This window comes from Stylophora pistillata, chromosome 8, assembly GCF_964205215.1.
Source record: "Stylophora pistillata chromosome 8, jaStyPist1.2, whole genome shotgun sequence".
In the NCBI taxonomy this organism is placed as follows: Eukaryota; Metazoa; Cnidaria; class Anthozoa; order Scleractinia; family Pocilloporidae; genus Stylophora; species Stylophora pistillata.
Genome location: NC_142526.1, coordinates 8660226 through 8732120, shown reverse-complemented (window position 1 = coordinate 8732120; position 71895 = coordinate 8660226). Strand labels below are relative to the sequence as shown.

The following is a 71895-nucleotide window of genomic DNA, read 5'->3' as shown; positions in this document are numbered from 1 at the left end:
CTTTATTCATTGTTTTGCAAACTTTGATATGCAGATTTTACTGTGCAAAAGCAGTGGAAAGTAGATCAAGATTGGACTTTTGTGGTTGTCGTTGCGTATGGAGTGGGGCAATTATCAATAAAAATATCACTGGAAACTCAGCACTCTACATCTATTGTGAGGTTTGTAATGATAAAGTCTTGCTTAATTGTGATGAGCATACTGACATAATTATTTCATACTGGATCTGCATTTAATAGTTGTTTCCCTTATAAATGTTAGGTGTAGCTATAATACTCTTTAAAGATTAATTCCTTAACATTTAAAGGTTGAATCCATTTTTTATTTTAATTAGGAAGAGAAAGTGGGAGATTCTGGCCATTACTCCTCAGACTCCGACCTGTCAGGTGCTAATTCATCTGGAAATTGCCTTGTTAGCGAGACATCCCAGGGGCATAAAAGGTTCCGGAGAGAACCTTCTTCTGCAACTGAGGGTCCTCGGATGATTGATGTCAACAGAGAGACATTGATGGAAGTAGGAAGTCAGATGTGGGATACAGTGATAAACAATGACAGAAATTATATGTCTGGTGATCAGCTGGACAGTGTCAAGATAAATTCAACTCCACACCCAAAACAGGCTCGGGGTGTAAGAACCTGCTCAACAACGTTAGTCACTGAAAAAGAAGCCAGCGTATGTGCTGTGACTGTGGAAAGGCAATAGCACCAATGTTCAATGTCATCAACTTCAGATACTGAGGAATGTGTGAAGGCTGTAGTAATTTAATGTAGATGCTGCCTAGCTGAAGTATGTCTTTTGCACTTTGACTTGGACTTGGCTTAAGTCTCCAGTTTACCCAAGAATTGGGGTTATTGTGAAATGAGAAAAAATCTCTCAGTTAAATACTGCTTGGAGTTAAGAGCAAAAAAGATATTTCCATGTTTAGTTTTTTTCACAAAAAAGGTTGTCCTTGTTTGAGTTGGTTATGATATTACACTAACTTTATTTGAAAAAATTAGTCCTATGATTCGCTTTTTTTTCTGAAACCATTCCTGATACTCATTTGAATTGTGTGCCATTAACAGATAAAGAACAAGACAAGGTTTTGAGATAAATTTGATTTCCTTACAAATCAAATGACAGCCAAATACAAAATAATTTTGGAGAACACTTGTTCAGCATTGATAAGAGTAGCTACTAAAATTATTACAACATCAAAGACATATGTATATGAGAACGATCCTTCGCAGTAAAGCACTATTTGAGCAATAGTGAAAATCAGACCTGAAAAAAATTTCAGGCCTGTACGGGACTCGAACCACTGACCTCTGCGATACTAGTGCAGCGCTCTACCAATTGAGCTAACAAGCCAACTGGGAGCAGGCCATCAAATTAATTCGATATAAACCCGTAGATGATAAATCAAACAACAACAAACATATGAAACATATGTGTGAACTGCGGTTATGAGACGTATATGAGAACGATCCTTCGCAGTAAAGCACTATTTGAGCAATAGTGAAAATCAGACCTGAAAAAAATTTCAGGCCTGTACGGGACTCGAACCACTGACCTCTGCGATACTAGTGCAGCGCTCTACCAATTGAGCTAACAAGCCAACTGGGAGCAGGCCATCAAATTAATTCGATATAAACCCGTAGATGATAAATCAAACAACAACAAACATATGAAACATATGTGTGAACTGCGGTTATGAGACGTATATGAGAACGATCCTTCGCAGTAAAGCACTATTTGAGCAATAGTGAAAATCAGACCTGAAAAAAAAAATTTCAGGCCTGTACGGGACTCGAACCACTGACCTCTGCGATACTAGTGCAGCGCTCTACCAATTGAGCTAACAAGCCAACTGGGAGCAGGCCATCAAATTAATTCGATATAAACCCGTAGATGATAAATCAAACAACAACAAACATATGAAACATATGTGTGAACTGCGGTTATGAGACGTATATGAGAACGATCCTTCGCAGTAAAGCACTATTTGAGCAATAGTGAAAATCAGACCTGAAAAAAATTTCAGGCCTGTACGGGACTCGAACCACTGACCTCTGCGATACTAGTGCAGCGCTCTTAATTTGATGGCCTGCTCCCAGTTGGCTTGTTAGCTCAATTGGTAGAGCGCTGCACTAGTATCGCAGAGGTCAGTGGTTCGAGTCCCGTACAGGCCTGAAATTTTTTTCAGGTCTGATTTTCACTATTGCTCAAATAGTGCTTTACTGCGAAGGATCGTTCTCATATACGTCTCATAACCGCAGTTCACACATATGTTTCATATGTTTGTTGTTGTTTGATTTATCATCTACGGGTTTATATCGAATTAATTTGATGGCCTGCTCCCAGTTGGCTTGTTAGCTCAATTGGTAGAGCGCTGCACTAGTATCGCAGAGGTCAGTGGTTCGAGTCCCGTACAGGCCTGAAATTTTTTTCAGGTCTGATTTTCACTATTGCTCAAATAGTGCTTTACTGCGAAGGATCGTTCTCATATACGTCTCATAACCGCAGTTCACACATATGTTTCATATGTTTGTTGTTGATCAAAGACATATGTTATTCACCAGCCAGGAGGTCTGTATTGTAGCATGTGGAATTAGCCAATCAGGTTTGAGGATTTAGCATTTGGGACCAATGAGATGCTTGAGAGAAAAAATTGACTTTTGTAATAACAAGTTTTAGATCTCACAGTTCATTATTCATTGTGAGGTTTGGTGACCTTTTGATTGGTGGGCTGGACTCCAGATTGAGTGGTCCTGGTTTGAGCCCTTGCCAGGGACATTGTGTTGTGTTCATGGGCAAGACACTTTATTCTCACAGTGCCTCTCTTCACCCAGGTGTTTGAATGGGTACTGGTTAATTTAATGCTGGGGGGTAACCCTGCAATGGACCAGCATCCCATCCAGGGGGGAGTAGAAATATTCTTAGTCGCTTCATGTTACGGAAACTGGAGTTAAGCATTGGCTTGATGGGCCAGTACTTGGCTTGTAAACAGACATTACCTTAATTCATTAAAGAAGATTAAGCTAGAAGGAGATTTACTCTAGTATCTATGATATGAATTTTCAATTTTTTTTCTAGGAAGAGCAAATACAAATCTCTGACCAGTTCTCCACAGATCCAGAAGAGTCAGGAGCACATACTTTACTTCCACCAGTGTGTTCTAACACAAGTGATATAACAAAAATGGTTCCAATGGCATTGCCATTAGCATTGCAACCAACCCCTCCAACAGGTTGATAATGTGTAATTTTATTAGTACAGTATTTCAATGTCTGCCAACTCCCACTCATGCTCCTCGCTATATTCACCCCTTGGAAATATCAGTTGTCTTATCATCTTATAAGTGTGGTTGATAATGACCATAAAACTGAAAAGTAAATATGTCAGGTATAAACAGGGAAACACTGTTGAAAACAGCAGTAAATATAGATAATCTACTTGAGTTTTCAGAAAGACATGAATGCCTATGAAGTGCATTTGCAGCTTTTAAGAAGAACATTTAGACCAGGAACTAATTGATTGAAAAATTAACAAAATACGTGTACTCAAGAAAATTCAGCTCATGAAGGAAAAAAATTAACTATTGTAATAAATTATTGATTCTTTTTGCGTGTGTGTGTGTGTAGGTGATTTAACAGAGCAGAAGGGGATGAATTCTTCCACTCTTTCATCTCAGTTGAAGAGTTTAGAAATTTCTGGTAAAGATAGAGAGTTTCAGAAGTCACCTGGACAGACTTACACAGATGCATTCCCAGCAAAAGGGAGTCTGAGTGGTCAACCCTCACAGCAGCCTAGGTATTTGAAAACTCAAGTTTCTGCCAAAGAAGTCAGTGTATCTGCTGTGGCTATAGACAACCAGCAACATACACCTGTGACTGTAGGAGCATCTGATGATCAGGTAATCATTTACAAAATAGATAAGTTAAACTTCAATTTATTCAGCTCATGCTTGGAGTATACAGGGTTAAACCTTCATCAAAATTTTATTTTTTTTAACATTCAAGTTTTATTTTCAATTTTCAAGTTTTAATTTCAACATTCAATTATTATTGTCAATAGTCAAGTTTTCCTCTCAAAACAACACTCAAGTCTTCACCTGAACATTAAATTCCTCACTCAAAGTTCAATTCTTTGCTTCAGCCTTCTAGATGATTTACTGATAACATACAACTTTGAATTCAAAGGTCAAGTTTTGATTTGAACCTGATCTACCAACAATAATTAATGTACAACTTTTGAGTTCAAAGCTCAAGTTTCAATTTGAACTCACCAACAGCATACAACTTGGTAATGGTAAATGGAAAGCAAACAATTTTCGTAGATCAATAAGCAAGCTCGATTTTCCCGGCTGCCAATGCAACTATTGTTCAAATTGATATTATCATTTCCGACAATTATTCTAGGCATTTGTCACCACTATATAAATTGCATCAACTCATTACATCAAATTATATATTACACTTGCTATCGAATAACCTTTTTTTTTATTGTATATAATGCTTTCTATATTTTCTCTGTCAGTCACTTTTGTCATGAGCCTCTGACTCAAGAGATCTGGGCAACCACTCCCTGTGTAATTGACTTGAAATAAATTACCATTTTTATCAAAGCTCAAGTTTCAGTTTGAACTCGCCAACAGCATACAGCTTTTGAATTCAAAGATAAAGTTTGAATTTGAACTTCACACTTGACTGACTCGTAATGTGGAAGATATAGCTTGAATCTTGAAAATAAGACTTGACTTTTGGAAGGGATTGAATGCCATGATAGTGGTATTTCAAAATGAAGAATAATGAACAGCTATGTAATTTTAGGCTTTGATGAATTAATTTTAAGATGCAAGAAGTATGCTTCTTATTTGGCTCAACCAAACTAATGTACATCAACATTCAACCATACATTACATGTAAAACAAAAAATTAATGAAATGGAATTTGAATGATCATGAGAAGGTGGATGTAATTTTGATGGTTGTTGCTGATTTCTCTTTATATGAATGTAACATTCTCGTGTTATTTTGCATGATTCCCTTGCTGACACAATTCGTAATAAAACTCTGTAGAAATATTCAGTGATTAATTAATAGACATGGTTGTTTTGTGGTCACAAAAATATCAATGAAATAATAATGTCGTACTAAATAGCTTTAGAGCTTTGGGTTTTGATTATAATGAGGTAAGATAAAAGAATTTATTTTAATTACTGAGAGTGGAATAATTTTTAAGGAAATAGTCCAGAAATATTCAAAGTGGGAAAATGAATAATTATATGTGGTTTGAATTTGGGATTGTCTGCACTAGAAAAAAAAATAAGAATTTGTTGATAGAAGGTTTTTAGGATAAACATCTCACAGAGTGTGTACAGTGCATGTTTTGATAGGGCATTTGTCTCTCTGTAAAAGGTCACAAATACCATAAAGTATGAACTGTGGACCTTGCTACTACCATAAGTGGGCTAGGTAGATTTGGTCATGATATCATGCAACATGATATGGTTGGATAAAAAAGATTAGGTAAAAAAACATAAAAATCCTTTGTGACAGAGAAGCCATGTCAAATGTACCTTTTAATTTTTTTGAATACAGATTATTGAACTGATAACTTCTTTTGAGAGTGAAATTCACAGAGGATTGATTTCCCAACAGGGTGGGGCAAATTCTCCAGGTAAGTTCAAGCTATTTCAGTGTAAACTAATGTTGCATAGCAAATATGATTCTCATGCTTATTCAGCCCTTCCATCAACATCCACTTTTCAAAGCATGAAGCTTGATTAAACTTAAAAAACCTCTTCACATCAGCAGAGATGTGAATTCCATACCAGAGGAATGCTGCTGAGGAGGTTTAAATTTGGATCACATCCCTGGCCTTTCTTTCCCTAATTTCAATTTTTTTTGGCTCTCATTAATTTTGCCTTTTGGTCACCCTCAAAAGTTTCAGTTTGCTTTATGTTGCAACATTAGATTGAAAAAAATATCTGGTGTAGTGATGAGCATAATTTTTTCCTTTTGAACCTTTTAACTTATAATTACTTTTTAGCTCTAGATTTAATGGATGTTGGAAACATTGAAGAGTGGTTGAAGCAATATGATTATGAGGTTTTCATAAATCCTAAAGAGAGTCCTTTGCAGGTAAAAAATTATCTTATGCCAATAGGATGGTGCCCTTCTTCATTTATATCTTTTCATTGATCTCCAAATCAAAAATAATCCTAGAAACATGCATTGTATTGAAACACTACCAATAAAGGAAGTTCAACATTGTCTTTAATGTGGTAGTCATAGCTGACTGTAATTTTCAAAATGAAACAAAACAACATGAAAGTCTGTAATTTGCTTAATAGAAATCTAAATGGGTTTCTATCTCACAAATTACAGATTTCTATTTTACAAATCACTAACAGTTTTCTATTTTGCAAATCATTTAACGCTTTTTTATTTTTGCAAATCATTAGAGATTTCTATTTTGCAAATCATTAACAGATTTCTATTTTGCCAATCATTAACAGATTTCTATCTTGCAAATTACAGATTTCTATTTCCCAAATAATATTATCAACTAATTTCTATTTTGCAAGTGTTAAAGGGATTTCTATTTTGCAAATCATTAACGGATATTTATTTCAAAAATCATCAACAGAATTCTTTTTTGCAGATAACACATTTCTATCTTGCAAATTACAGATTTCTATTTGGCAAATCATTAACAGATTTCTAATTTGCAAATTACAGATTTCAGTTTTGTTTTCAGTGCTGGGCAAATTATACTGCTAGCCTTAATTACCTTTTGTGTTTCTATTTTAAACCTTACCTTCCATGCTCTCAGCTCTATCTTTTTTTTTTAAGGACACATAGTTTGTGAATTCTTTTTTACTATTTCCTAGTGTTTGTTATCAGAGCTCATGATAAAGGATAAATTAAAGATCACATTATTTTCAATTTCAGCAGTTAATTTGTTGTTTGTCTGTCATGTGTAAGTTCAGGTTTGAATAAGGTGTCGAGAATTAGAATTTGTTGACTCTGAATTTTTCCCCAAAATCTATAGGGAGGAGGCCCCTGCATTTTCACCTTCAAACCTGAGCTACCAACAGATGTTAATGTGAAAGCTAAATTTGGTAATTTAGAACCAAACATACTAGAAAAGACAAGTCTTGGCTACATTTGTAAAATTCCAGGTTTGTAAAAGTTAATTATTAGCTAGTGTACTAACTAGAGAAATATTTTGAAATGAACTCCTTTATAATGAAGACTCAAAATAGGCAACAGCATTGACACTGGATTTTAATTGATTTATAATTTCAGCCATCTTTGTTTTAGTATTTTTATTGTTTCTGTGTTTTTCTACCATTTTAAAGTAAAACATGTTTTGTGTGTCAAAAGTTGAAAGCAGCTGAGTTACTCAATGTGTTCCATCTCAGCCCACCCATCCAAAAAAATTACTCCTGCATGTTTGGACTTATTGTTAAACACTCCTAGAGCATTGTGTACTGAAAGAACTGTGACAATTTGTGCTTAGAGTTTTGTTTGTAAGACATGATTATCGAATCGCGTTACATAAGGTAATGTCACGCCATGCAGCCACGTACTGACATCGGACACCGTTAAGGTATATGAACTTTGCACGTACGAGACATCGAGTCTTTTGTTTTGCTAAGCATGTGCTGCTAGCTGTTTTTTTTTTGCCGAATAAAAGCTGTTACAAAGCCTCAACCTCTGCAGTATTGATAAAATTAGCTGCTTCTTAAAATTGTGAACTTTTTCCTGTAGCTGGTGGTAACTGAAGTTAAAAAATAACATAAAAATGGAGGGGACAGGGGAATGGGAGCACAGGAGCAGGGGGCGGGAGAGGATGGGAAGCGGGATCTATCTGAGGATGGAAAGCAAGAGCAAAAATTAAAAAGGCACTTGTTGGCTGTTAATTCATGCTTATCATCCAGTCAAACACCAGTACCCAGCAAAGGCATAAAATAAAAATTTTATAAGCAAGAAAACACAATTTTTTCTTTAAGGCTGAAAAAAAATGTAACCAGGATATCTTATGAAGTTGGTTTCGTTGTGCCCCTCCCATCCCCCCTCCCCCTACAAACAAAACCCTATACTCTACTTTCTCAGCACAAGCTTCAAAGTTGACTCGCTAAAGCCTTGTTAGGGATATCTGAAAAGCTCCCATAGAAATACAAGTTCATTAAGCCTTTTCTGTTCCTTAAATTATCATTGGCTGCAGCTTGGATTATAAACTTACCAGTTATGCTAATTTCTCTTTAATGGTAATTACATACTTTATAATCAGGACAAATATCATTGATTTATGGAGGCATTTCAATGTTGTTTTTACCATTTTATCTATAGCCTCACCTGAAATGACACCTGATGTCATTTCGGTCTTGCTCATTTCAACGAACACTGGTGAAATTCTGGGAGAGACCTGTGTAGAGTACTGTGGAGTGGAGAAGGAAGGCATTTGGCAGACTATTCAAAGAATTACATCTGACCCAAATTTACAGAGGATATTGTTGCTACTGTACATGCGAAATAATTTAGGTGGAAAGCCTGGAGCCTGTGGTAGTGGAAGAAGAGGAGATAGAAACAATGATGGTGGGGCCAGTGGAGGTGGTGCTTATGGAGGAGGAAGCAGTGGAGAAGGGGCCAGTGGAAGTGGATCCAGTGGTGATGGTAGCAGTGCAACTGGAGTAAGTGGATGTGGAAGCGGTGGATGTGGAACCTATGGAGGTGGAGCTACTGGATGTCAGTACAGTAGGGGTGAAAATTAAACTTTGAATATTCTCTGTAAATTTTTTGTAATTGAAATCAAATTCCTAGTTACTGGTATTGGTTAGATGCACCAAAGGACAAACTTAAGGAATCTTAGAAAAAGCAGCAGTCAGCTACTTGCTGACTTTTTATATGCCACAGTTTGAGTGTGACATAGGGAACTTCAACTAAATAAGGGGTAAAGGGAAATTGAAGAGAGACTTAATTAGTTAAACACCTTTTCCAAGATCATAATGAATAGTATCTGTTCAGGTGAAGTTTGTGGGTGCAAGTTAAATGTTTTTCAGATATCATGCAATTATTTCCTTGTTTTTTTGTCACCTACTTATGATAAATGATATCAGACAAAAATAGTAAAAAGTTATTAAGGTGAAGAATAAGGTTGAATCAGGACAATTTTTCTTGCTAGGATTGTGAAAAGGAAACATATCATCTTAGAGTAGTTGCATTTACTAAACTTGAATTAATATTTTGTTCTCATTGTTAATCTCATCTTTGAAAGGCAGTCTGCACTGATGTTCATGTTTCATTTTGATTGTGTTTAATCTCAGATGCCTCACAACTAGGCTCAGATGTGGTGAATGAGTTGTGTGAACTAATACAAAAGTGCAGTGTCTGTATCTGGAGGCAGAACTCATCTGTCATACAAAATAAAGGTAAATACATCAAAGAGTCAAGGTGAAGCAAGTATGAAGTTGGCATCTGAGTATCATTAAACCCAGTTACTGGGAGGCTTAATTTGTTTGGATTGACTTAGCACCGATCCTGGTTGGTCAAAGTAAATGATTTAGAAGATTTCCTAGCTAATATAATTTGCAATGGTAATTTCTTGGACTTAAAGTGAAGTCCAGTTCAGTCATAGACCACTTTCATAAATGGCTGCAGGATTAATATTCTTTGTTTAAATTTAAATTAGCCTTTCTGGCCTTGCTTGAGATAATGTAATCTTTTGAATTTTGTACTGGAGAATGAGGCCAGAAGGGCTAATTTAAATTTAAACAAAAGAATATTAATCTGGCAGCCATTTATAAAAGTGGTCTATTGTGATCATGACTAATAAAGAAAATCAAATGACTGAAATTCACAAGACAGATTACAGAAAGAATTGAACAATGTTAACCACATGGTCCATAAATCAAAATTACAATGAAGTGTGAGAAACAGTGGTTAAAGACCTAGGTCCCCTGAGAGGACATTAGTTTACTGGTAATTAATAATAAAGTGAGTAATAAACATTGTCCACATGAATTGAATTTGTAGTATTTTACACAAAATTGACAGTGAATGCTGTAATTTAATTTTTTTTGGACCTATCAAAAGAATTTGCAAAAAGGGAGGTTTTGTAGTGTGCCAATGTTCAGAGACAGGGTGTAGGATGAGCATGTGTCATTGCTACACTGTGAAGTTTTTTTAGGGGGGATTGGCTGTAGTTTTAGTTGTCTGTAAGTACCAACAAGTAAACTTGAACAAATTTTGTGTTTACAAATTCAAAATAATTATGTATTATATTATTATATTAGAAGTCTCATACATTATGGTATTTGATAGAGAAAAAAAAGGAAAAGCAAATTTTTGAAGTGAAAAAAAAAATTGAAGTAATTCACCTCATCTTCAGTACATGCAATGAGAAGGAACACTTCACATGAAAATTTATGACTGAGAAAAACTTCACCAATAATTCCCCAAAAAATACCAAAAGCTAACAATAAAGGTACTTCACCCATTTGCCTTACATAGCAATTTTGAAATGTAACCACAGGTAGCAAATATCTGGCAGAGAAAATGAAGGAAAGTCCACTATATACACTTAACTTTGAGGAGCAAAGATTTAAACTCTCAGAACCAAGACATGTGCAGATCATTTTATTTCATAAGACTGTTGAAAATTGATACCAAAATTCTCAAACATGATTGGTTTAGCTTTCCGCTTTCAGTGCAAGTTAAACAGTGTGTCTTGCTTCTATTTGTACTAAGTAATTGTACAGTCAAATGCAGTATACGTGTAATGGGACAGGAGAGATCATTTGCAGAAAGAAAAAGTCAAATGTTTTATTTTTTTTCTTTTTTAGCTTTACTGGCTGATTGCTAGTAAAGCTCTATTTCAATGGTGTGCAAGAAAGTTACACCACTTCAAGTAAGATAAATACCACTTCAAGTAAGATAAATAAACACATCCCCATTTAAAAATGTACTTCACCATTTTAAAATGTACTTGACATTTCAGGTATCTTAGTTCCTGAATGAGCCAATCAGATCTCAAATGCATTTTTAATGAGTTCTCTGGGAACTAAGTTCCTTTGTCAACCAATCAGATTTGGTTTGTAATATGGACTTTGCTCTTTAGGAACTAAGTTCCTCAACAAACCAATGACATGGAAGAATACATGACGTGACATTTCTAAATTAAGATTCGCCTGTTTAATTTATGTCAACACTAAATAGAGCGGACAACAATGTTACACTTTGGAAATGAGTCGAATACACGATGGTCTACACGTCAACGAAAAGGCATCTGATACTACACAATTCTGTAAAAGATGCCACAGCTGTTTTGCCGCGCTTTTTACCAGCGCTAATACATATATCTTGTTAGTAGTTTTGTTGTGTAGTATCGCTGATTATTATTACAAGTTGTGCCGTAGTTTGACGAGCCCGTAGGGCGTGTGAAAATACAAATAACGAGTAAAATTTTTACTCAGCGATACTATACAACAAAACGTCTAATAGGTTATTTATTATCCAACACGCCAAACTGTTATATATATGTTGTTCAGTGCGGGTGAATTTCGCGGATATTTATTTACGGGGAGTGCGTGACAGAAGTATGCGAAGCAGTACCAAATGGCGCGTTGTTTTGTTGCTGTTTCTATTTTCTTCGATGAATTAAAGGAAGAAATTTCCTGGGTTTAGGGTTTACAGGAAGATTACAAAATATACCCTTTTTAGAAAAGCTTACGTAATACATCAAAATAAACGAGCTTGAAGAGAATTGGGTATCAGACGTGATCAGTCAAGTGTGACGAGGCACTGAATTGTCGAGTTTGGCGGAGTTCGTGAGTATTTCTTTTAGGTTGATTGATGTTGGCGGAGGCCGCGTGAATTTTTCAAGTCGTGTGAAGTTGGCGGAGGGCGTGTAAGTTTATCGAGTTACGTGCTATTGAAGAGTTTACCACGTGGAAACTACGTTCCTATTCTGGACTAAATCTTCTTGTTGCTGTTACGACAACCCTGAGTTCAGTCTATTCGCCGAACTAACTGTCCTCTAAAATATTAAACCGCGTAACACTCATTAACAACATGATATCATACGTGATTTGCCTTCATATGTTATTACCTAGTTCACATTAATTAAGGAGAATGTAATCTGAGGAAGCTGCAAATGCTTCGTGCAAACGTACCGAAAAAAATTCTACTGCTGCAGCAGTGTAGCGACGAACAGTCTCCGTGGGAACACGAATAGAATTGGTAGAAATTAGTTACCAGTTTGGCCAATCAGCTAGCGGTTACCTGACTTGAGATTGGAAAAAGATCCAGGTGAGGTTAGGAGTTCCTGCGAAATTGATCGCGTACGATCGATATATTTCGCAAGATAGTTGCGCAGGTATCTTTTTCGCGAACCACATTCAATCTTGTCCAACCAATGTCATTTGGTGGCTCGGTGGAGTGATAAATGCGTTTTGAATGTCGCAAGACACGGCTGAATCCGTTGGGAATGTGTTTTGGGAAACACGAAAAAGAACAGCGGTCACGGTCTATTCCCCGCCAAAACTTACTTCATGGCGCGAAATGAGGCAACATCTCTTTTAGACATCTTACCCGAGATGAAGCTAAGCGAAGATGGGTGGAGATAACTATTTTTCTGAGGACTGAATTCCTTGGGAAGAAAAACCCAAGTGCTCCATAAGTCGATAGTGCACAGCTAAAAGCATGAACCAATTGTTTTATAACGTAGCCGGTGAAATTTTGCATCCGAAATCCGACACGAATAACGGACAACACTATCTTAGAAGTGTTTGTTCAGTGAAGCGAATCGTGACAGCGCTGACGCCGAGTCTCGTTTCCCGTTGTTTTTCTCTTTTTCTGCCTCGGTTAAGAATTCTAGCCAAAGGGAAAAGGTCGCAAAATTGTCTTCGTTTTGGGATTGGTGGGCCGAGTCTCTATTTTTATCCATTATTGTCGCGAAGTATAATATTTTTCACCGTGTTCACAAATTTGCCGCTCGCGCGAAAAAAAACAAATTCTGGCGAAGCCATTTGCAGGCGCCAACAGCGTGTGCTATCGAGATCTGGAGCACGCTTACAGATACTGAGTTTGATTGCGCGGCTCTGCCATGTTATAAATTCAATTTGTTGTCTGTGTTATTTAGTGTTGACATGAATAAAACAGGCAAACCTTAATTTAGAAATGACATGTCATACATTCTTCCATGTCATTGGTTTGTTGAGGAACTTAGTTCCTAAAGAACAAAGTTGATACTACAAACCAAATATGATTGGTTGACACAGGAACTTAGTTCCCAAAGACCTCATGAAAAATGTATTTGAGATCTGAATGGCTCATTCTGAAACTAAGATACCTTTAATGTCAAGTACGTTTTGAAATGGTGATGTACACAAGTCAAAACAGTCTCCCCCGGCAATGTTGCTCTTGCGATAAGTTTTTAGACCGGTTTATGTTGCTTATTACAACATAGCTTCTAATACCCCATTCACACCAGAAAACTTGTTTAGTTAAACCAGGTTTAACTGAATAAAAATCAGAAGCAGAGAACTGAAAAACTAAATTTTCCACAAGATTCAAGCAATTGCTAAATTGTATTTTCAATGTGCCACATTTGAAGTCAACCAAATATTGATTTGAGCAGCTTCTATGGAGCTGTTGTGTTAAACCATGTTTAACAAAACAGCTTTAAAGCATGTTTAGGCTTTGGTGTGAATGGGGTATAAGAGTCGTGCAATCAAACTCAATTGCGCGAGCGTGCTTCCCACTGATTCACGCTGGTGACGTCAAATCCCTCGGGACAATTTTTTTTCGCGCGAGTGACTTCAGCATTTTTCATTAAAAACCGGGAAAAACTTCCGTAAAAAAGTTAAACTAGACATGGCAACAAGCGAATACGCCGATGGAGATCTGCCTAATTTTTCTTTGGGAATGGATTTTTTCAACTCACGAGAGAGAAGAGGAAAACAAGAAACTCAACGCCGATTACATCTCGTTTCGCAAGTGTAAGTTCATTTCTACGCATGAATACACCTGTCATTTTTTCACCAATCCGAGACGAGATCATTGAAGCGTAGCGAAATACTTTTCCGAAACAAAATAAACAACGCATTTGAAGCGTCGGAGAGGAAATTTCTGCCCTTTATACATACACTACAGCGTTGAAAATGTTACGAAACGATTGGTTGAGTACAAATGTCACGCGGTATTTGTACTCTAGAGTATCGGTTAAACAGATTTTCTCGCATCGCGCAAGCGGAGAATTTGTAGTTAAATGACGGTGGATTTGTAGTTAAATGACGAAAAACAAAACGGCAGCCAGTTTGAATCATACATCCTACGACGAAGAGTCAGAATGGCTGGCAAATATAGATCTAAGTTTACTAGATGAATCAAATGAAGAAGAACAGCTCGACGTCCAGGAAATTTCTTCCTTTAATTCATCGAAGAAAATAGAAACAGCAACAAAACAACGCGCCATTTGGTACTTTAATTTGTCTTAAAGGGAACACACCTTCACCAGATTCCTCTGTTCAGAGTCTTGGTCCTGAAGTGGAGAATAACAAGAGCCAGGTGTGTTTGTTATGTAGAGTTTTGTTAAAGTTTGGAAGTTAGATTCTTGACATTGACATTTGCTGTCATCAAGTAGTTTTCATAAACTAATTGTCTTAATAAAATAGGCTCTTTAAATATAGTATGTCTGTTGAATAGGGTATTTAAAGTTAACAATTCAAGTTAAAAATAGGAGAAACATTAAACATTAACAGCAAAGAGTTTGAAACTTACCCATACAACAAGGTAAGTCATCCTCATTATTATTTATCCACTTTACCACGTTATTATTAACTTTAAGTTGTATATAGGGTTAAAGAAAAAGATTCTCGTTAAGTTCAGAAGGAATTGCTTTGAGGAAGCAGCTCTGAGTAAGCTAAACTGAAGGGTGAGGACAAAACTTGGACCCCTGGTCCATGGACCCCCACTTTGGACTCGGTCTATGGACCACTTTCATGGACCCGGTCCATGGACAAAGTCCATCGACAATTAAAAGAAAAAAAAACAGATAAATAAGTCACTCATTGTGAGGTACCCACCTGAATCCAAGTCTCCATCTTCACTCGAACCTATCTCAATTACTTCTGGACGTCTGAGTGTAAATGAACAGAATACAAGGTGCCCCATAAACTTTTGTCACAGATTCGTTGCACATGATTTACCAAGTCGACTATAGCTGGAGTTGCATCAGGATTGCAACTTGAATTTTGAAGACCATGTCAGTACGACATTACACATTGTTGAACGAAAAAACACCATTCTTTCACTCATAAAAGAAATTTGAGAGCTGGTTTGTATTTCCCAAGGAAATTGCTTTAGGAAGACCTTTCGTTCCACGTAAATTAAAAGCATGTTCAGGATTATAATATAAGAACTTTGCATGGAATAAAAATTAGCAATTACCAACCTTTCTGGAGAACCATCTAAAACGCGATACGTCAGTTCATCTACAGCAGGAAAAAAGGCAAAAATAATGTTAATAAGTTGTGTGAGGATACCAAGAGAACTGCCAAAGAAGCACCAAACACTTACCATCGTTTGACGCAGCCACCTGGAAAAATCAGCGTGCACGTGCCAGCAGAGTGTACGTCATGTAAGCAACAACTGTTGTCGTTCACTGTGTGCACCAGTGTAGCCACGTTGCAGATCGATAGAGCGTTGCTGCTGTTGTTAGTTTTTAATCATATTTTAGCACTTTTTGGTTTCTAGTCATTTTAGTTTTTAATCTTATTTATTTGTGTGGTTTTTTCTTTTAATTGTCGATGGACCGTATGCATGGACCGGGTTCCAAGTTGCCTTGGGTCTGTTTACTAATAGATCACAGAAGACTTTCAAAAAGGGTGTGAATCGAGTTTTTTCACCCGACCACATCGACTCTTCAGGTGATATGACCGAAAAATAAAAACTAAAAAAAATAAAATGAATAATAAAAGCGAGGAATATAATAATGAGGTAAGTCTTCTTACCTTTTTTTCGGTCGAATTACACGCACCGACTCAAAGAAAAGTGTTTTTTTGTAAAGGAAGAACCTTCCTTTCTATCCCCTAATATTCGAATCCCGTAGTAAGGCCGTTCGCAATACGCGCCACTACAAAGTGATTGAGTCAAAATGGTTGGTAAAACGGAGCGCTTCTCGTATCAGTGCAGTGGAATTTGAAAACGTTTGTCGCTCGAACGGGTAGGTATTTTTGTTCTATTTTTATTTCTATAATTTTCCCCTTTTTCAACAAATAATATGTTAGGTATTCCCATTTATGACTTTCAAACCCCAAAATCACTCACAGTACGCTTGGGCCGCCTGTGATCATACGCGCTCACAATATACCTTTTGTACTTTGTTCATCGTTACTGTTCTTTTAATCGACATGCGGTCAACACTTTACCCCTAGTGTCCGAGGTAACAGATTGTACGACTTATTTCTTGCACGTGGATCCACCCTTCAGCTAATAAAGACACTGCATAATTTGTATTTTCCTTTCGTTTTGATACAAGATTCTTTGTGTTCGTTTACCTCCATTTGAATTTGTGTGTCTAATGTGGTAACGCCCAAAATCGAAATGTCGTCGCGAATTGTACGCAAATAGTATCTATGTTTTACAGAATTAAATAATTAACAGACTTTTAGTCTCATTCCTTCTTACCGCTGTCAGTAACTTCTAAAAACATCTATGGGTATTTGTATGGATTGCTATCTGTCACAGTTCTCATATTATGAATCAGATAAGCCTCCAGATTTATTTCTGTTATTTGTTCTAAGAAATCGCATGAGGATCACTCTACAAAGTAAATCAGATTGTATCGCATTTGAAGTCAAATCGTGTGAGATCGTGATTCAAATTAATAGAAGACAGGACAGTCTTCTCTGATTGTGCTCAATTACTGTGTTTTAACTGAACAGAAGCCATGCCTGAGTTTCCTCGATCGTGTTGTTTCGTAAGGAGTCGCTCTTTCCTCTCAGAAGCATAAATGCTGACTAGTTGGTGAACTATTTTAAAATGCAACTTCTAGAGATCTCTGGTTACAGACCTTATAGACTAGAGTTAGCTGAATCCGGGGCAGGTTTCCCAAATAAAAGTCACATTGATTGTAACTCTTAGAAGAAAATGGTTGCACTTCAAAATGTCCGTTTCATTCTGTTGTTGTTATTTTGAGAAGCATTGCTTTAAAGTTAAATAGTGCTTCTTTTAATTCACTCCCTCTCCCTTCAGGATCTGCCATTACAAAGCTCCGTTAAACTTAAGCTTGTTAAGTGAGACTGTCCATTGAAATCATGAGTGATTTTTTATTATTTTCCTAGTGGGACATTGAAACCAAGCCGTGTGAACTGAGCATTGCCTGGGTAAGGAAACGAACACTTTTATTTAGAATGACATTTACTGTTGAAAACTTGCTCTAAGTTTAGTTTTCATTTTTCAGCCACAATTCTTATTACGCTTGGGAATCAAACTATCGTTAACTCCTTAGTTTATTTAGTCGCTTGAAAAGTTAGATGCCCGCTATTTCCGAATTGAGTGTTATTTAGTTTAGATAGTTTGCATTTAAATTGGTAAGCCTCCATCGGAGTGGAACTAAAAAATCATCTCAAGGGCGACTTTTTTTTAAGACCGCGTGAGAGGTGGCACACAGACCGAGAAATGACTATCCTGGTATTTTGCTCAGAGATACGTTATAGTGACCTTAGAAACATGATAAAGTGTTTTTGTTAGACTTACTTCTTTAATCAAGAAAGTTCACGAAAACTGAAACGAGCGTCGGTAGCCGTAAAATGCTGGAAATCATTTCCACGAGTAGAGGCAAATAAGCTTTGCTTATGAAAGGCGCAGAAGAAAGCAACCTCACATAAATTTGATAAATCTGTATCGGAAGGATTCAGGTATGGTTTAAGTCCAAAACGGGACCTTCTGACTTAATTTGCAGCTCACGGAACGCTTTTGAAAGTCACTCATATTTCAAAATCCAAATATCTCATTTTGAGGCAAATTTCAATTAACGTTTTCCCCACTCAGGGTAACTCAGAATCGGTTCAGGTTAAGCTGATGATAAGTGGAAATGGTGTTGTTCTTGAGGGTCTAAGCTACTAGAACACCTAGAGAGGAACATTATGTAGACATAAGTTAATGGAGTGCGTTAGAAGCACAACTTGTATTTGTTATGAAGAAATTAGTCATAGTTTGAAAGGCATATATTTTATGGCTTCTCACATTTTTTTTCTGTTGAGCAGAACGTTACAAGATGTTGCGAGCTCTTTTTATTTCTTCCTTAACCTTTTTTTTCGTAACGTTACAGTCCCACCCCAGTCATAAGATAACGTGCTTGTGAACCACTAGAAAACCTGGATAGAAGTGAGGCAAACGTGTTTGCCCCTACTTTGTGTCTTAGGCGCTTTGGTCGTGCCCTTCTCGAAATGAACTTGTCCGATAGAGTTCTTTCTCAATAGTGTCAGGAATCTATTGACTCCATTTCATCAAGGCTTCGCTTTAGGCGAACAATCAATTTCCTCCATTTCCGCGTCATATTCTAATAGAATAGAGGCGTCAAATGCTTGGGAGTCACATCTTCACTCTCTGAGTTTTAGTCTCTAGATGGCATGACTTTCTCAGTGTACTTTAACTTTAGTTTCTTTTGACGTCATTTAATAAGCGAAGTTGAGCTTTATATATTTCTTTCTCATTAAGTTATTTCTTTCCCAGGGCGATTCACCTTTTAGAATTGAATTTTGTTGGTCCATTTCCTCCTTAGTACGTGTTAAGCTCAACTGTATTTTTATGTAGAGTTTAGTCAAAGTTGCAAATCAGATCTTTTGTGGCAGTTCATAGTTCTGTGGTCTGTCTTATCAACTCAGTGCTGTACTTCTGAATATGTTATTGTCGTGGCGTGCAAAGATTTTTCTTGTTTGTTTGTTTTGTTATTTTTCATTGAAGGTGCCCTTTTTGCCTCGTAGCATAAATTCAACGAAAAAAATACTCCTGGTGATCTGTAGCTACGAAGACCTGCTTCAAAAGGGATATGTTAAAGCTTTATCAAGAGGGTCATTGTGTTTCATTTATGGGGCTGATTAAGATTATTTTCCAAGTATTATTATGTCTTGCGTTTATGAGACGCGTGCATTAGATTTAACATACTTGAATCGTTGTTCATTAAATTTACGGTTAGAAAATAAATGGGGATGTATTTAAAATCTTTGAAAAATGAAGGATTGTTAACCAAAATCTTCTATTTAACAGTACCTTTTGGAAATGAACCCTAATATTTTGATGTGATGGTCACCGTTGCAAAAACCAATCCGGAAATTAAACGAGTGAGCGAAGTGAACGAGTGAGATTTCTGATACAAATTGAGGGGGGCGTGAATACTGTACGGACAGACTTTCCATTGAGTTTTGTGTTGATTCCAGGAGCAGCTTTTATCATGTAACTTTAGTTTTCTTCAGGTGATTTAATAAGAGAAGTTGAGCTTTATATACTTCTTTCTGATTATGTCATTTCTTTCCCAGGACTTGGATCGTTCAATTTCTGGAGTACAGGTACGTATTAAGCTCAATGGTGTGATGGTTGTATTTTTTATGTAAAATTCAGTCAAAGTTCTAAATCAGATCTTTCAATGGTAGTTCATAGTTCTGTGGCATGTCTTATAAACTCAGTGCTGTACTTCTGAATATGTTATTGTCATGGCGTGTAAAGATTTTTGTTACTGGTTTGCTCTAAATGATAAATCGAAGTCTCAGTCTGTCATGAGGGTTATGGCGTTTTTATTTATTTATTTTTGTTTGTTTTTTCGTTATTTTTCATTGAAGGTGCCTTTTTGCCTCGTGGCATAAATTCTGCGTACAAAATACTCCTGGTGATCTGTAGCTACGAAGACCGATTTCAAAAGCGATATGTTAAAGCCTTATCAAGAGTTTCATTGTGTTTTATTTACGGGGCTAATTAAGATTATTTTGCAAGTATTATGTCTTGCGTATATGAGACGCGTGCATTAGCTTTAACATACTTGAATCGTTGTTTATTAAATTTACGGCTAGAGAATAAAGGAAGATGTGTTTAAAATCTTTAAAAAATGAAGGATTGTTAACGAGAATCTTCTATTTAACAATGCCTTTTAGAAATGAACACTAATATTTTGATGTGATGGTCACCGTTGCAAAAACCAATTCGGAAATTGAACGAGTGAGCGAAGTGAATGAGTGAGATTTCTGATGCAAATTGAGGGGGGCGTGAATACTGTACGGAAAGACATTGCATTGAGTTTTGTGTTGATTCCACGAGCAGCTTTTATCATATAACTTTAGTTTTCTTCAGGTGATTTAATAAGAGAAGTTGAGCTTAATATACTTTTTTCTGATTGAGTCATTTGTTTCCCAGGGCTTCCATCGTTTCAGTTCTCTAGTAGAGGTACGTATTAGGCTCAATGGTATTATGGTTGTATTTTCAGATATGTTGAAGGCATATATGATCCACTTGCAAGCCTTGAATAAATAAAATAAATAAATAGACTTCAATTTTCTTTTACAAGTTCTTGTAGTTTTACAAGTTCTTGTAGCCATTACAACAAAAAAAACAACAAAATACATATATATTAATCACCAGCCAGAAGGTCTGTACTGGGACAAACTGCACCCAAGGTTTTGTATACCACCTTCAGCCTGGTCTTCTTTATCTTGAAATATGTTTTCCTCTTCTGGATAATAGAATTTGCTTCCCCGTTGGTAGCTTTCATCGTCTGAACTCATAACCGTGAGTCACTTGTTACAATTTCTAAATCTTTTAGCCTCGCTTGTGAAAACATTGAAAAGTGCAAATTGCAAAACTTGAAGCAGTCTGTAGTAGGGCCTGGTAAGGAAAATCTCGATCGCTGGAGCATGTAGATTTAGCCAATCAGATTTGAGGATTTAGGATTTGAACCCAATGAGATACTTGTGAAAAAAGTTAACTTTCATACTAACAAGTTTCTTGAACTAACTTATTTTTTAGGTCTAAGCGTTCATTATTCATTGTGAGGTTTGGTGACCTCATGGTTGGTGGGCTCAACTCTTGATTGAGTGGTCCTGGTTTGAGCCCTGGCCAGGGACATTGTGTTGTGTTCTTGGGAAAGACACTTTACTCTCACAGTGCCTCTCTTCACTTAGGTGTTTAAATGGGTACCGGCAAATTTAATGCAGGGGTAACCCTGTAACGTACTAGCACAGGCGGCCCAAGCTCTCTTTGAGAACCACACGAGGAACACAATTTGCATATCGATTTATAAGGATTTCTATGGGATTTTTTACAAGATATCCTTAGAGATAGTTAAAAGTGAAAATATTAAATAAAAATGGCTTACCTTATTCAATACGTCTGTTGCTTGCTGCTGGTGTCTTCTTAAAGAAGAGAAAACCAGGATTAAAAAAAACCGCTGAAATCAAGTGAAATCGGTAAAATAACGACACCAGGAGCAAGCAACACACGTATGGAATAAGGTAAGCCATTTTTATTTAATATTTTCACTATTACCTATCTCTATGGATATCTTGTAGAAAATCCCATACAAATCCTTATAAATCGATATGCAAATTGTGTTCCTTGTATGGTTCTCAAAGAGAGCTTGGGCCGCCTGTGGTACTAGCAACCCCTCCAGGATGGAGTAGAAATACTCCTTATTGCTTCACGTTACGGGAACCAGAGTTAAGTGCCGGCCTGATGGGCTACTTGGCCCATAAACGGACTTCACCGTTTTCATTAAAGAAGATTAGGATAGAAGGAGATGTACTGTAGTAGCTATGATACGAATTTCCAATTTTTTTTTTCTAGGAAGAGCAAATGCAAGTCTCTGATCAGTTCTCCACAGACTCAAAACAGTCAGGAGCACATATTACACTTCCACCACTGTGTTCCAACGCAAGTAATATACCAAAAATGATTCCAGTGACATTGCCACTAGCACTGCAACCAAACCTTCCAACAGGTTGATAATGTGTAATTTTACTGGTACACGCAGTATTTCAATGTCTGCCAACTCACACTCATTATCCCTCTTGCTTATTCATTCCATGAAAATATCCGTCATCTGATCATCTCATAGATGTAGTTAATGATGATCATTAAACTGAAAAGTGTGTCGGTTATAAACAGGGAAACACTGCTGAAAACAGTAGAAAATATAGATACCGTAAAAGCCCCTTGATAAGCTGCACCCACAGATAAACCGCACCCCAAATTTAGCAGCTCAAATTTTGGAAAAAAGTTTTTTTGATAGAAATCCAACGAAATCCGAAGTCGAGTCTTGAGAAGTGTTCTTCATCCACTGTTTATCCAACGCAAATTTATCATTACCATTGCAAATGAAAATACTTCAAAGTGTTACCCACAATAGCCCATTTTACACTTCTGCGCTTGGTTGCTAAGCCTTCGATTTGGAGTGAGGCTGAAAGTGACCCTGTTGTGATAGAGACCAGTATCTATTTAGCATGATAACAAATTAATTTACATTCGAAAAGCAGCAACATCTGTATCATAACAAGATAATTTGAATATATCAACAAAGTTGAAATGGTAAATTGGCCACCGTTACGATTATAAAAGCTGAAGTTTCGAGCGTTAGCCCTTCGTTGGAGCGAATAGGTCCGACGAAGGGCTAGCGCTCGAAAGGTCAGCTTTTATAATCGTAACGGTGGTCAATTTACCATTTCAACTTTGTTGATATATTCAAATTATTTCGTTACCCCCCCCCCCCCGACGCAGCCCCAAACAGTTTCTTCAGAAACTATCAGCCTTTTTTCATTTGTATCATAACAAGGTCACCCTTAGCCTCACTCTTATTCAAAGGCTTGGCAATCAAGCATGCAACTGTAAAATGGACTATTTTAGCACTTTAATATAATGACTGTCGTTACTACCAACTTTGACATATGATTGGTCTTTTTCTGGTATTTGTTGACAGGAATTTCTTCATTCAACATTTTTTCCAGACATCTTTGCATTACAGCAAGAACAGTTGAAGCTTAGTTACCAGGCTTTAGATCAGATGCGAAAAATGGACATTGACGACGCCTTTTTTCAAATGTTCCCACAGATAAGCCACACTGCCAATTTCTAGCGACGAGGTTTGGAAAAATGGTGTGGCTTATCCGCGGGCTTTTACGGTTATCTATTTGAGTTTTCAGCATTAAGCTTTTAAGAAGATCATTTAGACCATGAACTAAAGATTGAAAAAATTAACAAAAGACCTGTGCTCAAGAAAATTCAGCTCATGGAGGAAAAAAATTAAATGTCTTAATAGATAATTGATTCTTTTTGTGTGTGTTTAGGTGACTTAGCGGAGCAGAACAATTGTTCCAATCTTTTATCTCGATTGGAGAGTCTAAAAATTTCTGGGGAAGATAAAGAGTTCCAGAAGTCACATGAACAGGCTTACATAGAGACATTCCCAGTGAAAGGGAGTCTGAGTGGTCAACCGCTAAGGCAGCCTAGGAATTTAGAAACTCAAGTTTGTGCAAAAGAAGCCAGTGTACCTGCTGTGGCTAAAGACAACCAGCAACATACACCTGTGACTGTAGGAGCTTCTGATGATCAGGTAATCATTTACAAAAAGGATAAGTTTACATTCAATTTATTCAGCTCACGCTCGTAGTATATGCATGGTGTTAAATCCCTGCAAAAATTTTATTTGTTATCATTCAAGTTTTATTTTCAATATTCAAGTTTTAACCTCGATGTTTAATTGTAATTTTCAATGTTCAAGTTTTCTTCTCAAATACACATTCAATTCTTTCCTTCAGCCTTCTAGATGGTTGACTGACAACATACAACTTTTGAATACAAGGGTCAAGTTTTGATTTGAACTTGATCTGCTAACAATAAAGTGCAATAAATCTGGTAAAATTGAATGTGTCAGTCAGATACTACTGCACATCAAGTTTACATAAATGAACATTTATTGCACTCGAAATTTACCTCTCTCGCGTGGTGTTCGTCAAAATTCATTTTGAGGTAATTGTGAAAGTTCAAAATGACTGTCTATTAATTTGGATATATCAACAAAGTTGAAATGGTAAATTGGCCACCGTAACGATTACAAAAGCTGACGTTTCAAGCGTTAGCCCTTCGTCGGAGCGAATAGAGGAATTGTGGGTTGTATGTGCTTTTAAATGCAGAAAATGGAGCTACGTTATTGGTGGGAACATGGCAACGAGAAAAACACGAATAAATTAGTGGAATGAAAAGCGTCTATTAACTTGTTTCTGAATTTGTTTTCATTATGTCGGCCAACTGTCGGTGACCTGTCGGCCGACAGATATTTTGGGAAGCTCTTCTTCAATTTTACCTCCTTTTCAGCTCTATTTGTGCAGGCAGAGACTGTTATGAAGCTGTCAATTTACAAATTTTCAATAGGGATGTGATTGTGATCCAAAATCAAGACCCCCACTAGATTTTGGATTTCCACAGAGCAAACCTCATGGTAACTTCTTGCTCTGAGAACTGTGAAGTGCAGTTGGCTCAAGTGTATGTTTAGATTTTATTATTTTATTCAGGAATGGTTGAGCTCTGCATGTCTCTTCTCCTTTTGTCGTTTTCAGTTGGTTGGTGACATCTCAATAATTGAAGCAGCTGAGAAAGGTTACTCTAACAGAGTTCGGCAGCTGATAGAGGAAGGAGCTGATGTCAACCAAAGAGGGAGAGTGGTATGTTTTGAGCTTAACTGTATTTTTATCTAGATTTGTGTCACAGTTTTGAATTTACATTTCGGAAGACAGATGACAGTTTGTTATTGTTCAGTGGAATTCTTGTGCTTTTAGATCACAGTGACTCATGGGGTCTGTTATATTTCTTTTGAACCAATCTTTCAACGAGAACTTGGGAGTCCTTCCATTTGGTGCCTGTTTCAAACAAAGAGAAGGAAGTTGTTTGACTTACTGGGTCTTTTTTTTTTTAATAACTCCATCAATTCTCAGCGCAGAGTGCTCTGTCGCTCGCACCAATCAGATCGCCCCAATTTTTTTTCTTGTATCGCAAACCAATCAATCCCATACCAATCAGAATACCGCATTATTCCTGTATCGCAAACCAGTCAGATTGCCGCATTAGGGTTTGTATCCCGTACCAATCAGATTGCCGCACTAGGGTATGTATTCCGCACCTATAAGATCACAGCATTGGGGTAGGCTTGCACCAAAAAGAATGCCGTCCCCCTTGCTAATCATGTCTGGAAATTATGGTACCACGATACGTTGCGATGAAATCAACCCGACATTGACACACACCAAGAATGACAGCAACAAGAACTGTGAGCCCATCTACCCAGTGAAATGGCTCATTACTGTTACTGCAGTAAATGGTTTGAACCCGGGGGTAACATGTGAAGGTGTAGTCTGATCGTCCGGGTGAGTGTAGTCCTGAGAAGGACTGTTGTCGGTGGTAGTGACTGACGTTTCGACAACCTGTGCGGAAGTCATCATCAGAGTCAAGAGAATGATTGTTGTCAGTAGAATGTTCTTATTCCAGTTCGTGTGAAATGATCGGTTGGTTTTGCCGTGATGTTATTGGCTGTAAGACTCAAGTGACGTAAGTCGGTCGTGATTGGTCTGTTTCGATCTGTCGGTAAAGTTAGGTCGTTCTTTTTCGGTCGTTTGTGATGTTTATGTCGTGAATGAGTCGTTTGTATGGAGCGGGTAGTTGTTGACATCTGTTTAGGGGAGTCTGTTATAAGTTGGTAAACCAGCTTTCCAGAGTCAGTCGTTGAAAATAGTCAGTGCTGTAGGTTAGGCATTGCGCAGAGTCCCAGTCAATGTTGTGGTTGGTAAGTCGATGGTGTTCAGCAATGTGATTGCTGACATCACCTTTCCTCGTCGCCCGTCTGTGTTCAGTCAGTCTTGTTGTGAGGTTTCTGCCAGTCTCACCGATGTAGGAGGCATAAACATCACAAACGACCGAAAAAGAACGACCTAACTTTACCGACAGATCGAAACAGACCAATCACGACCGACTTACGTCACTTGAGTCTTACAGCCAATAACATCTCGGCAAAACCAACCGATCATTTCACACGAACTGGAATAAGAACATTCTACTGACAACAATCATTCACTTGACTCTGCTGATGACTTCCGCACAGGTTGTCGAAACGTCAGTCACTACCACCGACAACAGTCCTTCTCAGGACTACACTCACCCGGACGATCAGACTACACCTTCACATTACTGTTACTGTTACTGAGAACTTTTTTTGCCATGATCTGTCGGGATTAGACAGATCATTAGGGAATTTCTCTGCCATTTACAAGTTAAAACGTATTTTGTGTTCTGCTCCTGCACTTACAACGCGCACACCGTCAGCCAAAGGCCTAACACGAATTTGTCACTAGAGCTTTTTGTTTTGGTGGAGCCTGTTTTGCTGACTCGGTAACACTTGCGCAAAGTATTTGCATAATCAATATTTCATAGATAGTCTTGTTTTTGCCTACTGGTTGCTCTTTTTGGAAAGGTTGAAAAGACCACCAAGTTATAATTACCTCTGCGTCGACTGCCATGTTAAATATTCGTTTCTTTGCTTCTAAAAGTTCTCCATGAATTGAATATTGTGTTTAAACGGTATTTTTACGCTACAATCACGTGTTTACTTTTTACTCGCCACTGTGGACCAGACTTTCTCAAATTAAATGCCATTTTCCAGTGGACAATGAACGTAAATTTTATGACATAATCTTACCTCACTGAAATAATTTCACAAGGAATTTAATGTTACTGTTAATCAACTTCCACGCAATTCTCACACGGTCAGACGTTTTCTACCAATAAAATTCGTTTTTAGCTACCTTGGACTTTACCCTCTCACCTGCCATTTCCTTTTAAAACATCCTGTATTTTATCACGTATTTTCACACGCATTCCAGAGGTCCAGATAGTCAACAACCAAATAAGGAGCCTACGTTGTTGTGCTTTGTACAATGATACTTATCTCTGCGTTTAATCTATTTTCACTTGTTGGAAGAACAGAGACCGCAAAACATCTTTGTTCAAAGTCTTTAGAGATGGAATTGCTTTCCACTGCAAAATTATATGGAGGAATGCTTTTGAGGCAATTAGTTGTGACTGAATAATTAAGACTTTGTCTCTAACAAAGGATTGACGGCAAGCATTGTCATAGGCTACGAGCAGGTCATTGTTTGGTCTCGTCACACAACTTGGGAGAAAGAACGCTGCATGACGAGACCAAATTAGGGCTGTGGAAGAAAGTGCAGGAAGTGTGGTATAAATACAGTATATTTTCCCCAACTGTTATTTAGACACCAATTGCAACAGACAATAAAAATACTTGTGTCTGAGTTTATTTCAGATAAATTGGAAGGGTTTTTTGTTGTTCTCCAGTGAACGATATTTTCAGTAGAATATTTTGAAAGTAAATGCTCTTTGTTACGAGAAAATTTAGTGACTTTTCCGTGTGGATGTTTAAGCATATTTATTCGTTGTTTTTGGTATTCTAGCCGTTCTCAATTCATGCGAGTTTCTTTGATTGCGGTGTTTTTAAAAAGATAAAAGCCACAAGTAAATTTTGAAGTGAAATTTTTGATAGATAAAAGTGCTAATGGTCTTTCTGGCAAAATAGGTTCTTATGGTAGTTGGCAGCTGAGGTTATACTCGAAACTTCAATTTCCTTTCATACGATCAAACTTAACACCAACCTTGCTTAGATAAGCGGAAACTTTTAATTGTAGTTTTCAACTTATTTTGTAAGCTGCTCTGTTGTAATTTCCCGGGGTATATTTTCAATATCAAAGCTGCGAATTCTCACCTAAGTTTCCTATTTTTAATGGCCTTAAGTTTATTGAACATGGTCTTCCAATTTCGACACATGAAACTTTCAATGTGAATCCTTTTTGCTTTAAATACAAGTTTTCCGTTCCTTTGTAATTCTTATATAGATATTTTCAATTTGGAGGACAACAGAACCTTATACCAGCTCAGTACTTAAGTACGCATTTCGTAAAGGCTTTTCGATTACCAACTTGCGTACGCTAGATGTCATGTCAGTTGTTGGCCTGACCTAGAATAAGTGTACTATGAAACCAAAACGCTGCCTCATCCTTGACGTCCGTATAAGTTAGCTCGAAGTAGATCTCTGTGCACCATTTTCCGTGACGAGTTTCCGTTCTCGCTGCCGAGTGGACTCTACCGCGTTCATTTCCCCCAGTTATTGTTGTGCCGTCCGCGAAGGTTGAGTTTCCCAGTTTGGGCGCGAAAAACTATCGTCACATCTTTTTCTTTTTCAAAAATACCGTGACAGACAGTGTCCATACTTAGTGCCCCATTCCAGCCCCCACATCCAAAAGGAAAAAAACTCCTGCACGCGTAGCATGCCTATGTTTCTGTTTGTTTTCAGTTTAAACTGATTAGATGACAACAGTTAGTACTCTCAAATATGTTGTGTTCGAAGTTTTAAATACTTAGATCACTTTGATTTGGAATATTCTTGTAAATAACCCTAACACCTAAATGATTTGGATTTTATGGTCTAAGCTTTAAAGCTCTACATTATTATTATTTTTGTTATTGTTATTATTGTTTCCTCTTCTATCACGGTCTTTGCTGGTGTTCCTTTTTTTGCAAGAGCATCAGTCACTCAAGTCAAATCATGCTGTTCATACACTAAGCATCCCTCTGAGGATTCGCGGAGATCCCAGCAAGCAGATCTTATTACTATCATCATCATTATTATTATAATTATTATTATTATTATTATTATTATTATTATCATTATCATTATCACTATTACTATTATTATTATTATCAATTCCATAACATTTGTTATTCCCTACGATCCTTAATAAGTACCCTGAGCTTATGATGATTCTATCACGATTGCGAATCGATCTATCGTTATTTCTAAACCTAATTCTGTCACTTTGAGGAGTTACATGTCCATTATTTTCTAGAACGTGTATTATTTAGCTTTTTTATCTCTCATTTTGAGCTCCAAAAGGTGTTTTACCATCGCAAGGAAACTAATAAACCATCTTCAAACATGGTTTAACACAAGGAAACTTTGCATAGACAGAAACCATGTCAGTGGTGAGGGGGATCATTCTGTTGCTTCATTCTTAGTGTCCCTCCTAATCAGTAGTATGAATTCCTATGATTTAGTACAAAGTAACATTCCTTCTGACCTTATGCTTGAAAACACCTGCAGACTGTTTCTTTCCTACATTTTAAAGGACACTCCACTCACTGCAGCTGCAAAGAATGGTCACATTGATATTGTAAGGTTGCTCATAGAGAACAAGGCTGATGTCAACAAAGAAGAATGGGTACGTTAGAAACATGAATTGTATTTGTGATGTCGAGTTTAGTCAGAATTTGAAAGGCAAATTTCGTATGGCTGTTCAAATTTTTCTTATTGTTGAGCAAAACGTCGCACGAAGATGCGTGCTCTTTCTCTTTCTTTCTTGTTGATTCGTTCGTAACGCCAAAGTACTACCTCGGTCATAGAATAATATGCTCGCGAGCTGTAAGAGCTTGGACAGTTAGGAAGGCAAACCTGGCCAGAAAATGTTTTGAGACCAAAGCCTTTTTCAAGGAAGGACTAAATTTGTTTAGAATCGCAAAACTTGTAACAGCCCTATTTTTTTCTTATTTGGATTTGTGCACCAAATTCACCATAATTAATTCGTTGTTCAGAGTTTGAAAGTCAATTTTTGTATGGCTGTTTAAATTATTTTGTATGACAGATTCAACCGCATTTCCTTACGTTAATCATTAAAGAAGAGAATATGAGCTTCATATATTACTGTGATTCTCCTTTGCTTTCTTTCCTACATTTTGAAGGACACTCCACTCACTGCAGCTGTAACGAAAGGTCACACTGATATTTCTAGATTACTTATAGAGAATGGAGCTGATGTCAACAAACTAGGAGGGGTATGATAGAAGCGTATATTTGTAATGTAGATTTAAGGTTACCGTGGATCTTCAGGGGTGTCTCGCGTGCAAGCGATGTAGTGCGTCCGGTTTAAACTGTAAATATCTAAACTCCTATATCAAATTAAAGCTTATAGGACTGGCTCTCAGACTATACCAAAAATTTTGAAAAAAAATTAATTGTCGAATTTTTCACGACTTCTAAATGCGAGCGCCCGAATCATCTTTTAAGAGCTACAAGTCAAAGGGAATTTGTTCGATTGCTCTCAAATTTTGACAGTAGCTAGTTTTACTAATAAACAACAACAACATGTCTCCGAATTTTTCATTTCTAAATACTTTTTTTTCAAGAGCGATTTTTGTACTATCACTCCACATTTTTTAATCCTATTTCAAAAATGTTCTGTAATTTTTCACTGAAATTGAATATAGCAAATCACAGACACGTTTTTTTTAGCGCTTTGGCCCCGGAAACGGAGGAACACATTAAATAAGCGAAAAACAAAATTCGCTTTAACATGTAACGTTCAAAGGTGATTCGGGGGCTCGCATTTAGAAGTCGTGAAAAATTCGACAATTAATTTTTTTTTAAATTTTTGGTATAGTCTCATAGCCAGTCCTATATGCTTTAATTTGATCTAGGGGTTTAGATATCTATAGTTTAAACCGGACGCGCAACATCGCTTGCACGCAAGACACCCCTGAAGGTGCACGGTAACCTTATGTCGGAGTTTGAAAGTAAAATTTCATTTGGCTGCTAAAATATTTCTTTCTGTCGAGCAAAACATTGTATTTCTTTCTCGTTGTTTCTTTCGTAACGTGATAGTGTCACCTTGGTCATAAGATGATATGCTCGCGAGCTGCCAGAAAACTTGGATAGATAACAGGGTAAACCTGGCCAGAAAATACTTGGAGACCAAAGCTTTTTTAAGGAACGGCTAAATTTGTTTAGAATCACAAACATTTGAATGCCCTGAATTTTTGTAGCTAAGTGCAAGAGATTCATCAGGATTAAATTGTTGTTCATTAGACTTAACTGCGAGGAAATTTCGTGGTAATGTGTTAAGAATGTTTAAGGTGATTTCTCAGTGTCATTGCGCATCTGGTACCCCCCACTAAAACAAAAAAAAAAACAAAAAAACAAAAAAAAGCCATAATCAGGCGAATAAGCTCGCGTGCATTCCCAGAGCATAGTATTCTTTTGCAATTAATGAACCAGATAAAGAGGTACGATGGTCTCTTGCTCTTAAACGAGTACGGTGACCTGTCTTTTTTATTTCATAACTTCGGTCCAACTCGAGTATTATTTAGTTTATATACTTTCTATAGTTTCTATATGATTTGTTTAACTGTTTTACAAGGCAGTACTCCTTCTGAACCTATGCTTACACAAGTGAAGAATGTTGTTGTATTAAAAGTAGATTCAACCATATCCTTACATTGGTCATTGAAGAACAGAATGGCCGCGTCATATATCACTGTGCTTTTTAATTGTGTATTCTGTTTTCTAGGAATTGGAGGACACTCCACTCGCTCACGCTGCAAGAAATGGTTGCACTGATACTGTTAGGTTGCTCATAGAGAACGGAGCTTATCTCAACAAAGGAGGAAGGGTACGTTAGAAGCATAAATTGTATTTGGCATGTCGAGTTTAGTCAGAATTTGAAAGTCAAATTTCGTATGGCTGTTCAAATTTTTCTTGTTAAGAAAAACGTTGCACAAAGATGGAAGCTCTCCCTCTTTCTTTCTTGTCCAGGAAATTGCGTCGTAATGTGTTGAAAATGTTTAAGGTGACTTTTCAGTGTCATTGCGCATCTTGTACATCGCATTAAAAAACACGTAATCAAGCAAATGAGCTTGCGTGCATTCCTAGAACATGGTACTGTTGTTCAATCAATGGACCAGGTGAAGAGGTACGATGGTCTATAGCTAATGAAGGAGCACGGTGAACTAGATTTTTTTATTGGGTAATTTCAGTGTACAATTATCCCCACCCCCCCCCTTAAAACTCCCTGATGGGAAAAAGGTATAGCTGAAAATGTCCACGCAGCCCGTTACCTTGTGACGCAAATTATCACCTGGAAGGGAACGACTCGAGGAACGTTTTTGAGTCGATGTCGTAATTTTCCACAAATTTATATCAAATTTTTCCTTACGCCCGAGACCTTCTACCTATCAAGTTTTTTTCAAATATTAACTTAAAAACCTATGCTTGAAAAGTTATACCCAATATTTCCGAATCGATTATTATTTAGTTTACATAGTTTTGATCTAAATTTGTGAGCTTCAAAAAGCTATCTCCATCAGACCAGAACTGAAAAGCTATTAAAGGTTTGAAACTGGTGGTTAAACAGGAGGAAACTATGCATAGACAGAAGCCATGTCAAGCTGGGGGGGGGGGGATCGTTAGAATGCTTTATTCTGAGTGCCTTTTGATAACTATTACTATGAATTCCTATGATTTGGTGAACTGTTATCCAAGGAAAAACTCCTTCTCACCATATGCTTAAAAAGCACTTACGGAGTGTATTCGTCTCTAAAGCAGATTCAAGCATATATCCTTACGTTGTTCATTACGGAAGAGAATATGAGCTTTCTATTACTGTACTTTCTCCTATTTTTTTCTTTCCTAAATTTTGAAGGACATTCCGCTCACCGCAGCTGCAAAGAGTGGTCACACCGATGTTGTAAGGGTGCTTACGGAGAACGGAGCTGATGTCAACAAAGAAAAATGGGTACGTTAGAAACATAACTTCTATTTGTGATGTCGCGTTTAGTCAGAATTTGAAAGGCAAATTTCGTATGGCTGTTTAAATTGTTCCCTTGAGACGTTCTACACATTGTGTTCTTTTCAAGAGTTACTTTGAAAAGCCTTGCTTGAAAAGTTAGATCTCCATTATTCCGGAATAGAGTATTATTTTGTAGCTTCACTCTCAGTGCCCCTTTTAACCAATATTATGAATTCCTATGATTTCGTAAACTGTTATGCAAGGAGAAACTCCTTCTGACCTTATGCTTAAAAAAGTCCTGCAGATTGTAGTTGTTCCAAACGCAGATTTATCTTTACCGTGGCCATTAAAAGAGGAAAATATGACCTTTATACATTACCGTGCTTTTTCCAATTTTTTTCCTACTTATAGGGGGACACTCCGCTCACTGCAGCTGTTAAGAATCGTTACACTGATATTGTTAGGTTACCTTTAGAGAACAGTGCTGATGTCAACAAAGGAGTACAGGTACGTTAGAAGCAAAAATGGTATTTGTTATGTCGAGTATAGTCAAAATTTTGAAAGTCAAGTTTTGTATGGTTGGTCGAATTTTTCTCGCTGTTGAGAGAAACGTTCCAAAAGTTGCGAGCTCTTTCTATTTCTTTCTTGTTGTTTCTTTGGTAACGATGTAGTGCCAGCCTAGTCATAAAAAAATTTCCTCGCGAGCTGTTAGGAAACTTGGGTAGAAAGTAACGCAAACCTGGAAAAAATTCATTTGGAGACAAATGCTCTTTTGAAAGGAAGGGCTAAATTTGTTTGATGGTGGTGACTAGTCGAGAATGTTCAAGTTGAATTATCAGTATTGCATCGTGTACTGCGCATAAAAAAATATGTAATCAGGGGAATAAGCGTGCACATATCCCTTGATCATGGTATTGGTTTTCAATCGATAGATGAGGTAAAGAGGTACGATGGTCTATAGCTCTCGAACGAGCACGGTTACCTATATTTTCTTTGCCTACTTTTTAGTGTATAAATTATCCTCTTTAAATTAGAGTAATTGAAGAACAAACATCGATGGGGAAAAAAGGTACTGCGAAAAGTGTGCACCAAGCCCGTTACTCGATGATGGAAATCATGACCTTGAAAGGAACAACTTAAACGACGTTTTGATTAGATATCGTTTAAAACTGCGCAGTTTTTCCATTAGTGAATATCAAACTGTCTCATGCGCTTGAGAACTTCTACCCAGTATGTTCTTTTCAAGTGTTACTTTGATAAGCCTTGCTTGAAAAGTTTTAGATGCCCATTATTCCTGGATAGAGTATTGTTTTTTTGCCTCATTCTTAGTACCCCTTCGAACCATTAATAAGAATTCCTATGATTTGGTGAACTATTGTACAAGGTAAAACTCCTTCTGACCTTCGCTTGAAAAAGTCCTGCAGAATGTAGTTGTTCCAAACGCAGATTTATCCTTACCGTGGCCATTAAAAGAGGAGAATATGACTTTTATACATTACCGTGCTTTTTCCATTCTTTTTCCTACTTATAGGAGGACACTCCGCTCACTGCAGCTGTAAAGAATCGTGACACTGATATTGTTAGGTTACTTTTAGAGAAAAGTGCTGATGTCAATAAAGGAGTACGGGTACGTTAGAAGCAAAAATTGTACTTGTAATGTCGGGTTTAGGCAAAATTTTGAAAGTCAAGTTTTGTATGGTTGGTCGAATTTTTTTCGCTGTTGAGAAAAACGTTCCAAAAGTTGTGAGCTCTTTCTATTCTTTTCTTGTTGTTTCCTTGGTAACGATGTAGTGCCAGCCTAGTCATAAAATAATTTCCACGCGAGTTGCCAGGAAACTTGGGTAGAAAGTAACGCAAACCTGGAAAAAAAATTATTTGGAGACCAATGCTCTTTTGAAAGGAACGGCTAAATTTGTTTGATGGTGGTGACTAGTCGAGAATGTTTAAGTTGAAATATCAGTATTGCATCGTGTACTCCGGATAAAAAAAATATCTAATCAGGGAAATAAGCGTGCACACATCCGTGGATCATGGTATTGGTTTTCAATCGATAGATGAGGTAAAGAGGTACGATGGTTTATAGCTCTCGAACGAGCACGGTTACATATATTTTCTTTGCCTAATTTTTAGTGTATAAATTATCCTCTTTAAATTAGAGTAATTGAAAGAAAAACATCGATGGGAAAAAAAGGTACTGCGAAAAGTGTGCACCAAACCCATTACTCGATGATGGAAATCATGACCTTGAAAGGAACAACTTAAACGACGTTTTGATTAGATATCGTTTAAAACTGCGCAGTTTTTCCATTAGTGAATATCAAACTGTCTCATGCGCTTGAGATTTTCTACCCAGTATGTTCTTTTCAAGTGTTACTTTGATAAGCCTTGCTTGAAAAGTTTTAGATGCCCATTATTCCTGGATAGAGTATTGTTTTTTTGCTTCATTCTTAGTACCCCTTCGAAGCATTAATAAGAATTCCTATGATTTGGTGAACTATTGTACCGGGTAAAACTCCTTCTGACCTTAGCTTGAAAAAGTCCTGCAGAATGTAGTTGTTCCAAACGCAGATTTATCCTTACCGTGGCCATTAAAAGAGGAGAATATGACCTTTATACATTACCGTGCTTTTTCAATTTTTTTTCTACTTATAGGAGGACACTCCGCTCACTACAGCTGTAGAGAATGGTTACACTGATATTGTTAGGTTACTTTTACAGAACGGAGCTGATGTCAATAAAGGAGTACGGGTACGTTAGAAGCAAAAATTGTACTTGTAATGTCGGGTTTAGGCAAAATTTTGAAAGGTTGGTCGAATTGTTTTTCGAAAAAAAATTATTTGGAAACCAATGCTCTTTTGAAAGAAACGGCTAAATTTGTTTGATGGTGGTGACTAGTCGAGAATGTTCAAGTTGAATTATCAGTATTGCATCGTGTACTGCGCATAAAAAAATATGTAATCAGGGGAATAAGCATGCACACATCCGTGGATCATGGTATTGGTTTTCAATCGATAGATCAGGTACAGAGGTACGATGGTCTATAGCTCTCGAACGAGCACGGTTACATATATTTTCTTTGCCTAAGTTTTAGTGTATAAAGTATCCTCTTTAAATTAGAGTAATTGAAAGAAAAACATCGATGGGAAAAAAAGGTACTGCGAAAAGTGTGCACCAAACCCGTTACTCGATGATGGAAATCATGACCTTGAAAGGAACAACTTAAACGACGTTTTGATTAGATATCGTTTAAAACTGCGCAGTTTTTCCATTAGTGAACATCAAACTGTCTCATGCGCTTGAGATTTTCTACCCAGTATGTTCTTTTCAAGTGTTACTTTGATAAGCCTTGCTTGAAAAGTTTTAGATGCCCATTATTCCTGGATAGAGTATTGTTTTTTTGCTTCATTCTCAGTACCCCTTCGAACCATTAATAAGAATTCCTATGATTTGGTGAACTATTGTACCAGGTAAAACTCCCTCTGACCTTAGCTTGAAAAAGTCCTGCAGAATGTAGTTGTTCCAAACGCAGATTTATCCTTACCGTGGCCATTAAAAGAGGAGAATATGACCTTTATACATTACCGTGCTTTTTCCAATTTTTTTCCTGCTTATAGGAGGACACTCCGCTCACTGCAGCTGTAAAGAATGTTGGCACTGATATTGTTAGGTTACCTTTAAAAAAAGGAGCTGATGTCAACAAAGGAGTATGGGTACGTTAGAATCAAAAATTGTATTTGTTATGTCGGGTTTAGGCAAAGTTTGAACGTCATTTTTTGTATGGTTGGTCGAATTTTTTTCGCTGTTGAGAAAAACGTTCCAAAAGTTGCGAGCTCTTTCTATTCCTTTTTTGTTGTTTCTTTGGGAACGATGTGGTGCTAGCCTAGTCATAAAATAATTTCAACGGGAGCTGCTAGGAAACTTGGGTAGAGAGTAAGGCAAACCTGGAAAAAAAATTATTTGGAGACCAATGCTCTTTTTAAAGGAAGGGCTAAATTTGTTCGATGGTGGTGACTAGTCGAGAATGTTTAAGTTGAAGTATCAGTATTGCATGGTGTATTCCGCATAAAAAAATATGTAATGAGGGGAATGAGCGTGCATACATCCCTGGATCATGGTATTGGTTTTCAATTAATAGATCAGGTAAAGAGGTACGATGGTCTATAGGTTTTGAACGACCACGCTTACCTATATTTTCTTTACCTAAGTTTTAGTGTATAAATTATCCTCTTCAAACTAGAGTAATTGAAAAAAAATAATCGACGGGAAAAAACGTACTGCCAAAGGTGTGCACCAAGCCCGTTACTCGATGATGGAAATCATGACCTTGAAAGGAACGACTTAAATGAAGTTTTGAGTAGATATCGTTTAAAACTGCGCAGTTTTGCCATTAGTCAATATCAAACTGTCTCATGCGCTTAAGACTTTCTACCCATTATGTTCTTTTAAAGTGTTACTTTGATAAGCCTTGCTTGAAAAGTGTTAGATGCCCATTTTTCCTGAATAGAGTATTCTTTTTTTTTGCATCATTCTTAGTACCCCTTCGAAGCATTAATAAGAATTCGTATGATTTGGTGAACTATTGTACAAGGTAAAAGTCCTTCTGATCTTAGCTAGAAAAAGTCCTGCAGAATGTATTTGCTTCAAACGCAGATTTATCCTTACCGTGGCCATTAAAAGAGGAGAATATGACCTTTATACATTACCGTGCTTTTTCCAATTTTTTTCCTACTTATAAGAGGACACTCCGCTCACTGAAGCTGTAAAGAATTGTGACATCTATTCTGTAATACGTTTAATGGAGGTAGCTGATGTGAAGAAAGGAGTATGGGTACGTTAAAAGCAAAAGTTGTATTTCTTATGTCGGGTTTAGGCAAAGTTTGAAAGTCTAGTTTTGTATGGTTGGTCGAATTTTTTACACTGTTGAGAAAAACGTTCCAAAAGTTGCAAGCCCTTTCTCTTCCTTTTTTGTTGTTTCTTTGGTAACGATGTAGTGCCAGTCTAGCCATAAAATAATTTCCTCGCGAGCTACTCGGAAACTTGGGTAGAAAGTAACGCAAACCTGGAAAAAAAATTATTTGGAGACTAATGCTCTTTTTAAAGGAAGGGCTAAATTTGTTTGATGGTGGTGACTAGTCGAGAATGTTTAAGTTGAACTATCAGTATTGCATCGTGTACTGCGCATAAAAAAATGTAATCAGGGGAATAAGCCTCCGCACATCCCTGGATCATGGTATTGGTTTTCAATCGATAGATGAGGTAAAGAGGTACGATGGTCTATAGCTCTCGAACGAGCACGGTTACCTATATTTTCTTTGCCTAATTTTTAGTGTATAAATTATCCTCTTTAAATTAGAGTAATTGAATAAAAATCATCGAGTGGAAAAAAAGGTACTGCTAAAAGTGTGCATCAAGTCGTTTACTCGATGATGGAAATCATGACCTTGAAAGGAACGACTCAAAGGACGTTTTGATCAGATATCGTTTAAAACTGCGCTGATTTTCCATTAGTCAATATCAAACTGTCTCATGCCGTTGAGCCTTTGTGCCCATTAAGTTCTTTTCAAGTGTTACTTTTTTAAGCCTTGCTTGAAAAGTTGATGCCCATTATTCCTGGATAGAGTATTCTTTTTTTGCTTCATTCTGAGTACCCCTTCGAACCATTAATAAGAATTCCTATGATTTGGTGAACTATTGTACAAGGTTAAACTCCTTCTGATCTTAGCTTGAAAAAGTCCTGCAGAATGCAGCTGTTCCAAACACAGATTTATCCTTACCGTGGCCATTAAAAGAGGAGAATATGACTTTTATACATTACCTTGCTTTTTGCAATTTTTTTCCTCCTTTTAGGACACTCCGCTCAGTGCAGCTGTAAGGAATGGTAACATTGATATTGTTAGGTTACTTTTAGAGAACGGAGCTGATGTGAACAAAACAGTATGGGTACGTTAGAAGCGAAAATTGTATTTGTTATGTCAGGTTTTGGCAAAGTTTGAAAGTCTAGTTTTGTATGGTTGGTAGTATGTTTTTCGCTGCTGAGAAAAACGTTCCAAAAGTTGCGAGCTCTTTCTATTCCTTTCTTGTTGTTTCTTTGGTAACGATGTATTGCTAGCCTAATCATAAAATAATTTTCTCGCGAGCTACTAGGAAACTTGGGTAGAAAGTAACGCAAACCTGGAAAAAAAATTATTTGGAGACCAATGCTCTTTTTAAAGGAAGGGCTAAATTTGTTTGATGGTGGTGACTAGTCAAGAATGTTTAAGTTGAATTATCAGTATTGCATCGTTTACTACGCATAAAAAATATGTAATCAGGGGAATAAGCGTGGACACATCCCTCGATTATGGTATTGGTTTTCAATCGATAGATCAGGTAAAGAGGTACGATGGTCTATAGCTCTCGAACGAGCACGGTTACCTATATTTTCTTTGCCTAATCTTTAGTGTATTAATTATCCTCTTTAAATTAGAGTTATTGAAAAAAAATCATCGACGGGTAAAAAAGGTACTGCTAAAAGTGTGCACCAAACCGATTACTCGATGATGGAAATGACCTTGAAAGGAACGACTCAAAGGACGTTTTGATTAGATATCGTTAAAACTGCGCAGTTTTTGCATTAGTCAATATCAAACTGTGTCATGCGCTTGAGACTTTCTATGCAATAAGTTCTTTTCAAGTGTTACTTTGATAAGCCTTGCTTGAAAAGTTGATGCCCATTATTCCTGGATAGAGTATTCTTTTTTTGCCTCATTCTGAGTACCCCTTCGAACCATTAATAAGAATTTCTCTTATTTGGTGAACTATTGTACAAGGTAAAACTCCTTCTGACGTTCGCTTGAAAAAGTCCTGCAGAATGTAGTTGTACCAAACGCATATTTATCCTTACCGTGGCCATTAAGAGAGGAGAATATGACCTTTATACATTACCGTGATTTTTCCAATTTTTTTCCTACTTATAGGACACTGCAGCATTACAGAATTGTCACGCTCTTATTATTGGGTTACCTTTACGTATACCGGTACGTTAGAAGCAAAAATTTTATTTGTTATGTCGGGCTTAGGGAAAGTTTGAAAGTCAAGTTTTGTATCGTTGGTGGAATTTTTTTCGCTGTTGAGAAAAACGTTCCAAAAGTTGCGAGCTCTTTCTATTCTTTTCTTGTTGTTTCTTTGGTAACCATGTAGTGCCAGCCTAGTCATAAAATAATTTTCTCGCGAGCTACTAGGAAACTTGGGTAGAAAGTAACCCAAACCTGGAAAAAAATTATTTGGAGACCAATGCTCTTTTTAAAGGAAGGGCTAAATTTGTTTCATGGTGGTGACTAGCCGAGAAGTTTTAAGTTGAATAAGCAGTATTGCATGGTGTACTGCGCATAATAAAGATGTAATCATGGGAATAAGCATGAACACATCCCTGGATGATGGTATTGGTCTTCAATCGATAGATGATGTAAAGAGGTACGATGGTCTATAGCTTTCGAACGAGCACGGTTACCTATATTTTCTTTGCCTAATTTTTAGTGTATAAATTATCCTCTTTAAATTAGAGTAATTGAATAAAAATCATCGAGGGGTAAAAAAGGTACTGCTAAAAGTGTGCATCAAGTCGGTTACTCGATGATAGAAATCATGACCTTGAAAGGAACGACTCAAAGGACGTTTTGATCAGATATCGTTCAACACTGCGCTGATTTTCCATTAGTCAATATCAAACTGTCTCATGCCGTTGAGCCTTTGTGCCCATTAAGTTCTTTTCAAGTGTTACTTTTTTAAGCCTTCCTTAAAAAGTTTTAAATGCCCATTATTCCTGGATAGAGTATTCTTTTTTTTCTTCATTCTGAGTACCCCTTCGAACCATTAATAAGATTTCCTATGATTTGGTGAACTATTGTACAAGGTTAAACTCCTTCTGATCTTAGCTTGAAAAAGTCCTGCAGAATGCAGCTGTTCCAAACACAGATTTATCCTTACCGTGGCCATTAAAAGAGGAGAATTTGACTTTTATACATTACCTTGCTTTTTGCAATTTTTTTCCTCCTTTTAGGACACTCCGCTCAGTGCAGCTGTAAGGAATGGTAACATTGATATTGTTGGGTTACTTTTAGAGAACGGAGCTGATGTTAACAAAACAGTAAGGGTACGTTAGAAGCAAAAATTGTATTTGTTATGTCAGGTTTTGGCAAAGTTTGAAGGTCTAGTTTTGTATGGTTGGTAGAATGTTTTTCGCTGCTGAGAAAAACGTTCCAAAAGTTGCGAGCTCTTTCTATTCCTTTCTTGTTGTTTCTTTGGTAACGATGTATTGCTAGCCTAATCATAAAATAATTTTCTCGCGAGCTACTAGGAAACTTGGGTAGAGAGTAACGCAAACCTGGAAAAAAATCATTTGGAGACCAATGCTCTTTTTAAAGGAAGGGCTAAATTTGTTTGATGGTGGTGACTAGTCAAGAATGTTTAAGTTGAATTATCAGTATTACATCGTGTACTGCGCATAAAAAAAATGTAATCAGGGGAATAAGCGTGCACACATCCTTGGATCAGAGTATTGGTTTTCAATCGATAGATCAGGTAAAGAGGTACGATGGTCTATAGCTTTCGAACGAGCACGGTTACCTATATTTTCTTTGCCTAATTTTTAGTGTATAAATTATCCTCTTTAAATTAGAGTAATTGAAAAAAATCATCGATGGGAAAAAAAGGTACTGCTAAAAGTGCGCACCAAGCCAGTTACTCGATGATGGACATCATGACCTTGAAAGGAACGACTCAAAGGACGTTTTGATTAGATATCGTTTAAAACTGCGCAGTTTTGCCATTAGTCAATATCAAACTGTCTCATGCGCTTGAGACTTTCTACCCATTAAGTTCTTTTCAAGTGTTACTTTGATAAGCCTTGCTTGAAAAGTTGATGCCCATTATTGCTGGATAGAGTATTCTTTTTTTGCCTCATTCTGAGTACCACTTCGAACCATTAATAAGAATTCCTATGATTTGGTGAGCTATTTTACAAGGTAAAACTCCTTCTGACGTTCGCTTGAATAAGTCCTGCAGAATGTAGTTGTTCCAAACGCAGATTTATCCTTACCGTGGCCATTAAAAGAGGAGAATATGACCTTTATATATTACCGGGCATTTTCCATTTTTTTTCCTTCTTATAGGACAGTCCCCTCACTGCAGCTGTAAAGAATGGTCGCACTGATATTGTTAGGTTACTTTTAGAGAAGGGAGCTGATGTCAACAAAGGAGTACGGGTACGTTAGAAGCAAAAATTGTATTTGTTATGTCGGATTTAGGCAAAGTTTGGAAGTCTAGTTTTGTATGGTTGGTGGAATTTTTTTCACTGTTGAGAAAAACGTTCCAAAATTTGCGAGCTCTTTCTATTCCTTTCGTGTTGTTTCTTTGGTAACGATGTAGTGCCAGCTTAGTCATAAAATAATTTTCTCGCGAGCTACTGGGAAACTTGGGTAGAAAGTAACGCAAACCTGGAAAAAAGATTATTTGGAGACCAATGCTCTTTTTAAAGGAAGGCCTAAATTTGTTTAATGGTGGTGACTAGTCGAGAATGTTTAAGTTGAATTATCAGTATTGCATTGTGTACTGCGCATAAAAAAATATGTAACCAGCGGAATAAGCTTGCACACATCCCTGCATCATGGTATTGGTTTTCAATCGATAGATCAGGTAAAGAGGTACGATGGTCTATAGCTCTCGAACGAGCACGGTTACCTATATTTTCTTTTCATACTTTTTAGTGTATAAATTATCCTCTTTAAATTAAAGTAATTGATAAAAATCATGGATAGGAGGAAAGGTACTCCGATAAGTTTGCACCAAGCCGGTTTCTTGATAATGGAAATCATAATCTTGAAAGGAACGACTCAAAGGACGTTTTGATTAGATATCTTTTAAAACTGGGCAGTTTTTCCATTAGTGAAGATCAAACTGTGTCATGCGCTTGAGACTTTCTAACCATTATGTTCTTTTGAAGTGTTACTTTGATAAGCCTTGTTTGAAAAGTTTTAGATGCCTATTTTTCCTGGATAGAGTATTCTTTTTTTTGCTTCATTCTTAGTACCCCTTCGAAGCATTAATAAGAATTCTTATGATTTGGTGAACTATTGTACAAGGTAAAACTCCTTCTGACCTTAGCTTGAAAAAGTCCTTCAGAATGTAGTTGTTCCAAACGCAGATTTATCCTTACCGTGGCCATTAAAAGAGGAGAATATGACCTTTATACATTACCGGGCATTTTCCATTATTTTTCCTTCTTATAGGACAGTCCCCTCACTACAGCTGTAAGGAATGGTCACACTGATATTGTTAGGTTACTTTTAGAGAACGGAGCTGATGTCAACAGAGGAGTATGGGTACGGTAGAAGCAAAAATTGTATTTGTTATGTCGGGTTTAGGAAAAGTTTGAAAGTCATTGTTTGTATGGGTGGTCGAATCTTTTTCGCTGTTAAGAAAAACGTTCCAAAAGTTGCGAGCTCTTTCTATCCCTTTCTTGTTGTTTCTTTGGTAACGATGTAGTGGCAGCCTAGTCATAAAATAATTTCCTCGCGAGCTGCTAGGAAACTTGGGTAGAAAGTAACACAAACCTGGAAAAAAAATTATTTGGAGACCAATGCTCTTTTTAAAGGAAGGGCTAAATTTGTTTGATGGTGGTGACTAGTCGAGAATGTTTAAGTTGAATTATCAGTATTGCATGGTGCACTCCGCATAAAGAAATATGCAATCAGGGGAATGAGCGTGCATACATCCCTGGATCATGGTATTGGTTTTCAATCGATTGATCAGTTAAAGAGCTACGCTGGTCCATAGGTCTCGAACGAGCACGGTTACCTATATTTTCTTTGCCTAATTTTTAGTGTATAAATTATCCTCTTTAAACTAGAGTAATTGAAAAAAAATCATCGACGGGAAAAAAAGGTACTGCTAAAAGTGTGCACCAAGCCCGGTGCTCGATGATGGAAATCATGACCTTGAAAGGAACAACTTAAACGACGTTTTGACTAGATATCGTTTAAAAGTGCGCAGTTTTTCCATTAGTCAATATCAAACTGTCTCATGCGCTTGAGACTTTCGACCCATTATGTTCTTTTGAAGTGTTACTTTGATAAGCCTTGCTTGAAAAGTTTTAAATGCCCATTATTCCTGGATAGAGTATTCTTTTGTCTTTGCTTCATTCTTAGTACCCCTTCGAACCATTAATAAGAATTCCTATGATTTGGTGAACTATTGTACAAGGTTAAACTCCTTCTGATCTTAGCTTGAAAAAGTCCTGCAGAATGCAGCTGTTCCAAACACAGATTTATCCTTACCGTGGCCATTAAAAGAGGAGAATATGACTTTTATACATTACCTTGCTTTTTGCAATTTTTTTCCTCCTTTTAGGACACTCCGCTCAGTGCAGCTGTAAGGAATGGTAACATTGATATTGTTAGGTTACTTTTAGAGAACGGAGCTGATGTTAACAAAACAGTAAGGGTACGTTAGAAGCAAAAATTGTATTTGTTATGTCAGGTTTTAGCAAAGTTTGAAGGTCTAGTTTTGTATGGTTGGTAGAATGTTTTTCGCTGCTGAGAAAAACGTTCCAAAAGTTGCGAGCTCTTTCTATTCCTTTCTTGTTGTTTCTTTGGTAACGATGTATTGCTAGCCTAATCATAAAATAATTTTCTCGCGAGCTACTAGGAAACTTGGGTAGAGAGTAACGCAAACCTGGAAAAAAATCATTTGGAGACCAATGCTCTTTTTAAAGGAAGGGCTAAATTTGTTTGATGGTGGTGACTAGTCAAGAATGTTTAAGTTGAATTATCAGTATTGCATCGTGTACTGCGCATAAAAAAAATGTAATCAGGGGAATAAGCGTGCACACATCCTTGGATCAGAGTATTGGTTTTCAATCGATAGATCAGGTAAAGAGGTACGATGGTCTATAGCTTTCGAACGAGCACGGTTACCTATATTTTCTTTGCCTAATTTTTAGTGTATAAATTATCCTCTTTAAATTAGAGTAATTGAAAAAAATCATCGATGGGAAAAAAAGGTACTGCTAAAAGTGTGCACCAAGCCAGTTACTCGATGATGGACATCATGACCTTGAAAGGAACGACTCAAAGGACGTTTTGATTAGATATCGTTTAAAACTGCGCAGTTTTGCCATTAGTCAATATCAAACTGTCTCATGCGCTTGAGACTTTCTGCCCATTAAGTTCTTTTCAAGTGTTACTTTGATAAGCCTTGCTTGAAAAGTTGATGCTCATTATTCCTGGATAGAGTATTCTTTTTTTGCCTCATTCTGAGTACCACTTTGAACCATTAATAAGAATTCCTATGATTTGGTGAGCTATTTTACAAGGTAAAACTCCTTCTGACGTTCGCTTGAAAAAGTCCTGCAGAATGTAGTTGTTCCAAACGCAGATTTATCCTTACCGTGGCCATTAAAAGAGGAGAATATGACCTTTTTACATTACCGTGGTTTTTCCAATTTTTTTCTTCCTTATAGGACACTCCGCTCAGTGCAGCTCTAATGAATGGTAACACTGATATTGTTAGGTTACTTTTAGAGAAGGGAGCTGATGTCAACAAAGGAGTACGGGTACGTTAGAAGCAAAAATTGTATTTGTTATGTCGGATTTAGGCAAAGTTTGGAAGTCTAGTTTTGTATGGTTGGTGGAATTTTTTTCACTGTTGAGAAAAACGTTCCAAAATTTGCGAGCTCTTTCTATTCCTTTCGTGTTGTTTCTTTGGTAACGATGTAGTGCCAGCTTAGTCATAAAATAATTTTCTCGCGAGCTACTGGGAAACTTGGGTAGAAAGTAACGCAAACCTGGAAAAAAGATTATTTGGAGACCAATGCTCTTTTTAAAGGAAGGCCTAAATTTGTTTAATGGTGGTGACTAGTCGAGAATGTTTAAGTTGAATTATCAGTATTGCATTGTGTACTGCGCATAAAAAAATATGTAACCAGCGGAATAAGCTTGCACACATCCCTGCATCATGGTATTGGTTTTCAATCGATAGATCAGGTAAAGAGGTACGATGGTCTATAGCTCTCGAACGAGCACGGTTACCTATATTTTCTTTTCATACTTTTTAGTGTATAAATTATCCTCTTTAAATTAAAGTAATTGATAAAAATCATGGATAGGAGGAAAGGTACTCCGATAAGTTTGCACCAAGCCGGTTTCTTGATAATGGAAATCATAATCTTGAAAGGAACGACTCAAAGGACGTTTTGATTAGATATCGTTTAAAACTGGGCAGTTTTTCCATTAGTGAAGATCAAACTGTGTCATGCGCTTGAGACTTTCTAACCATTATGTTCTTTTGAAGTGTTACTTTGATAAGCCTTGTTTGAAAAGTTTTAGATGCCTATTTTTCCTGGATAGAGTATTCTTTTTTTTTGCTTCATTCTTAGTACCCCTTCGAAGCATTAATAAGAATTCTTATGATTTGGTGAACTATTGTACAAGGTAAAACTCCTTCTGACCTTAGCTTGAAAAAGTCCTTCAGAATGTAGTTGTTCCCAACGCAGATTTATCCTTACCGTGGCCATTAAAAGAGGAGAATATGACCTTTATACATTACCGGCCTGCTCCCAGTTGGCTTGTTAGCTCAATTGGTAGAGCGCTGCACTAGTATCGCAGAGGTCAGTGGTTCGAGTCCCGTACAGGCCTGATTTTTTTTCAGGTCTGATTTTCGCTATTGCATAAATAGCGCTATCTACTGCGAGGATCGCACATCATACGTATCTAATACCGCAGTTCACAATGTATGAACTTCATATATTCATTGCATCTCAATGTCGGAAATGTTTATAAGGAAAAGGATTTGAAACAAATTTTTCTATTCAGCAATACTATGAGGAAACTAACACCTATACTTAAAACGATATCTACCGTTGAAAAATTCTTCCAAAGTTCAGTTTTCATTTTCACCCATAATTCTTTTGACGTGTGGGAATCAAAGTATTGTTAGCTCCCAAGCTAATTTTGTTGCTGGAAAAGTTAGCTGCCCCAACTTTTTAAAATCGAGAATTATTTACTCTATATAGTTTTCACTAAGACTGCTTAGTGGCTGTTAAACAAAATGCAATGTTGGAGCGTGGGTGACACGAGAGGCCTATTTCTTTCTGAAATTGGTGCATCTCGGAGCAATCAAACAGTCTTCTTTCCAGTTTGTGGCCCCTTTGCCTCATGTTCAGTAAATTCGAGCCAGATCATATCTAGTAAATTCAGTAAATTCGAGCCAGATCATATCTAATTGTGCTTACTTACAGTCCTCGATCGTGTCGTTTCGTAAGGAGTACCTCTTTCCACTTAAATGCAGACTACTTGGTGAACTTTTTTCTAGTACAACTCCATAAGATGTCCGGTTACTTCCTTGTAGAATAGAGTTGGCTGAAGTCGGGGCAGATTTTCCGATTTAAATATACACATTTTACAGCCCTTGGAGGAAAATGGTTGAGATTCAAATGTAATCCTCTTTCTCCTTATGTTGCTGTTATTTTAAGAGGCATTGTTTTGTAGCTGAAGTAGTAGCTCTCTAGGTCCACTCCCTCTCTCTCCAGAATCTGCCATTGCAACGCTACGTTAATTTTAGCTTCTTAAGTGAGACTGTTGAGCTTGTGAGTGTTTTTAACTATTTTTCTGGTTGGCTGTCATTCAAAGCAAGCTGACTGAGAAGGGCCTGCGTAGTAGAAAGTTCGAAGCTGATGCCTGTGTATAGTTGGTGCTCTACAGAAGAAGTTTAATTTTGTGTTAGAAATTCAGCATTGGTTAATTAACGATCTTTAACCTTGTCAAATGGAATAACGTGGAGATATTTTAGGAAACGGGCTTCATGTTATGTGCACTTTGTAAACACTCCTGTATCAGCATGAACTTATTGAGCTGAATTTCCTTGATCTTCTTCATGACATATCAGATGTGATACTGAAAACAGGCCGAAAAATTGATATCCCCAATTTGCATTATTGTATTTTTTTAATTGATATGTGTAAAAAAATTGTTGTCAGTGTTTACTCGCTGTGCTAAGTCTAAACATAGTGCTGAAAGGGCTAAAGAAACAACTTGCTTTCTAAGAATAATAATTTGTAGCTTAAGTGCATTGATTAATTTTGACCTATTTTATTCTTATTTTAGAGTACTGAATTATCACTCGAAAGATGTGTAGATGTTGTAGATGTACAGGTATGTTTGGAAGTTGTAAACTATTCTCCCGACACATTTTCATTCAATTATTTTAAAGAGAGATGCGAGTCAACACTTGAATTCATCTACGATAGCCCATTTGCGAATTACCCTTGGCCTCATTTTCAAAATGAGTCCTCGTGCTAATCCTTTCATATGATAAGTTTCCATTCACATGCAAATTAAACTCATTTTCACAAGAATGGTTGAGCACGAGGATTCGTTTTGAAAATGAGGCCAAGGATATGTGGCGATTGAACGATAAAGATCGTAATGACGTGTTCCATATACTTGCTGTGCAACAAAACAAGCAGAGCTGTACATGCGTCCAACTTGAACTGAGACGGTATCACGAGTGAAGTTTATGTCTGGCAGCTCATTCATTCATTTATTCTTTTATTCACACTTATTCTACTAAAAATACAACAACGAGAAAGAGAAAAAGTAGAAGAAAAAAAAGAAGAGAGTTCTAACTATACATGAATTTACACAAAGCAGTGGAAAGAGTGTGTAGTAGCCAAAGGAGCCAAGCTTTCGAGTTGGCCACTACCACAGAGCAGCTACGGATGGGTGAAAGTTAAATACACTTAAGGAGATAGCACATATACTAAATAGTCAAAATAGTAAAATAGAGCTCTGTGATAGGTTAAAGTTGTTCAAGATGTCTGCCTGCCAAGTAGGAAGAGTTTATATTCTTTTTTAAAGCTTTTGGCAGGGAGACACTTTATTTTAATAGGTATCGTTTGCCAGATCTGTGATGCCACCACACTAAATCTTGCTAGACCATAATTGGTTCAGCTCATACTTGACTGAAAGAAGAAAACGAAGAAGAACAAAGGAGAAAAACACTTTGAACCAGGAAACATCTAGCAATAACATGTTAGGGTGACAAGTAATTGATAAAAGAGGGATTCGTGAATTTAAGCTCATAAGTGAAAGAGGTAAAGATTTTTTCGTCTTGACGCGAACATAGAAAAATAAACGAAACTGAAATTCTGAGGTTTGACTTCTCATTGGAACTCTTCTTTTTCCCACGCACGAGACAATACTGTAGTTTCCTTCTCTTTCTCAATCACATTTTTCACCTTTCCCACGCGTATCCTTTTTACCTTACCCTATTTTCAGCCTCCTTTCCTGTCTTCAAAGGCTACTCAGTCTTATAAATACAACAATGCTAAAAAACGATAAAATACTTTTACGCATCGCTTTTTGTATGCATAATGTACCTTTTTCTCCCCAAAGCTGAGAGAGAAGAAGAAAACAAGTCCGGCTAATTCGAGGAAATACGGTATGTGACTTTGAAGCTTAATAATCACCATATACTCTTCACCCTTCTGGGCGTTGAGTTATACAAAAATGATGATCATATATATATTTTTTAATTTTCCCTGCGGGAATTAACTTGAGTACCTAGATCATAAACACAAATGAGTCTCTTTTCCTCCTGTGATGTATATTTAAAGATGGACAAAAGTTCCGACCAAAAAGCCCAATCCACATCAACGAAAGATACTTAGATGGCTTAAGGACATTTCATCAGAAAAAAAAAAAAACTGAATTGGCTTTAATGCGGAAGCAAAAAGCTATATTTCGATATCAGAAGATGCACCATTCTGTATTTTCATGCCTATGTACGACAATTACCAAAGTATTTTAATCGCATGTTTACCGGCAGATGTGCATGAAAGTTGACTCTTCAAAAGATGGTTTTCAAATTTATTAAGATAACTCACCACGAGTAAGGCATGTACTCTCCGCTTTCAATTCAATTTTACACGCAACGACCCAATCAGCGGATAAAGTTATTTTATGCTTCACGCGTGCTATTAAATTGTTCCTGGGAAAGGCTGATGTCTACATGAAATGATAGCTGATATTAACTGTTTGACAGCTGCCTACACCAAGGATATTCTAATACGGATATCCAGATTCAAATAGAAGCTGGCTTCAATAATTAATTCTTTTCTGGAAGGCTCTCTTGTTGTTTATAGAACATTTATCTCCCCCCAGGAGTGAAATGAAAAACTTGTAATACTATGAAACCTGTAAAGATAGTGGGCTAAGAAAAATATTTTTTGGATGGCGTGATCTCAAAAGTTTCATTGCGACATATCAATATTAACGCTATGGATAAGTAAGTAATCCAGGAGTAATAGCACTAGTCTTTGTGCTTTCCTGTCCAGAAAACCTGGGTTTTAAGAGTTTGAGGCCAGCTTATATGATTGTACCTACTTTGTAGACTTTCTAACTTTTTAAATTTCTACCTACCCAGAAAATGAGCCCAGAGAAATTTCATTTGACAAGAACCGTGAAGATGAAGCTGAGGAGAACGACCATGTAGATACGGAACTCTCTTTAGTCAGTTCATATCCGTGCTATGGTCAATATTGAATGACCTAGATGATACCTAAATCGTGTACAAGTTATGTTTTCTTTTTCGTAAATAAAACACTTGTTTACAATAACGAAAACTTTAACACGAAATGGAAGAGGAAGGCCAGTAACCTTAAATTTCGCAAGAATGTGAATGGTTGTACTATGAGGTCAATTGTATGTTCAACAAGTGTTAGAAAAGTTTTCATATATGATTCCATGCTTAATTATATAATTTTTCTTAGGTGAATATGCAAAAAAGGTCAATAGCATGTTATCCAAAATTGATCAGTAATAACGTAATGTTATTTATAGTTTTAGAGAATTAGAAGTGTTTAGCTTTTATTTCATATACGATCCCATGCTTAATTAAATAATCATTTAAGGTGAATATGCAAAAAAGGTAAATAGCATGTTATCCGAAATTGATCAGTAGTAACGTAATGTTATTTATATTATTAGAAGTGTATAGCTTTTCTTTATGGTCAGGTTCAGGTTACTTCTATGTCCAATGATGACTAATTTAAATGATTGTTATCAAGTGTTAGCACAGTTTCAGTATATATACTTGTTCGCGACTATAAAAAGAAATCAAAGTTAACATGTGAGCTTGAATGGAATGACCAATCAATTATAGAGCGTTTTGCTGTTGTTATAGAAGTAGTGGACAAATTTGCTTTTACATGAATTCGAAGCAAAGAACACTGGAAAGTGAATGTTGCACAGAGTTAATGCTAAGCTGTTCGTTAACATTTTGTTCCGTTCGTTGCAAAAATATCTGAGGGATAGTAGACAGCCTTTATTGAGTTATTTTTTTAAAAATAAATAACTATATGTTAGCGTATAGATTGATGTGTTGTGGTGTAGTGTAATCTGATCAGCGCAATTTAGTGTATCTCTAAGCAATCTGATTGGCGCATCTTTTTTGGTTATCTCAACGCAATGTGATTGGCCCAATTTTTTGGTGTATCACAAACCAATCAGATTGTAGTATTTTTCGATGTGGCACCAATCAGAGCGTTCTTGTTCTTGCTAATTTGTGGTTTGAAAGGTCTTCAAATTTCAGCGAATCAACGCCTGAGTCGGAGAGAGCGGTTCGCGAATTAAGGAAATATATTAGTCGTGTTGGGAAAGTGGCGGAGTTGTAATCGTTGTACGACTATGCTTATTCTTCCTTCTGAAGGAGACTGAGTGGAACATAAGAACAATTTTGAATCAAATATTACTTCAGATGTTGCTAAGAGCAACTTCAGGATATTTCATTGCTTTATATGAGTTTATCAGCGATTCCAATTTTGAATTTCGCTAAAGGAGCGAGGTAAGATGACATCTACAAGAGTTGTAAGATCATCTATTCAGTGTAATGGCTCATGTCCTTCGTGAGGATTCTATCGCTATGATCTGTCTGGATTTGAAAGGTCGTCAGGGAACTTTTTCTACCGATTAGCGAGTTAAAACGTGCATGTTTTGTGTACCGCTCCTTCACTTACGACGCATACACCGTCAGCTGGAGGCCTAACACGAATTTAGCGCTATGGCGTGTTGTTTCGGAAAGGCTAGTTTTACTGACTCTGGTAAATCTTGCGCAAGATATTTGCGTAAATCATATTTGATTGATAATCTTTTTTTTGCCATATGGTTGTTCTTTTAGCAGCGGTTGAAACGACCACCAAGTTACATTTACTTTCTGCGTCCACTGCCATGTTACATATCGGTTTCTTTGCTTCTAAAAGTCTTCCATTAATTAAATATTGCTTAAACGATACTTTCCCGTTACAATTCCGTGTTACTTGTACTCGCCAGTATGGATTAGATTTTTTTAGATCATGAAATGCCATTTTCCAGTAAACAACGCAAATTTTATGACATAATCTACCTCAATGAAAAATATTTCACAAGGGACAGAATGGTACGGTCGGTTAATTTTCCACGCAACTCTCACGTGCTTAGACGTTTTCTACCAATAAAATTCGCTTATGGCTAACCTGGACTTCACCCCATTGCGTGTCAATTTCCTGTAAACAACCTGCATTTCATCCCGTATTTCGCACGCAAAGGGCAAAGTCCAGATAGGCAACAACCAATCAAGTAGCCCACCTTATTATCTTTTGAAGAATGATACTTTCTCTTGGTTCAATCTACTTTTACTTGTTCCGAAGAACGGAGACCGGAAAATATCTTTGTCCAGAGGCTGTAAGAGATAAAATAGAGCTTTCCACTGCAAAATTATATGGAAGAGTATTTTGAGGCAACCATCTGTTACTGAACAAGAAGCTATATGGAGCCTGTATTTGGGCCGGATTTGTGGATCAGCGGATTGAATTGAATTGGTTCGAATTGAGGGCTTTGCTAATTTAGCAAAATCGCTGTCGAGTGTTTTTCATGGTTTGTTAACATGGAGAGTTATGGAGACTAAGACTTCGGAAAAAGTTGATGCCATCCATGACAATTTGGAATTACTAAAATCGCCGGAGGAAAGGCGGGATCACTCACTAAAAAGTTGTATTTGAACGCGATGACGTTATTTACAAGGACTTCTCTTGCTTACTTCTAATAACAAACCTTTCAATTTTTTGGTTGCCTCGGAACGATATATAACAGAAGGCATTTTATAGACCTCAAGTTTTTTGGCTGATTAAAATTAAAGGTATGTGACAGTGACTTCCACAAGTTTTTCTTTTTTGGTCAGAAAAGTACAATTGTTTTGTTCGCAATATTTGTTTACGTATGGTTTCAATCGCCAACGTTTACATAAGATGGTTGTATTACTGTTCCCAAGGATTGTTGTTTTCATTAGTACGTTAATAATAGTAGTGATTCACAGTATTAGGTTTGTACTTTAAATAAATATATTTAAGTTCACTCGAAAGATGAGTATAAACTGCAACAAGCTTATCGTTGCTGCGCGGCCAGTACTTCAAATCTGACTGACACTCGATGCCAAAACTCAACCTCGTTCCCTGGATATGCCACCACATTACTTTACGCCAATTAAAAACTGCACGCTATTGTGAATTTTCTTGCACAGGAAAAACCAAACAGAATGTCTGATTCTGGCCCTTAATGGTCAGAATAATAACTAGGACTTTGTCTCTGACGAAGGAACGGCAATAAGCACAATTTTAACCTACGAGCAGGTTGTTGTTTAGTCTCGTCATGCAATGTTGGAGAGAGGGATAGCGTTGCGTGACAAGTTTAAATGAGGGCTGTGGAGGGGACTGCAGGAAGCGTTGTACCAATGCACTTTATTTTTGCCAACAGTTATTAAGACACCAACATCAGTTATATCGTGTCCCATTTCAACCTACCTATCCAAAAAAAACAACTCCTGCATGCGTAGCATGCCCATGTTTTTGAATGATACCAAAACCATTCTAGTTTATTGATACCCGCGATTTACCACCGTTTCTGTTGGTTTTGTTTCGTCATTAGATGAAGTTTCATGCTTGAGAAGTTGCAAAATTTGAGCCGAAGCGTATGTTGCAGGGTTGATAGTTTGTCAAAATGAAAGCCTAGTGCCATAAAACCAAGAATTATGGCGTATCAATGGTATTCCATATCAGCTGCTCCTGGAGCATCGCCATTCATATCTATCTCGAAGTGAACTTTGTCTAGTCCAGCACAAGGAATTCATACACCCTGCGTTGTGACACCATACTGAAGACGGGAGCAGGTTGTCCTCTTGAACCAACTGTACCCATCTGTCTTGTTTAAACAGGATTTGAAACAATTTGAGGAAATCAAACTCCATTGCAGCCATTTTGGGTGGCAAGTGATTGAAAATGAGATGGTAAGATAGATGTTTTATGCAGCAATGGCGTCTGCAAACAATTTCTTTGTTCATATCTTGAAAATGAAACATTCAATTTAGGGGAGGAAATTTCTTATAAGTAAATGTTTTGCTAAAGGAATGAGGCTTTAAAAATATAGTTTGAAATTAAAAATTGAACCATAGATAGAACAATCAAGCAAAGGAGAAGGTTTTTTGTGTTATCATTCCATCTAAACACGACAGGGATTGGGAGAATACGAGAAAGTTGTGCAAAGTCTCGACTGAACCTCGCGCTTTTTTTTTATTTTTATTACTCACAATCCTTGGTGTTGAGATGAGGCTGTGTTAACACAGGAAAAAAAATCCTCTTTTGCTGTTATAAAATATTCCTGGAATATTATAGAAAGTGTGACGTCTTAGAAATGTTTGCATAATCTCATCCAGACACACTTATCGGCCAATGAGAACACTCTTTTCATCTCAATATTTGATAAACACGCACAATACAAAAGTCCAGACGACGCACCATTAAAAGGCCTCATAGGGGTTTAACCGTCCGCCGTCAGAGGACCTAATATTTAAAGGTCAGTTGTCTAAAAAGTAAATAAATTTTTACCGTCAACCGTCAAAATAGCAGTTCAATGCTTACCCTCACGTGCCTTCAAGATGTTTCGGGTCTCGCCACTTTCTCTATACTCGCTCCTTGCTGCGTGCAGTTGAAGATCTAATAGGTCATTAAAAGATCTTTAAACTGGTAAACCAGTTTCCAGCCCTCCATATATACTCACTTTATAGCAATGTTTACTATGTTTTACTTAGACTGACAGTTTGAAAATATTCTCATTTTTTTTTAAATTTTAATAGTTTTTGTTTGAAAAGAGATAACTTAATCTAAACCTATTTGAAAACTAATCTGTTCTGGTCAGTGGCCACGCCACGCAGCACGCAACGTTATTCCAACCTTTTGACTTAGTCACTACTGACAACGGCTTACATCACATCTCGTCATGTCCAGTGTGTTGAAAGCCGTCGTGGGTTTCTATTGTAAAGGGAGGGATAAGGCTTTGGAGCGATTCAAGAGAAGAATTTCTGATGGGGAAAAGCATTGGAAGTGTTCGGCAGCACATCAACAGGTGCTCTGAATGGTAGTTGTCAAAAGAGATCTGCGCCAGCTGAGAATACTGTCACAGATGACGAGTATAAAGACATATAAAGAATAATAACAATGACAACTTATAGAGATTTGACTTGCTCATTGAAGTATAACAAATTCAACTCACCTCGTCACTTGACATAATTTCATAGACGAAATTACTGCTAAAGAAAGAACATATATTTGTAAACTGTTTTAGATGTAGATGTCACAATAAAACAAAAGAACAAAGGTGATTGAATTCAAAAGCTCACCAGTCATCCATGGTTGCACGAGAGAGAAGAGAAGGAATGTCATATTGTGGAAGACTGGGACGAGTTAATGAACACGCAGGGGAATGAGCCGAACAAAATGGCGGAGGCAGTCAGTGGCAGCGAAGGCAGAAGGGTATATATTCACAAGTTAGCTAAGTTATCGGTCTTTTCATTTTTTTTTTTTTTTTTTTTACTTTTTAGTCAGCTTTTTTTCCTCCTTTTACTGCCACGGTAATGTTTGGAATATTAACAGTCAAAATTTCGCCATCACGAACAAAAAAACAACGGTAAGTCAAATCTCTATAAGTTGTCATTGTTATTATTGTCTTTTCATGGGGGGTCCGTAAAGGGGGGTCCATAGAGGATCCGAGGACCGCTCCGTACAGGGGTTCGTGAACCAGGTCCGTAGGGGGGTCCATGGACTGGGGGTCAGTGTGTGTTTTCGGAACATCCGTGTTGTCCGCCATATTGGATTTCGATACCTGAATGCATTATTAGTGCGAGCAGGAAACTGGGAAAAAGTAGTCTTCGTAGGTGACTATCAGTACGAAATTGCGAAAATTAATGACCTGCGAGGTCAAAAGCGAAAGCAATCAACCTTAGATCTTTTTTGTCAAGGAAAACGCAAATCGAATGAAGCCAAGTTTATCTTGTTCTCTACTTATGTTCTGTGACGGGGTGTGGACAACAGGTGGCCTAGGTCATGGCCCTACCCTGTGGCCTACCCTATGGCCTACCGGTGGTCAGATTTTTAAACGGATAGCATTGCTGAAAACCTTTCAACGCTTTCCTGAGTCCTGTCCTACCAGAGTAAAGTACTAAAATACCTCTGGGGGTAAAATACCTCTGATTGGTTGTCGGAAAGGGGCGTGATTGATGGCTGTTACCCGAGGCTTGGTGGCATGAAAATGAGATTCTCAAAGCTCTTGACCAGAGGTTCTCTCCGCTCGCTGCTTTGCAGCTTGTTAGTCGGCGCTTTGCGCCGAGCTCTCGTACTCCGGTAGAGAGAAGAGAACCTCTGGGACTAGGGTATCTATTTAATAGTGCCTTTTGGAAATGAACACCTATATTTTGATATGATGGTCACCGTTTCAAAAAGCAATCCAAGTTCAGTTTTCAATTTTCAGCCATAATACATATCGGGTTTGTCGCTCGAAGAGTCAGATAGCGCTCACTCATGGAGCTCCCGCGGCGCATCGGCTTCACTCCAATAGTTCCCGCAGCACGCTAACATTAATTTTTTTTAAATGAATTTTTTTTGACTCGCGCAATGGACTTGGCCGAAAAGATGGTACTGTTCGTGGTCTAATTTTTTTTTTTTTGAATTTTTGAAGCTCGAAGGATTTTGCTGGGTCACGATCATGCCATCGGTACGTATTAAGTTCAATTATATTGTAATTGTATTTTTCATGTAAAGTTTAGTCAAAGTTCTAAATCAGACCTTTTATGGCAGTTCATAGTTGTGTGGCGTATCCTTTAAACTCGGTGCTGTACATCTTAAGACGTTGTTGGCATGGTGTGTAAAGATTATTGTTGCTGCTTTTCTTGAAAAGACATGTGGAAAACTCAGTATTTTGTTAGGGTTATCGTAATTTTATTTTCATTTAAGGTGCCCTGTTCGCCCAGTGACATAAATTCTGCGCACAAAATACTCCTGGTATTCTCTTGCCACGAAGACCTGCTGAGTGCAGTTTGCTCATGGGGACATTTGACTGCATTCATGTGCTTTTCTTTAAGGGAAATGCATTCTCACCTATCTTATGATTGTGTTTTCTCTCTTTAAGATAGTTGCTGTGCAGATGAATGCATTCTTGAATTCACGAAGATGTCATTCTCGTACATGTGTTCAGATTATCATTCGTAGTTAGCTTTAAAAGGGAGACGTTAAAGCCTTATCAGTAGGGTCATTGTGTTGTTTCATTTATGGGGCTAATTAAGATTATTTTCCAAGTATCAAACTCTATAAAAAGAATAGTCGGTTGAAGCCGGGGTAGATTTACGGATTTGAATTTAGATTAATTTTAGGCCGTAGAGGATAATGGTTGAGCTTCAAATATTGCTCTGTCTTATTCTGTTGTTATTTTTAAGAGGCATTGCTTTCTTACTTGAAGTAGTAGCTTTTCAAATCCACTCTTTCCTCAGAATCTGCTATTGCGAAGCTGCATTAACTTTAGTTTCTTAAGTGAAACTGTTGAGCTCATGATTGTTTTTAATTATTTTTCCAGGGCGAAGAAGAAGGGCTGGAAAAAGAGGAGCGGCTTAGTTTTAGGAGAAAGTTCGAAGCTGATGCCAGGGTATGTTTGGTTGCTCCTCGGAAGAAATTTAATTTTGTAGTAGGAATTTCGCATTTTCTAATCAACCATATTTATCCTCAATATTGAACATAAACAGGTTAGTCAAATGGAATAACGTAGGGAAATTTTAGGAAATGAACTTCATGTCATGCGCATTTTGTACACACTGCAGTATTTATATGAAATTACTACCTGAACTTCCGTAATCTTCTTCATTATATCGCAGATGTGTTATTAAGAATGTTTCTTTGCTTGCAGCCCCTTGGCTGAATTTAAAATACTTTATAAATTTAAAAGCATTTCTTTTTGTACAGCATGTTAATTGGTGCATCCCTACCCGTGCTGTGTTCCAGAGTATTTACCTTACCAAGCTGAAAGCGTAATTTCTCTCTTTGCATTTATGTATATATTTTTTGGTGTCTGTGTTTACTCGTTGTGCTAAGCCTGGGCATGATGCTGAGAGGGTTACATACTAAGAATGATAATGTGTAGCTTAAGTGCATCGAATGATAATTTTATTTATTGACCGATTTTATTCCCATTTTAGGACACTAAATTATCACTTGAAAGAGATGTAGATATACAAGTACGTTTGGAAGTTAGGAAGCTATTTTCTTGTAAACGTTTTCATTCAATAATTTAAAAAATCCGCATTAGGAGCGGGATGGTGTGAGTCAACTTGAATTCACTTGACTTGAAGTCACTTTGAATTCATCTACAAGTTACACTTGGTGTAGGATGTGTAATGATTGAATGATAAAAATATTAATGATATTCAAAACACTTACTGTGCAACAAAAAAATCATAGATGTACATGCGTCAACTTGAACTGAGACGGTATCACAATTTAAGTCTGGCAGCTCATACTTGACTGAAAAACAGAAAAACACTTTGAACTAGAAAACATTTAGCGAATACATGTTGTAAGGGTGACAATTAATAAATTACAGAGGGTTTAGTGAACTTTAAGTTCATAAGTGAAAGGGGAAAGATGATTTTCGTCTTGTAGCGAACGTGGAACATAGAAAAATAAACTAAAAATTCTGAGGTTCGACTCCTCATTGGAACTTTTTTTTTCTCGAATTTGATAAAATGGAAAATCGTCTCTACAATCAAGGGTTAATGCTTTAGTTTCCTTCGCCTTCTCATTTGCGTTTTTCACCTTTCCCACCCTTATCCTTTTACCTTACCCTACTTGAACCTCCTTTCCTTTCTGCAAAGGCCACAGAGTCCTATAAATAGAACCATTGCTAAAAAACGATAAAATACTTTTACACTTCGCTTCCTCTATCCATGATGTACTTTTTTCTCTTCTCATAGCTGAGAGGAAAGAAGACCGTAAGTTTGCCTAAAAGGCCTGGAAAGAAGTTTACGACGCAAACAGAGATGACTAATCCGAGAGACATCGTTGAAGAAGCCAAACGTGGAAAAGAGTCAACGACAGATGTTGAGCTTGGCTTAAACTGTTTACATCTTAGCCCGAAATGTGAACAGTTTAAGCCTTGCATTATGGAAGAATCACCTGGTGAATCTTCCATAATGCATCACGATTTTATACCTCTCAGCCAAGGTATGAAAAGACTGACATTAACAGCTGCAGACAATGCCAAACAAGGTCACTGCGTAGTTGTTGAAATATCAAACACTCACCCTGGGGGTGCTACTAGCCTTATTTATGGGAGAAAGATCAATGAAGAAGGATCCGGTGTAGGTGAACCTTATCAACTGCTGACGAAAGATCTCATAGGTACCTGGGAGGATGAGGAGGTGAAAGCAGAAAATGTTCAAGTTGGTTCAATTGTCAAGTACGTTCAAGTGGGAGATGAATTTGTCTTTCAAGGGAACACGAAACGTCCGCGACAGGTGAGCAGGCGGCTTTCTCTGATTATGTTTTACTTCGATTTGGAATACCTCGCTGTCTAGAAACTTATAGATCCCAAGAAAGAGGTTGTGAAACATTAGAACTGTTCGCACTTAGAAATACGTATAATTTCATATAGGGCAGAATTGATCATGGAGTCAATTTTTTTTTAAATAATGCGCATCAGGTTCTCAAAAGTCTGATTTGGCCACGGGACTTGAAGGATTCTGATAATTTTTAATGATATTTTTGGGGTACTGTCTGATTTTTTTGTTGCATTTTTGGTTTTTGTTATCGATGTTGTCGTTGTTCTTGTTAGTTAGTGTTAGGTTTTGTTTTTTTTTTGTTTTTTGTGTTTTTTTGCAAAAATCCTGCCGGGATTCTTAAGACGTTCACATTTAAAAGTTTTGTTATAGAATTAACCACTTCGAGGGCACTTAAAAATGCATTTGTTTGCAGAATGTGAACAAGATTCTTCAGGACCTACGCTGTGCTGCTGGTTCCTGCAGAGACACTGAAGATGCCTTTTCTTACGTAGAAATCTCCTCTGAAAGGATTCACGAAGACTATGCATCTGATGAGATCTTATGCCTTATCAGCCTTAAATGTAGCGGGAACCAAAATGAATCAATTGCATTCGTATCTAAGCTTGTAGAACTCTTGAACCTCAAGCTTAATTGCAGAGAACATTGTGTGCTTTATCCATCTCCCGGTGCTTTGCAACTGATTGACAGGGAAGACACCGACGATGTTGTTAATGTCGCTGGTGTGAAGATTGGAGAACCACTTCTGATTACGGGAGATGACGGTTCAAGTAAATCGCATTTCCAACTATTTCAGAGGGCCTCATTCCGAGTAAGTAAATTTAACTTCTTATCATCCTGTTTTTGCTCGAATTAGCGCCCAGGCCCCTCTTTAAAATTTCGGCTAAAAGTAGGGGTACTCATTGGAAGGAGGGCACTTAATAGAGGGGGCGCTTATGCAGAAACTGTCAACCTATACTGGCCCCGCTATAGTTAAACCTTAAAAATTTCTAAATAAAATGGCAACAGAAACAGTTTTTCTTTGTTTCCTTACTATTTCAGAAAGTGTGGGAAGAAGCTGAGTGGGGCGCTTATTTGAGCGTGAGCAGTTATTCGGGGAAATTCGGTATGCAACTTTGAAGCTAAATAATCACAATATCCTCTTCACCCATCTGGGCATAAGGCTATACAAAAATAATGATATAATTTTCTTAATATTTGCCACGGGGATTAACTTTAGTGTCCCAGATTATAAATACAAAAGGAGCCTGTTTTCCTCCTGACGAGGTATATCTAAAGATGGACAAAAGTTCTGACCAAAAAGCCTCATCCACACCCACGAAAGATACTTCGGTGGCTTAAGGACCTTTTATCAGAAAAAGAAACTAAATTGGCTTTGACGCGGAAGCAAAAAGCTCTGTTTCGACATCAGTATACTTAGGTGCTGTACTTTCATTGCTAAGGTGCGACAGTTACCAATTAACAATTGGTTCATGCTTTAGCGTGCACTATCGAGTTATGGAGCACGCGGGAAGTTTGGAGAGCACGAAAGAAGCTAGAGTTGCCCTCGGCTATCGCCTCGGGCAACTCTTATGCTTCTTTCGTGCTCTCCAAACTTCCCACGTGCTCCATAACTCGATAGTGCACAGCTGAAAGCATGGACCAATTGTTTTAGAACATAGCCGGTAGAATTGTGCATCAAATCCTACGGGAAAAATGGACAACAATATCAGTTGAAGCGAATCGTGACGGCGCTGATGCCGAGTCTCCTTTTCCTTTGTTTTTCTCTTTTTCTGCATCATTTAAGAACTCTAGCCCAAGGGAAAAGGTCGAAACATTGTCTTCGTTTTCGGACTAGTAGGCCGAGTTTCTGTTTGTATCCATTATTGTCGCGAAATATATTATTTTTCCCGCGCTAACAATCGGCCGCTCGCGCGAAAAAAAAATTTCTGGCGAAGCGATTTGCTGACGCTGTCAGCGTGCACTATCGGGATTTTGAGCACGCTTACAAATATTGAATTTGATTGCGCGGTTCTGCTAGCTATATTCTAAAAACGTTTTAAGTACATGTTTCCCGGCAAATGTGCACGAAAGTTGACTGACTCTTCAAGAGGTCGTTTTCAGATTCATTTAGATAACTGAGCATGAATGATCCATTTGCTCCCCGGTATTTTTTGCTTCACGTGTGCTATCAAATTGTTTCAAGAAAGGCTTATGTCTACAAGTTGTAACAGCTGATATTAATTATGTTTGACAGTTGGGTCTGAAGCATTTCTCTTCCCCCTCCTCCCCCCTCTCCCGAGTGTAATGGAGAACTTGTGATATATAGGAAAACTATATATCTATATATCACAAGTTCTCCATTAAACTCGGGAGAGGAGGGAGGGAGGGGGGGGAAGAGAAATGCTTCAGACCCAACTGTCAAACATAATTAATATCAGCTGTCACAACTTGTAGACATAAGCCAAGAAAAAGATGTTTTGGCAGGCCGAACCTCAGAAGTTTCATTGCGGCATGTTATAGGAAACTTCATAACTTGACGATGTGGAATCATGATTTAGCGCCGAATTTCCTCGTCAGGTAATGGATTTTCCTTGAATCGCGTAATTCAATGACAATACGGGAAAAAAACCAGCATTGATATATTTGTTTTTCATTTTGAGCGAGAACCAAGAGATACGAAACAATATTACTTAGCCTCGCATTCAATTCGCATCCATGCTATGGCGATATTTTGTAACGTGGAGTGGCAACCATTATGTTATTAACTATCGTCAGAGAACACAATTTTAAGGTTGATGAAATTATTGGTGCTTTTTTTAGGTGTATTATTTGGAAATTTATGTATCCTTAGAAATATTATAATACTTCAATCATTGCGGTAGTTCCTAAATTGAGCACAGAGTGTCAGAGGACTTTGTTGCCTTCTATTTCTATTGATGTCGTTAGTCGTTTGGGTAACCTTTCATTTTACTTCAATTCTTTGACCGAATTGCGAACTTGCCCTTCAAACGAAGCACATTTTACATCTTTTGGCTCCAAGAAATATTTACGGTTGTTCTGGTTTTACAGAACTTATTTGAAAAGGACATTATGATACTTAACAGTTGGTGGGTTTGACATAACTATAGATAATTTTCATATTTGTAAAGACTACCTATCATATGGCAGAACATGGTCCGTAACTTTAAGGAATTCCTCACACGCCTTTACCTGCAGTCAGGTGAAGGATGCATAGAGCACAAACTTAGTTTTACAGGGCTAAGAGTCCGGAGTTTTTCACTAAGTTTAATGCTAGGGTCAATTTTGAAATGACCTGGATGATACCCAAATATTTTACAAGTTATATTTTGCTTTTTGTAAGCAACATTTGTTTGCAATTTCGAAAACTAAAGCACCAAAATGGAAGGGGAAGGTCAGTAACTTTAAATTTCGCAAAAATGTGAAAGTTTGCAAACTGAGATCTATTATATTCTTAGCGAGTGTTAGAAAAGTCTTCATATATGACACCTTAGCATATTATATGAAATAGCATATTATATGAAATTGAAAACAATTTGATTTTTATGTATATCATTAGAAGCGTATAGCTTTTATGGTCAGGTCAGTTGTGTGCATTGATGACGTAAATAATTATTATCCATGTTATTAAGCCAAGTTTCAATTTATGTATTTGTTCGCGACAATAAAGAGAAATCGAAATGAGCATATGGTCTTGGACGGAATGATTAAGAATAAATATTTTTAGTGAGCGTTTTGCTGTTCTTAATGGAGAAAGGACATACTTGCTAGTTTATAAAGTCAAACCTTGAAACACTGAAAATGAACATCTCACAGAGAAAATGCTAAGCTGTCCCGCCTTTGCAAAAACGTTTTAGGAATAACAAACGCAGCCCTCATTTGGAATAATACCAACGACATTCTTGTTAATTAATACCCGCAGTCTACCACCATTTCTGTTAGTGTTGTTTCGCCGTCGACTGAGGTTTCGTGCACTGCTTGAGAAGTTAAAAAATTATGTGCCTAAGTGTACCACAGGGTTAATAGCTTGTTAATGGAAACTCTACTGCCGTAAAGCCATCGATTATGGCGTATCGATACCCTTCCACTGCAACTGTCCTTAGAGCATCGCCATTTGTACCCATCTGGCGATGAACTTCGTCTAGTCCGGTGGAGGCTGTTCATACACCCTGCTTTGGGACACTCCACTAAAGACGTGAATAGGTTGACCTCTTGAACCAACTATATTCACCTGTTTTGTTCAACCAGGACTCTTTGACGATTCGTGGAGTCCTCCCATCCCCCCCGAGTGTTTGGATTAGGCTGTGTAAACACAGAGGGAAAAATCCTCTGTTGCTGTTATAAAATACTCCTGAGGGAACGTAGAAAGCGATACCTCACAACCGTGTTTACATGCTCTCGTTTAGACACACCTATTAACGTATTAGAACACGCGTATTGTCTCAAATATTTGATAAAATTGCATGGTACAAAGGTTCAGACGATACACTGCTAGGGCACTGCCGGTGAAGAAAGGACGGTCAGAGATTGAGGGTTTGATTCCTTCAGGTCACTTATAAAAAGCAAGATCTGAAGTTAATTTGAGTGGTGGTAACGAATAGAAAGCTAGAACGGTGGTTGAAGTTCAGAGCAGAAAGTGTGAAGAGAAAGGAGTCCAACAAAATTACTTACACTTTTAGGGGTGCAGTGAGCAATAACTAACGATGTCATTACTCAATTATCAAGGGTATACTCTTTTGTTTGCTGAAAAAAAAAAACCGTAACTCTTGTGAGTAAGAACATTGAACCTGTCACCTCGGCATAGGACCTTGGAGTCTACCTCGACAATAGTTTGAATCACAATGACCACATCAACAAAATTTCTTCAAGCTGTATCTTCAAGTTAATCATGATTAATCGCATAAAAAACCTGCTTGATAGGAAAACTATCGTACTACTTTACGCTTTTGTCTTTAATAAACTATTCTATCGCTCCATAGTATGAAGTAATAACTCAGAGAAAAACATTTTTGTTCAAAACTTTGCAGCAAGAATTTTCCTCGACCTGAAGAAATACAATCACAACTTTAAAGGACTAAAATCATTAGGATGCCTTGACGTAAACTATAGACTCAAAGTTTAATATCTGTGTCAGGATGTATAAAAGCCCCAATGAAGACACTCTTGCGTATCTATCACAGAGGTTCAGGAAACGCTCCCAGATCCATAACCGAATTACAAGGACACGTAACGGCTTGGAGTTGATTAAATGTTGCCTCGCCACAGGGCAACGATCCTTCAGCTTTCGTGGAGCCAAGGCATGGAACGAGCTTCCAAAATCTATTAGAGACGCTGCTTCGTTCAATGATTTTAAAAAGAATTTAATGAAAGTATTTTAAGGAATTTTTAAGATTTCATCCTTGCCATTCTGAACGTGGTAGAACATGGGTACTTGGGGTAGATGACGGTTAACGTGGTAGAACTTGGCCAACTTAGGGTAGATGAGGTTTAACGTGGTAGAACATGGGTAACTTTGGGTAGATGAGAGTCAATGTGGTAAAACATGGGTAACTTAGGGTAGATGGGGGTTAATGAGGTAGAACAGGGGTAACTCAAAGAAGATGAAGGTAGCTGATAGAACAAGGTTAGCTAGGACATATCGTGCAACATACATGAACGTTATAATACTTAGTATTAATGGATATTATTAAAAACTGGATCATTGGATAATGCAATTCAAGACTTTTTATTGGCTTAGCCATTATGGTATATGAGCCAATATACCATAATCCACAAATATGGTGAGCGTACGTGTCAGCTTTAGGCCTCACGGAAAGGTACCCCACCCATGGAAACCGTAACCCCATGAAAATCTCAGACATGCGCAGATTACATTACTTTGTAGCACTGCGTGAGAAAAGGAACGCGGGCTCGTGCCATGAGTTGTTTACATCGAAGTTACAGATTTTTGATAATAGAGAGATTTAGCAAGAGGACGGGAACGTCAGTTGACAACGGCGCGCGCAGCAAAAATACCGGTAAGAAACTGGGTTGAGAACGTCGCCCCATTGTGTTTCTTTTCAGAAGTGATTTAGCAGTCGTTGCAACAAGACGTCAGCACAATATCTGTTCTTCAATAGCCTGAACTCGGCTTTTCAAAGATCGCCAACACAAATTTTCGCTTTCACAAACAGCTTTAAGGACAACGAAACTATTCTCTTTGAGAGTGATGCAACAAGCGGAAACAGAGGATAATTAACATAGTTACGGAAAGTTAGATGTTTATAAATATACGAACCACATGGGCGATTAAACCCTATAATTGATCCATTCCAGGTAAGACTTGCGTCTGTCGATACCTTTCTCGAATTTTAAAGCCCATTAGATATTTTTTTAGCGATTTGTGTTGCTGTCTTTTCGTTTAGTGCCATTAGATTTTAGCACTTTTCATCTTCGCAATTTTACAAAGTATAATTTAGAAATCATCATCGTTTTTCCCCTTGTTTATTGAATATTTCTATTCATTCATGACGGTACATCTCTTTTGAACATTGAATACTTAGAGGTGCAGAGCATTTTGAACGGGGTTATGGCGAAACCATGTAGAAACCACGCGACCCAACGACAAAGTTGTTTATGATGGGTTCTTGTTTAACGCTGAAAAAATTAATGCAAGTCACCCATGAAACGGTTAGGCTTAGGATAAGACTTGGTTTCGGTTTTTTGTTTGTTTTGTTTTGTTTCTTCCTTTTTCGACGAAGTTGTTCAAGACTGAATTAAATTACTTGATTTAGAAAGTCGTGTCGAAATAAAATTGATTGTCATTTACTTTTGTTGCGTGAGCACGACTTTCTTGTTTTCATCGGCGCTGATTAAAAAAGTTTAAGACATAAAAAAGTGCAAACCCGAGAAAATTCTTAAATTTTTAATCTCTGACTTCAATCCAGAAAGCATTCATTCATGATCGGTAAAAACGACAACGACAACAATTAAATAAAAAATATTTTACGGTATGTCAGCTTCGCGATAGTTTATTTGATTGACTACTCCAAACTTCAACTTGCAGCATGGTTATTGATGAATCGATTTACGATAAAATTCAACAGCATCCCATTCTTAGAGTTTTCACATAGGCTTAAAGAAATGTATTAAAGAAAAGCCCTTTTATTGTCTAAAGCGTTGCACATTCAAAAGCAAACAGTCCTGAAATCTTGGATCGCTTGCCAACGGTTGTGTTCCAATTGCCTTTCGGGAATCCAGCATATTGCAGCGGCAAGTTTTCAAAAATGCACCGATTAAAACAAAGAAAGGAACCCAATTATCCTGAACATGAGTTTTGAGATACTTCCAAATAGTATTCTCTCGTTTGGATCGATTTACAAGAGCACAATTGACGGAAATCCCAGACGTTCTGATCGCGACGGGAAAACCACCGAAAGGACGTCCTGAACTTGTTGGGGAGAACGGCAACGCTAACACCGGAAGTCGAATGGTGTCGTGTCTAGACTATTCCGCGCGCTCTCCTGTGCTGATTGACGTTCCCGTCCTCTTGCTAAATCTCTCTAATATTATTAATCGCCGGCCGACTCGCCGACGATGAGACCTGATGGCACGTAAAAGAGCTCACGGCAGCCAGTTTTCTTGCAAAAATCAGCCACCAGTCAAAAAGAAGCCGAGAAAATATGTGAATTATTCCGAAGAAATAGAAAAAAGCAGCATTGCAGTGCAAGTGTACAGCTTTTTAAGTGAAGAAAAACTCGATCGACTCGAGAGAGAGTGTAAGGGTTTGAGGTCCGAAAACGCCAATCTAAAAGGAACAGTCAAAACCCTAAGACGCAGTCTAGGTAAGAGTTTTGAAGGAGGGAATGGAAATGCAAACACTTGCAAATGTCAGCGAATACTACTGCACATTGTCTGAGCCACCAATTACGGTGACTGATTTTCATTCCCATTCTGAATTTTCGCCGGTTGCAACTTGCGCGATCGTAGTTGACACCACTTGAATGGTTTTAATCATAAACTGATAACACTCCCACCAAACAGAAGCCGAAAAAAAAACCTCTCAAATGTTAAGATAGAGTAGTCGATATGGCCGCATGGTCAGTAATAACATGTACAGGCAAGCTAATCTTTCGGTCAGCAAATCATAACGACACGTACCTTAAGTGTCATACAGTATCGAGAGTTTCTAAACATAGGTCTCATTGATACGATTTCTAGTCGGATATTTTTACTTTGTATTCTTTGTTTCCAAACTCTATCATGTGAAATCCGCGAGTTACATTTGACTAATTTCAATTGTCACCTTTTCATAATTTCAGTATTTGTAAAAGGAAGGAACATCCAATTGAAAAAGGACGTGTTGAAGCTCCAAATTCAACTCAAAAAGTGTCAAAACAAACTTACGTCTACTGAAAAAAAAGAAAAACAAGTCAGCAACAAGTTAAGAGGGACAAGATCTGCTTCCTCAAAACTGAAAAAGAAATTGCAGGGGAACAATGAGTTTGTTAAAAAGGGATATTCTCTTGTGGAGACATTTGCACATGGTAACATTGGATACAACCAAAGAACTTTGATGTTTATGGCCTGTGTCAGATTCATGCAACATGCATCTTTGTTATCTTATCAAAAGACACCTGTAGCATTACATCTGATATTCAATATTTTGTTTGATTGTTAAGCCCCCCCCACAAACTTTGTTGTCTCCCCAAGTACACTTTCTGACTGGAATGTTCTCTTAGGTGAAGCAGACAAACTAATTTTACGCAAGTGCTTCTCAAACTCCAAGTATGATTTTCATCTCTGGAGCGATGACTCCCACAAAGGAGGAGAAGAGAGGCACATAGTGGGTGTTCACACCTGGTACCCTAGAGAGAGCAAGCCCCGAGCTTATGTCCTAGCAAACAGCCTTACAGCAGGCGGGTCTGAAAAACACCAGTCTGATGTGGATTATCGTGTTGTGAAAAATGAATATGACATCACCAATGTTTCGGGGTTGGTTGGGGACAATGCCTCTACCCAAAAGGGAAAAGTAAATGGTCTCTTAGCAAACAACACCAAAATTTTTGGAAAAGAAATGTTCTTTGCAGGATGCTACCCACATGTACTAAACATCATGCTGAGAAGAATGTGCCAGGCTGGGTTTGGAGCAAAGGGTGACATGAGTAACCCCCATGTTTTACAATTGCTATATAAAATATCTTGGCTCCATCATGAGCGTCCAAGCCAATACAAAGTTATGCATGTTTCTCCAGGTATTCTTAGTAAAGAGCCACCCCTTCCTCAGACATTCATTGACACAAGGTGGACATATTATCATGAGACTCTCCAGTGGTATCTTAAGTATGGAAAAGCTTGTCTACAGCTTGCTGAGCGTCTCCTTCAAAGATTGCCAAAATCAGATAGCCACCACACTATTTGGCAAGATGTCATTAAGATGAGCTCAAGTCCTATGATTCAAGTTGAAATCAAGTTTTTGTTTGAATTCCTTGACAAGTTCATCATTCCATCTCTGAACACATCCCAAGCTAGTGATGCAGAACTTGGTTTTTCCAGTGGTTACCTTACACGGTCATGGTCAGCAACTGTTTTGAAGCACCATGAAACTTTAAGTGAAATGTTGAAGTCTCCATCAGAACATTTTCCTGTAACATCACAACAGGTAAAGATGTCATCGAAAGACCCAGCAGCTATTGACCATTTTCACAAACAAGTGCAGAGGCCAATGTTACAAGAAGCACTTAAAGTAATCAAAGATCATGGAGCAGAGTGGTTAACTTTTCCTAAGTTGGTTGGAATGGGAGCTGATCAGAGATACCAAAGTCATTTCTGGCATTCGGTTTTAAAGCTTCTTGGAGTTCCAGTCAGATCTGAAAATCAGAAAGAAAAGTCAGTGAACATTCCCTTTCATGTTCATAGACAGAACATTCTCACATTGGTCTCTAAGGACAGAGTTGGATTAATTAAATGGGCCACTCTTTGGAAATTAAAGGAACCCCAATTGCTATGTGAGATCAAAGAAATGGCCTTATCACCACAGAGCTCACTCATAAGTAAAAAAGCGACTCCAAACCTGTTTGATTTCTACGCCAAGCACATTTTCAGTCTTCCAGTTAACAATGTTCTTGCAGAAAGACAGTTCAACCTTTCACAACTGTATCTTAATGATAACATGTCAGAGTTATCAAAACAGGCTTCAATCACATTAAAGCTTGGATAGAAAAGAAAGTAAACAATGACTTACCGGATATGATTCAGTCACTAAAAGCTGATGGTCGCAAACTTAAACTTCACTGGAAAGCTTCTGCCAAGGGAACATCTGCACTGGAGGGACAAAGGTCATTCAGCCCAACAGTAATTGAGGATGTTACCAGTACACCTGATGGACAAGTTCCAAGACTCATGCAGCTAGCAGCGCTAAAGGTGTGGAACTATGGGGAGGAGCTACCAATTTATGATCTACCAGGAGAATGTCAGTTGTGTCTACAAAACCTTCCAAATGTCTTCCAACCTCCAACTACTTGTCTTTCCAGGTCCCACATGACTGTACATATTACGCCATTGCCTACACATGAAGAATAAAGTAGTCATAGGGGTGGCTCAGTAATTTTTAAACATTTTAGATTTGTTTAGAACTGATTTCACTGACCCACACTGCATGAAGTAAATGTATCTCAACATGAATGCATTTTTACACACAGAGACACATCTAAAAATTAATAAATGTTTCAATACAACATGTTAGAAATAACCTGATAAAAGCATGTTGTATATACCACTTTAGTTAAGTGAACAGAGCTCAATATCAGTTTTAGTGTATGTAGCATGTTAGCTTTGGAATATTGTAACTGGTTTTGCAGGGTATAAGTAAAGTGCATGGAGCCAAAGCTGAGACATGCATGTATTTAATCATGTTGTATTGACCACTTTCAAAAATGGCTGCCGGATTAATATTCTTTTGTTTAAATTTAAATTAGCCTTTCTGGCCTCGCTTGAGATAATGTATTCTTTTGAATTTTGTACTGGAAAACGAGGCCAGAAAGGCTAATTTAAATTTAAACAAAAGAATATTAATCCGGCAGCCATTTATGAAAGTGGTCAATTGGATCTTGAATTAAATGAATTGAACATTACATTCAAAATGAACAGTAGGTAAATGAAGCTGTAATATATCTGATTTCAAATTGTTATGCATAACTGTAGCTTAGTAGAATATTAAACAAACATTGAAATGCTGTCACTTCACTACAGCAGTTTAAGACCATACTAAATGGAATATTTAACTACATGTAGATTATATCATTATAATGTTGCACATGTATAATTAAACATATCATTAGCAGTAGGTAACTGTTAATGTGATAAGTACATGACTTGTGTATGGGTGTTCTTGTACATTAAGTGAATCATTTTGTACAGGAAGGGCAAAGCTAAGTGATGCAGCCACTGTTGTTACATACAGTTAGTGTACAATGCAGTAACTGTATGTAACAGTAATAAATTAGATTTAAACACTGGAACTGTTAAAAATGTGCCAAGTTCATTATCCTGTCTTTCCTTATTCCGTATAAAAGATAACTATTACAAATCTGACCCGTAATGAATCCTCTCTTCCCTTTAAACGTTTTTCTTCCCCTATTAAATATCTACAACAATGGAATTTTTTTTCACATACAGGCAACTTATCATAGCCTCTAAATCTGGACCAACACAAATATGAATATGCAGTGTGGTTGAAAAAGAATCAGTGTATTGGTCGATCCTCCACATTCAAAGCGCCCAAAAGAAATAAGCATTGATTTAACAATCGATATCAGTCAAACATCATGAATAGTACCGACGAGTACCCGAGAAGTGATTGATAATTAACTGCTCTTGGTTCATGTTGACGAATAAACCGGAGTTCACCCTCGATCTCGGGTGGGCGATATTGAATGTAAGCTAATCGACCTATTACCACCAACACCCCCAAGATAGGGTCAAGATAACCTAGTTTACAATTTTACTTCGAGCATCGTGCGCTTGCTTTACTCAGTCGATATATTTCATTCCTCCATTACATCTCGAGCGCGCGTTAAAAAGATGAAAATAACTGTAATACGAACAACAGTGGACTCCAAACCTCAATTTGCCTTGAAACTACGATGCCAATTCTTGAACTTGTCCGTTTCGAAATTCCAAATAATTAACACCACGCGCAATGAATGAACAGTACGAAAAAATAGCATTTCTACTACTAAGTCGATGAAAAGAAAAAAAATAAAACGGTAGAATCCTTAACTCCGTTGCAGTCTTCGCGGTTTAAGTATTAAACTACCAGAGACTTT

At 37.4% G+C, this 71895-nt stretch overlaps 3 protein-coding genes, 2 long non-coding RNA genes and 1 pseudogene across 7 annotated transcripts in view; 5 read left to right on the top strand and 1 right to left on the bottom strand.

The window, feature by feature from the left end:
• LOC148724813 (uncharacterized) overlaps positions 1–3213 on the top strand; it is an 8009-nt gene extending 4796 nt beyond the window's left edge. Inside the window, exons 6-8 of the mRNA XM_088731374.1 lie at positions 35–161; positions 335–743; positions 3081–3213. Of these exons, the coding sequence (XP_088587500.1) occupies positions 35–161; positions 335–703 (496 nt within the window). The 3' untranslated portion in view covers positions 704–743; positions 3081–3213. The remainder of the gene's footprint in view (positions 1–34; positions 162–334; positions 744–3080) is intronic.
• Positions 3099–9707, top strand: LOC111346953 (uncharacterized). The gene is made up of 7 exons (XM_088731229.1): positions 3099–3230; positions 3625–3896; positions 5583–5661; positions 6034–6125; positions 7039–7168; positions 8343–8753; positions 9317–9707. Exons 1-7 carry the CDS (start codon positions 3182–3184, stop codon positions 9445–9447), a joined length of 1164 nt encoding a protein of 387 aa, XP_088587355.1. The 5' UTR covers positions 3099–3181; the 3' UTR covers positions 9448–9707.
• Positions 9708–33123: 23416 nt separating this feature from the next.
• Positions 33124–35542, top strand: LOC148724812 (uncharacterized). Its single transcript, XR_015991053.1, has 3 exons — positions 33124–33160; positions 34185–34280; positions 35306–35542. It is a non-coding gene; the product is annotated as an uncharacterized LOC148724812 (long non-coding RNA).
• Positions 35543–41924: 6382 nt separating this feature from the next.
• Positions 41925–51055, top strand: LOC148724811 (uncharacterized). The gene is made up of 7 exons (XM_088731373.1): positions 41925–41960; positions 42919–43011; positions 44039–44131; positions 45150–45242; positions 47791–47838; positions 49081–49126; positions 50111–51055. The coding sequence occupies exons 1-7, from the start codon at positions 41925–41927 to the stop codon at positions 50227–50229; spliced, it is 528 nt and encodes a 175-aa protein (XP_088587499.1). The 3' UTR covers positions 50230–51055.
• Positions 51056–67143: 16088 nt separating this feature from the next.
• On the top strand, positions 67144–69815 carry LOC148724810 (uncharacterized; annotated as a pseudogene). The gene is made up of 2 exons (XR_015991006.1): positions 67144–67413; positions 67891–69815. The product of XR_015991006.1 is annotated as an uncharacterized LOC148724810 (transcript).
• The window catches only part of LOC111336453 (uncharacterized), a 3315-nt gene continuing 131 nt past the window's right edge, over positions 68712–71895 (bottom strand). Inside the window, exons 1-3 of one of the 2 annotated variants that reach the window (XR_015991037.1) lie at positions 71575–71895; positions 69813–70133; positions 68712–69438 (exon numbers count right to left, since the gene is read on the bottom strand). The exon at positions 71575–71895 is cut by the window's right edge and continues 131 nt beyond it. This is a non-coding gene — a long non-coding RNA (uncharacterized LOC111336453). The remainder of the gene's footprint in view (positions 69439–69812; positions 70134–71574) is intronic. The other variant, XR_015991038.1, reaches the window with a different exon arrangement.

What these genes read in the sequence shown, in the direction of transcription:
- LOC111346953 (XM_088731229.1), top strand. Translation starts at nt 3,182, where the DNA reads ATGGTTCCAATGGCATTGCCATTAGCATTGCAACCAACCCCTCCAACA. An exon ending in GCAACCAACCCCTCCAACAG is followed by an intron (nt 3,231 to 3,624) that starts GTTGATAATGTG and finishes GTGTGTGTGTAG; the next exon opens with GTGATTTAACAGAGCAGAAG. An exon ending in CTAAAGAGAGTCCTTTGCAG is followed by an intron (nt 6,126 to 7,038) that starts GTAAAAAATTAT and finishes CAAAATCTATAG; the next exon opens with GGAGGAGGCCCCTGCATTTT.
- LOC148724811 (XM_088731373.1), top strand. Translation starts at nt 41,925, where the DNA reads ATGTCGGATTTAGGCAAAGTTTGGAAGTCTAGTTTT. An exon ending in ATGTCAACAGAGGAGTATGG is followed by an intron (nt 43,012 to 44,038) that starts GTACGGTAGAAG and finishes TCCTCCTTTTAG; the next exon opens with GACACTCCGCTCAGTGCAGC. An exon ending in GGCTAATTCGAGGAAATACG is followed by an intron (nt 49,127 to 50,110) that starts GTATGTGACTTT and finishes CTACCTACCCAG; the next exon opens with AAAATGAGCCCAGAGAAATT.